Consider the following 72,089-nt stretch of genomic DNA (forward strand, 5'->3'; position numbering starts at 1 on the left):
TTTTTTTTTTTTTTTCCGTGCGTCCGAACGCGAGCATCACGGGGGCGCGATTGCGACATCGCCAACTCCAGACGCACCTTCCCGTAAACTATCCCTTCCTTTACCGTACGAAACGTGACATCACCAACTTCAGTTTCAGTATGAATCCGGGGGGGGGGGGGGGGGGGGCGGCGGCGGTGGCGAACTGCGGCTGCACCGAAACTTATCGGCCATATTCGTGCAAAGTTCTGTATTAGAAATTACATAATAGAAATAAAAAATAAATAAATAAATACCAGAATTGAAAGCGTGGATCCACGTCTAGTCTGCAACACTCACATGCAACGCGCGATCTTGCGCCTTCGGAGTCGCGTATCCTTTAAGGTTCGTTACAGGAAGAGAATTACTGTAGTTCAGGTTGTTTTCAATGGAGTCTCATTGGTTCCCCCCCCCCCCCCCCGCTGCAATTAGGTAACAGCGCCGTGGAGGCTCACACCGCGGCAGCATGTGTGACAGAGTCACGCTTACCTTTCTCCGCGGAGCCCCGAATCTTCTTTCTGGGGAGGTGCCGCCGCTCCGACTCGCGCCCTGTTAAAAACAGCGTGATAGTGGTGGAGGTGGAGAGGGGGGGCAAAAAAAAAATCTGCAAGGAAGCCCATCTTCCTTTCCCCGACCGCGGATGACGCAGCCCCCTAAAAAAAAAAAGCCCCCCCACCTCCCCACTTCCAAAAAAAAACCCTTCAACATCCATAACGCGTCCTGCCTGCGCGTCCTGACTAAACGTCGACACGCGTGGATCACAGCCCGGGTTGTGTGGAGAGGAAGAAAAACGTGGATGCGTTCGCCCATGGGCAAGGCATGACGGAGAGAGGGAGAGACACTCATCACTGATGTTGCATCTCTGCACAGTCACATCGCCTTTCTTTGAACGGTTGCACAGCTCTTTTTCCTCCTCTGAAGACCATCTGGTTAAAAAAAAAAAAAAAATCGCAAGCTTCCCCAAAAAAAAAAAAAAAAAAAGACAGCGGGGGCTGCAAATGGGCACCGACCCTTCCTCCCTCCCTCCCTCCCTCCCTCCCTCCCCCTGAATCATCCAGAGACACAACTGATATTCATTTCGTGTTGAGGAGCGGTCGATCCGAGCGGGGAGTCCTTAAAGAAATTGCGCAGTTTTTATTCCATTGAAACGGAGACTCTTTCCCTTCTGTCCCCGTTGAAAGGCTCTTTCCCTTCCTCCTTCCCTCCCCTCCCTCCCTCTCTCCCTGCCTCCCTCACTCCCTCCCTCCCTCCGCTCCCTTTCTCGCTCCTTCTCTCTCTTCCCTCATGCAGGTTTATTTTCAGTGGAAGAGTCTTGGACACTAACTGCCCCGCCTCCACAGCCACTGGCAAACACTGTACAACTTGCCCAAATTCCACTATTAACTGCTGCTCAATGGAGAACAACTGGATCCCTCCCTCCTCCTCCCTCCTCCTCCCCCCTCCCCACCCATCCACCACCACCCATCCCTCTCTGCAACTATTTGGTTGAAGAGTCAGGCTCTCGGTTGGAGGTTGGAGGTGGTTACTGTACTACGGGAGCCACTTGAGGAATGAGGAGTTGTGCGCTTGGACGTGGCCTGGTGATCTTATCAGGAAGTGGGGGCAGACGCGCGCTGAGAAATCACATTAAGGAAGCCCGCGAGGGCCAGACGGGGGCTCCCAGGGGACACGGAGGTGTCTCGGCAATGCTTCGCTTTACAGCAGGTATCAAAGCGTGTCTTCAAAAAAAAAAAAATGTACGTATTTCTAAGATTAAATATGTATGAGTGTAGAACTTTATTCTTTCTTTTTAAAAAAAAGAAACTTTAAATACTTTATTTGTGCCTTGGACGGATAATTAATACGCATTTATATTCTGGTTCATTCCAGCTGAAGCTTTTCATACTTTCCCAAATCTGACATTGGTCACAACTAAGAACAGAGAATAAGCCAATTTGAATCTGAATTCCCTTCCCTCACCCCATCTCCCCCCCTCCCTCCCCCACTTCATCTCCCACCCAGCTAGAGACCACCAGCACACACACACACACAGAGACCTGGGTCTGATAAAGAGGCTCTTAAACCCAGAGGAAGTCTGCTTGGTCTTTCAGGAGGGACAATCCTTAAGTCTGAATGCAACCTTGAACTCAAGCCTCCCCCCCTCACCCCTCACCCCCTCCTCACCCCCGGCTTCTTCTCGTTCACCACTCGTCCCCGCTCTCATTACTACCCCGGCTCACTTTCTCCAGGATCCTTCTCTTGTTTTTCTCCTTCCCTCCCTCCTTTCAGGACTCGGGGCTAAGTTCTTTCCAGCGGGGAAGTCCGGGCCCTCTCTCCCCCTCTATCCCTCCCTCCCTCTCTCTGTCTCTGACCGACTCCAGAAACGTCTCGTCTTCATTAGAATTCATTTGTTTGAATGGGTTCATTTCTCCGTCCTCTTGTGTAGCCTGCTCACAGAGAGAGAGAGAGGGAGGGAGGCGCATTAGCATAAAAATGTCCTTCCCCTCACCTTGATTAACTGCATTGTTTGCATGTGCGCAGGGAATGTTTCCTACCGTGCACAAGTGTTCGAAACTCTAACATTACTCTCTGGTTTGAATGTGTAAACTTACACTTTTTCTTTTTATATTAGAATGTTTTTGTTTTCTATAATGTACCTAATGAACTGGCATGTGGTGTAAAGTATGTAAAGTCAGAACATCTTTTTGCATGAGTCATAAAATGACACAATCATCATCGTTGACTGTTTCTAGTGCGTCTTTCATTGGATACGTCAGTGATCTTAAATAAGTGCCTCATCTCTCGTCTCTGGTAGTAAGGAAGGATGAAACTGGACCTAGAAAACATCCCAGAACAACTTCTGAGGCTCTGAAATTCAGACTTCAGAGAAAAAAAAAACAAACATTCACCGCGCTCCAAACCTGATGCACATCTTCCTTTAAAAGTTTGTGTTGTTGTTGTTGTTGTCACGCACGTTCTCTCATCAGACTTCCTAAAGAATCCAATGAGCGCACACTCAAACACTTAGATGACACAACAGTCACTTGATCCAGATGTTACAAAGGAGCGAGTTTCCAGTAAAACACACGGCTGCTCAGTGGGAGACTCCTCTCTGTGTGTGTGTGTGTGTGTGTGTGTGTGTGTGTGTGCGCGGATGGCGGCGTGTTCGTGTCTGCGTCTGAGCAGGGTAAGACGGGGGTCAGCATGGAAAGACTGATGCGGGTCTGCAGAGAGTTCGTAATCGGTCAACAAACAGCAGGAGAAAGAAGGAAAAGACGGTGTAGAGACAGAGCAGAGCAGCGACGAACAGTCGAAGGGTTTATTCACAGAAGGCAACACGTTCACTGTTAAACTGATGCTGTAAAAACTTGTACATGAAGTAACAAACAGCTGGAAGAATGAACGGTTTTGAACGTGTCCGTCGCGGCCTTCAGCTGTCCAGGCTCAGGAGCAGAGCCGTCCCCCTCTTTATCCAGTGGTCCGGGCTCACGTCTCCGGACTTCAGCTCCACGCCGACCACGAACGACGCCCGGCCCGCTCCCCCGGAGCGAACCGGGAAGTAGTAACACGGACACAGGTACATGCCTGCAGCACAGACGGCAAAATGTTTACGACCACAGCGGGCAGAGGGACGGAAAGACGGCGAGGAATCCCCCCCCGACAACTCACGCTTGGCCATCTTCTTGCGGTTTTCCACCGGCTTGAAGTGGATGGTGGGGATGGGACACACCATCTGCATGGGCTCGGCCTCCACCAGACACGAGTTCCTCTTGTCCCAGCCGGCCCCCTCCAAATATAGACCTCGGACATACACGCCGTCCTGGAAGTGGGAGGGAGCGAGAAAACAAACGAAAGGAGGAGTGATGTAACAGAGGAGGGGAAGGGGAGACACACACACACTTGTGTGAAGGTGACTTTTTGCTGCAAGTTTGAAAAAAAAAAAAAGTGTCCAATTAGGTAATGAAACCAGGACGAGGAGACAGACGTGTGATGGACGTGTGCTGGTTTTTGCAGTGTGTTCACTGGTGAATGAAGAACGACAAATTTATAAATGGGAACAATGACAAAAAAAAAAAAACATTTGAAGGGTTCTGTACATATATATATATATATATATATATATAAATAAATCTAAGAGCGACTTTGTGGAATGAGAAGAGAAACGCACAAAGTGCCAGGCTGCTTTGAATGAAAATTATTTGGAAGAGAGAAAAAAAAAAAGTGCCCACAGTGAGTGTTTGAGCAGATATGGAAAAAAAAAAAGTGATGGAAAGCGGCAGCGACAGCTGAGAGCTAATGGCCGAGGCAAAGGGGCCTGATGGCGGGTTTATGGTAATCTTTATGGAAATAAAAACGTGTGTACGTGCGGTCACCTTGGGCGGGTGGAGGAGGTTGCTGTCGTCCAGGGTGGACACTATAAACTCCCAGGACAGAGTGTCCACCGAGATCTGCGAGAGGGAACACACAGCAGCGTTAACCGGTGGGAGGGACGCGGTTTAGTCACCGCCGCTGGTGTAAAGGTCAAACGGAGACATTTACGTTCTGACATGAATGAATGAACCCGCGTGTTTGCGTGTTAAACGCTCACGTTGTACTGTCGGGCGGACGACTGCAGCACGGCCGTGAGGAACCCGTTGGGGAAGGTGAAGCCCGACAGCCAGAACAACGTGGGGGGCTGCGTCGTCCCGGCCCAAGCTGCAAACTGGTCGACTCGCTGGCAGAGGTCCCTGGTCCAGGCTGCCAGGGGCTTCAGTGAAGGGTAGGCCTGGTGGAGACAGAGTCACAGTGAATCCACAGCCGTTCATAACGGGATCAGGAGGATCAGTGCAGCTGAACCGAGGGTGGACGGCCTGGGAGTCTTTTCCGAGCTGTTTGGAGCGGTTCCTGGGCCAGGAGGTGGTGGAGGAGGCCGGAGTGTTCTCCATCGCGCACCTGTAGAAGTAAGTGTGAGGACAGCAGAGCTCGGCCTTAACCTGCTCCAGCCTCCTCAGGACACAGAGGCGTTGGTGGGCCTCTGTGTTTGTGGTCCATTAGAAGTCACTATGGATGTAGACCCCCAGGAGCTTGATGCTGTGGATCATCTCCACAACCTCCATGTAAAGTGCAGGGTGAACGTGGTCACCTCATATCCCTTGTCGATTATCCATGGGTTTGTGGTCTTGTCTTGTTATTTGCTTTGAATGTAACAAATCCCTGTAAGCACAGCCTGAGTAAAAAATTCCTTCTTCTATTATATTTCTTTGTAGATTTGAAGCTGCTTGTTATTCCACACGACTCTAGTCTGACGTGAAGTTGCATAACATGCAATACTGCAATCGCACTACGCTGATAAAAGTAAAAGACGACCTTTTACGTGTATATGTGCATATGTTTAGTTTTATTATGTAAAACACAAAAGTAGAATAAGGAATGAACTTGTTGTAGCAAATACTTTCAGTATTAGTTAATCTACTTTTCAAACCATGTTGTTTACGTAGTCTAATCTGACCACTTTTTTTTCCAGTAAGGAGTGTTTCTAATCCAGTTATCAGATTAAAGTTACTTATCCAAGTCACTGTGTGTCACTATCTTTCCCATTTTCCTGAATAAAAGGATAAACTGTATTTCTTCTTCTTGCTTTCTAGTGAAGTCGTGGTTAGAGGCACAGCTTGGAGGCCGAAGATCGCTGAATATAACTAAAGTTACTTTTAAAATCAAGTAATCGGCAAAGCAACTAAGATACTTTTTAAATCAGTAATCAGATTACTTTTCCGAGGTAACTGTGGCAACACTGTGTCGGTCACAACTTGAGAAAATGCAAAGTATAAATTTCATGTACTTAAAGTTTCATTAACAATCTGCTAATTGATTTATAGAAGTTCATTATTACAAAATTCCATCAACAGCGCTCTACCATACATTGAGAGGAATGAAACAATTCTACAGATTCAAGGCTCAACTGGACAGTTCCTTATTTAGCTAAGTTGCTCAGTTAGATGTGTAGTTTTCTTGCTTCTCTGCCTTTGAAATCCTGATAACGCTTTGACTTCCACACTAAGAAATACGATTAATCGCGATTAAATATCATTCAATTTTAATCTTAAACATCTTAAACATTTCTTTCCTATTTTTAAAAAAAAACAAATAAACAGATATAAATGTACTGAATTACTTATTTACTTAATAATTGTAAAGCAAAACAAGTGTAACTGGTTCAGTCGGGGCAATAAGGGATCAAAATCCAACGTAAAACAAAATAAATATTAAATAATAAATAAAGGAGCTGAAATTGAGAAAAAAAGCTTCACTTGGTTAATAGATTTTCAAATTAAATAGCAATCAGCTCTTAATATAATTTAGTGTCATCAAATGGGAATTAAACATCCATTACAAAAGCATCTGAACAAAACAATAGCTTCTCTAGCTTGGTAAAAAAAATAAATAAATTAAAAAAAAAAAAAAAATCAGACGTAGTCCCAACTTGTAACTTGTAACAAATAATAAAGGAGGTGAAATTGAGAATATGGATTTTCTTCAATATCGGCATCGATACCGATACAAATATCGGATATCGGTGCATCCCTAATAATGTCCAGCGCAAATTTGTGTATCTTACAAACTGAATTACTGGCAGTGGTTAGAAAACGGGTACAAAATGAGAAATTAAGCATTTTATTGCCTACTACTACTACTACCACTACTGCAATAAAGATCAAGCGTGCGGCACAGTTTGGCCTTTGGAAAGGAAAACCCACATCCACCCACGATACTGCTGAAGTGAAACCCGTCTTATCTGTTCGTGCTTTTATTTATTCGTATAATTTTCCCCGACACTCGCGTTCAGACAGACACAAGCCGGCTTCTTCTGGGCAGTCGGCCCTGAGAGCGACCAAAATATTTGTGTAGCTTTTTATTGTCAATATGTAATTTATTGATTTATTTCCCATCTCTTCCACTGGCAACAGATACGCATGTATTACACAGCCACCACAATCCCCACACAAAAAACACACACACACACACACACGGAGGCTTGTGAAGAAACCAGATACAAAATGGCTGGAGTCGGGGAGGCAGGCAGGCCAAAATTAAAGCCATGAGTCTGTGAGCTCAAAAACTAATGACAGGCTGCCATGCCAAGGAGGGGCGGAGGAGAGAGGGATGGAGGGATAAATGGGCAGGACGGGGAGTCTATCGGGGGCTGTTGTTACTGCATGGAACAGATAGGTCACGAGGGAAAGCAAATCCTACAACGTATACAGCAGACGATGAGCAACAATGAGAGAAACGCAGCAATTTAACGTGGCTGAGAGACGGATGAAAGCCAGAAACAGGAAGAAGGGAGACGGAGTAGTCGAATTTACAAGTGGTCAGTAGAATAGAGAAGCTCAGCTGGAGGCAGCAGTTCCTAACAGCTATCCAATACTCCTATAAAAGGAAAAAAAAAACACACACACACAAACACAGTACATGCAGCAGTAATAAGCTTCTGGCTGGAGCACAATGAGCTCAGGGTCTTTTTAGGAAAAGTGGAGCAGGCCTCGGAAGGTTCGCTTCGCTTATTACGCCGCGATTAGTCCACAGACACTGGCTTTGTTCAGCCGCTGAGGGCCGAGGTTCGCTCTGCTCCACCTGATGAGCAGCCGCTCACAAAAAAAAAAAAACTCATACGCATCTGCATGGCGCCCATAATGAGCACCCGAATCAGACGCTGGAATAAAAAAACACACACAGTGGCCCCGGTGACCCCTGCACAGTAACACACACACACACACACTTGTAGCCAGAGTTTTTTATTTTTTTGTTTCCAGCCCCTTGACCCGGGCTGACAGCGCCCCGTGTTCCATCCCCGCTGTAAAGAGAGGTCCAGCGATAATGAAGCCAGACTGCAGCGTTCAGAAGGAACCACAGCTGGAACGCTGCCACGGCCCCATCACTGTGTGTGTCCGTGTGTGTCCGTGTGTGTGTGTGTGTGTGTGTGTGTGTCGGACCAGAACAATAAGCGTGTGTGCACGCCGCCGGGCGAAACTGACGGATAAACACACCTTTAATCACGAACCAGCGAGCGAGCGAGCGGGGAGACGGGCGTGCGGCCGTTCAGCCGGGGCAGCCGGGGAGAAGAGTAGATTAGCGTTAATCAGATCCCCTAAAAAAATCCATACGGCCTCTGACTGGTGTTAAGTGGCTCCACGTTACAGGAACCTGCGGTCGCTGCACGGAGGAAGACTCGAATGCAAATGGGTGCCAGGATAAATAATGGAAAAATAAACACAGGTAGAACAGCGGTGAAACCCTCACACACACACACACACACACACACACAAATGTTTGGCCAGTACGTGATTACACTGCTACAGTACCGCAAAACAAATAGAGGCCACGCTAGTTTCCCTGTTTCTCTTGGAACGTGCGAGACTTGTTAACATTTATCGGCCTTTCTCTGTCTTTGTGTTATTCCCGTCCACTCAGTGTCTCCGATGCCTGTCCGTCTCTGCGTCCTTTCCCTCGATTCTAGCTCGCGTCTGAAGACTCGCGCCTCATAAGGCGAACAAATCAGCTGGGTGGTACGAGGACGGTTCTGTGTTGGGTGCTCAAATGTTAAATGTTTGTGTGTGTGCCATGTGTGCGAACTGGGGACAATAACGTATGAGCATTTGCATATTTGCAAAGTAGCCTAAGTAGCTGAAGAAGGACGTGACGTCCTTGGCGTGTCCTCACCTTGTCCCACAGCGGCGGCACGCGGGCGTCGTGGATGCAGTTGAAGCTCTCCTCCATGTTGGGGGACATCACCACCAAACCTTTGATCCCCCTCTCCAGCTCCACCAGGGACGAGCTGAAACACGGACGCACTTGACTTTGGTAGGTTTCACTTTAAATAATCATTTGTGTTTTTAGCGGCGTCTATATTAAGATCTGATGGCGTCCATGAATATGTCACGTGCTCTTTTTGATCTCTATTATTATTATTACCTCCAACACATCCAGCTGCAGGAAGAACAGCAGGAGCAGTTGTGAGGAAGCAACGTGCGTGAACCTCACCCTGAGCTGCTAATTATTCACTGTGCTCACATGCTTAGACGCTCGTTCCCAATTAACGGCCCCTTAAAACAAATCTACCTTCCGATCTCATCGCAAACACGTGTAAATGTAAATGTAAATGCACACGGACGGTTCGTACATGATGGTCTCCAGCAGAGAGTTGTATCTCTGGATCTCTTGCAGCAGAACCACGTTCAGAGGCGACATGTTCTCCTGGAGGAGGGACCTCGTGTGCTCGTAGTCGATGGGCGCGGGGATCTTCCCACGGACGTCGCTCAACAGCTCCAGCACCTGGAGACACAGAGGGAGACGCTGTGATAGTCCAGCAACCACAGGGACGGAGGGACAGATGACATCATACGTTCTGGTCTTTTCTTTTATGCTGTGATGGACCAGACATTATTAGATACCTACCAGTTCAAAACAACAATGAAAATATAATGAGTAAGAATATTACCTAAATATATACAGTATTAATGTTCATACATTGTATCAGCAATATCATGATTATGGGCAGTTAAATATTAAATTATGATGTTTTTTACATTTTTTAATTTATATTTATTCATGTTTATGTTATTGCGTTATGCTCTAAATGTGGCAAATACCACAGAGACTGTTGATTTTCATATTCAGAGGAGATAAAAAATGATACAGACTCTATTTCAGTTTTAAATTATGACAGAAGACATAAAACAGTTATACTCATTGTAAAGTGTCTGCAGTATGTTGTGTATTTCCACATTTTTTTTTAACTTTTCATTTAACTTAAAGCAAAAATACAAACAATAAGATGCAGAAACAAAGAGAAGTCATGGGATGATCCACTGGCATCAAGAAAAGACAAAAGTCAGTAAAGGGAATACACCCATTTTATTTAAAAATTTTCTGGAAGCTAATTTATGGGTTCATCTATTCTAGAAACTGAAAGTGATCAGCAGTTAGTTTTAAACCTAATATATATACGTCCTCAAATCTGTAGGAGGTAGAGATATGTGATGTGAATGCTGTGCTGATGCCTAAACCAAAGGTTTCTGAGATTATTGTGGAAACTTTTCCCCAAAATGTCTCAGTAGAGGGTTAGTGTGTGTGTACGTGATGTCACAGCCAGCGACGTCTCCGTGGTTACGGCCACTGAGTGGCAGAAAGTGACAGATGAGCTTGGAGATTAGCAGCATTAGTTCGAATCATAGGATTTAATAGCATCTAAGTTGCTGTAAAAAGCTGTTTTGCGACTGACTGAACCAACAGATGTGAAAAGCAGTGAGAGATATATTTTATATTTTTACAGATATCTGACAAAGAAAAGAGAAGTAAATGTATCACTACATTAGAAGAAACAACTAGAATCCAGGCACAGAAACCTGGTGTTGTGGTTCACATTTACTGTCAGGTTATATTAATTTATGCTGTATTTTTTGATGGAGTTACTTCTTAAGTTACGTCCTGGAGGGCTGTCAGATAAGTTTGTCGATGTTGTTGTTTCAATGTAGACAGTAACTATTTCAGTTCCAACAATAAAACAATAAATGGAATATTTGTGATCACTCCTCGTCGTCCTTTTAACGCTCCGGTCAGATGCAACAGTATCGTATGAGTAACGTTACTTCTCTGTAAAGCTCTTAGCGTTAGCATCTTTTGATCCGTCCACGCTAAGATCGTTTCCAAATCCAGACTAGTTCCTATGGATCATTATCGAGTCCAGTTGTTCTTAATTTGATCTGATAATCCACATTTCTCCCGGTCTCACTATATTTACTGATACATTTCACCGTGTTTTTGCCACTAAGGGGGCGTGGCCACAGGTGGCAGTGACATCAATGTCCTTTTTTTAAGGACACGACCAGAAAACATGTCAATAATCAGCCTCGTTTTGTAGTGACGACATATCAAATCAAGTCTCTCCATAAGAAGACCTTGCAGGTCGTATTTTAACGTTAAATTCTCTGTTTTTGTGTAACATAATCGAAGAAGTCGTAGCCTGGTATAATTTACTTCAGTGCCTTCTGAATGGTTCACATCAGTAAATACATGAGTTGCTTTGAGTTGCTTTGGGTCTATAAAAGTCCTTCTTCTTCATCTGCCTGACACAGTTTATCAAAGCTGCTGAAACACAACACAGTCCGTTTTCTGAACCCACCATCCCATCATGCTGGTGTAAAATCAGGAGCAGTTTACCTTATCCTCTCTACTGGCGGCGCCCCCTGCTGCTGACCCCGACGCGGTGCTGGTGACCTGGGGCTGCAGCGAGAGCAGTGTGTCAAACAGGGTCTTGGTCACGGCCACCTGGCTGGCGATGTCGGCGTTGGCGTGCTGGCCGAACACCTCGGGGTGCTCGGTGGGCGGCAGCAGGCTGATGTGCTCCTTGTACGCGGCCTGGGTGCCGTCCCGGGGGATGTAGTAGGAGTTCAAAGACGATAACCTGACAGACGACGAGAGAAAACGCGCGATGAAACAGTTCGCGAAAGCTAATCCCCGAAATTCTGACAAAATGTGGTGCAGCCACGCTTCATTTGTTTCCAGACTTTAAATGAGGATGATCTAACTTTCCCATTTCATCTCATCTAATGTTAATCAATGTAATCACACAAGTGCAGCAATATAAAACCCTCACAATACAAAAGTGTACTCGAGAGTGTGTGTATGTCGAAGACATCAAAACGAGTGGTACTGTTTTCATTGGATTAGAGGACACACACTGTCCTTCACCACAACTGCCAAGAGAGAGAGAGTGAATTATTTTTTTATTTTTTTCCTAAAAGAAGGCAACACAGGGTTTGTGCAATGAAGCCAAAAGAGAACAAACTAAATAAGTCATCTGTTTTTCATTTTCACCTGTATTCTTAAACAGTAATAATACGACTGTCCTCGAGAAATAAAAAGACTCCCCAACCGATGTACCACTTTCATCGAATACGGAATAAAGTGACGATCCTCTTCACTGCGCCCTTGTTACCAAAACATATGAGCAGCCTTTCTGGTTTCACCCTGTTCTGGATGAGGCTCTGACCTCAGCATCGCTCCAAGTTCATTCAGTACAGAGCCTTGGTGTCTCTTTTAGTGGTCATAACACCACCGTCCTCTTGGTGGTGCTAGTACTCTGCGAACAGTCTGGAAACCCAGCGAGCCACAAATCTGATGTTTTACATCCAGCACACAAAAAAAAATATATGTTCCTCTGTCTATATACATTTTGAATTTAAATGCTGTGTCCCCAGTGTCTTACTTGTAGAAGGGCTGGTTTACGGCGCCGTCGCAGAAGTAATCGTTGATGTACGTGGTGAGGAGGCGTCTGTCCCAGTCGTCCGTGACGTGGCCCCCGTAGTTCACCCCGGAGATCAGGTACTTGAGCGCGTCCCAGGGAATCTCCTCGTACTCGTCCAGGTACAGACTGAGCAGGTTCTCGCTCACCTGAGGAGACAAGGAGGTTAACGCGCTGCCTTTGCCTTTGAAATGCAAGACGACACATCGGTTTGCGACTGAAAAGTCCCTGACTGCAGGAGAGCAGACGGGAACGGTAAAGACAACAGACAGGAAGAAATGCTCAGAAATTGAAGGAATGGGATTCAGTCTGATGCACTCTAACTTGTGCTTTTAGTTGATCTTGACTGTTGATTATTGGTGATGCTGTTATCTTTCACTACAGATAAAGACCTAAATTAACTAGATCATTATTCTAAATACCTCTGTGTCTGAGAGGATGTAACAGAGAGAGAGAGAGAGACGTCCATATCTTTTATTTAGGCCAAAATACTGTCAAAGAAAACATCTCATTATCATCTATAATCACTTCTTCTCTCCTCTCCTCTAACTTTAGCGTTAGTGTTTCTTTTAGTGTCAGACTCTGACCTCGAAGTCAGAATCGTTGAAGCCGTAGACGATGTTCCACCCCATCTGCAGGAACTTCTTTCGTTCCAGCAGGATGCTGTGGAAGAAGCAGAGGGAGTAGAGGAGCTTCCTGTAGGGAACGGGCTTCGAGCAGCGGCTGAACTGAGCCTCCGTCACCAGCTGGTAAAGACGCTTCATGTTGGCTTTCACGCCCTGAGGACAACAGGTCAGTGTTAGCTCTGGAGAGGGCGTTACACGTCTGAGGTACAGTATGTAAACGGCAAACAACATAAAAGAAACCATGGAGTATATCATGTAGAGCAGGGGTCTTCAACCCCTGCTGGTTCTTCCGGGGTTATTATTATCATTTTGCATTATACACTGGCTCAAATATTAATTTATATTCAGTAGGGTTTAAAGTTTGAACTTCAAACATACCTGAGATATGTCTAGTGAGATATCTGACCCTGAGGAGAAGAACTTATCTAACCTTGGATGAATGGATGTTAATGGGAACGAGCTTTTGTTAATATTGCTGCATACTTCTGGATTTCACCCGGGGAATGAACGGGCTCTCGGCAAATAGCCTCGTAATTGGCTCATAAACAAAAGGGGCGGGACCTACTGCGTACAGGAAGTTTAGACTGACGGGTCTAGTGTGAAATGAAGCAGCTCCCATATCGCTGAATAAGTGAAGTGCCATTTATTAAAATATGTTGTAATGTGTACAGTGAACCCTCGTTTATCGCGGGGGTTACGTTCCAAAAAGAACCCGCGATAGGCGAAATCCGTGAAGTAGAAACCTTTATTTTTTTTACAGTTATTATACAATGAAATACTCCGTAAAACATTGATCGCTTTAAATTTATTGTTCACGAACTCTTCTGCTCCAGCGGTATTCGCAGAGGCGATCTCTCCGTGCAGAGAAACATTTTTAAGTCCAAAGCGTTTCTTAAATTTTTCAAACCAGCCCTTGCTTGCATTAAATGCGCTTGGTACTGCGTGAACAGCACTTGATGATGGCCCAGTATCTGCATACTCCTCCTCTTCCCTGTCACTGTCGCTGTCAGCAAAGGTTTGATACAGTGTTCTAGCTTTTGTGCAGATAACGTTCGTATCCAGCGTGATGTTTTTTTTTCTGCAGTCATTAATCCACAAAGCTAAACCAGACTCCATCCTTACCACGGTCTTGTTGCGGACAGTTGCAACCCTTTTTGCATCCTTATTAAAATTTATTGCTGCTGTCGTCCTTATGTTATTTTCCTCCTTCTTTATGGAACGAACGGAAGATTCATTAATTCCGTAATGGCGATTATCCGTAATATGTACGTGTACATATTAAACCATAACGTTATTGACACACAGGTAGAGAAGACGCGGAGAGACTGTTTAGCCAATCAGAATGCAGAACACAATGCATGATGCAAATCCGTGAAGCAGCGAGACCGTGAAAAGTGAACCGCGTTATAGCGAGGGTTCACTGTATTTAAAGAAATTTACGGGTACCCGCAGTACCTCCACGGACCCCTCTACCTACGATGTAGAGAAAGTACATGTACCTTCGGTGGCTCGGTGGTCATCTTGATGCCGGCCTGCAGGATGGTGATGGGGAACTCTGGGTGTGGTGAAGAGCTGAGCCAGAGTTTAAAGTTTGGATGAGGCTTTTTAACTTGTAGCTGCTTAACCAGCTTGTCCAGCTCAGGCATCCATGACAGAGAGAGGTGGCAGTTGGCAAGGAACACCCAGTGACCTGGGCAGGGAAAAAAAAAATTAAAAATTATTATGTTTTATTTGTGAGGGGACCAATACAATTCAGGAAAGACAGCAACATTACCATTCTTGACGCCCTCCTCTATCATGCTCTTGGCGATGGGGGCCTGTCCCTGGCCCAGCGAGAGAGCATGAAAGTCCTTGCTCATGCCGGAGCTCTCAGCCAGCTGCAGCAGTGCACCTGTAGGGTCCACTCCAGGAGACAGGACGAAGATCAGAGGAGTGCTGCTGTTGGATTCCTCCACGACCTGGGAGGAGGACAAATCAACCGACAGTAACCCCTCCGAGTGAGATTACGAACTTCAAGTGAGCTCAAATCAAACAGAATCACGGAAACGACGCCATAAAAGCATTCTCTCGTTCAAGTTCCGCCCGTCAGACTAATCCCGCGGACATAGAAAGAGCGACGGGAATTAAACGGATAACAGCCGACGCTCACCGCCTTCATGTCGAGAGCGGGCGGCTCCACGAAACGAGAGCCGAGGTGGTTGACGATGAAGGAGGTCACGCAGAAGGAGACGCGGTCCTGGCGCAGGGAGCGCACGATCAGCATTTTCTGGAGCTCACTGCAGCTACTTTCCCAAGCACCTAGGGAGGAAAAACGCAGGGAGAGTGGAAATGAGAGATTGTCATTATGTTGATTGTTGAGTAATATGGAGATAAAATGAGAAGAAGGAAAGAATACAAATACGCATCATTCACTCCTCCACCAACAATTAAGTCAGAAGTAGCAGAGAAGAGGACACATATTTATCAGCACTGATTTCCGAGGACTGAAAGGTTTTTTTACTGCCACAATGTCATACTTCAGCAAACATAAAAAAGCCGCCGTTGTCCCACTAGAGCAAACTTAAATTTCATCGTTTCTAGTGGGAAAATAACAAATTACTGAAGAAAAAGGAAAAACCACACACACACACACACACAGACCTGGCAGTGCAGCGTTCTCTGGCTCGGGGCTGGTGAACCAAAGGTTCCAGTCTCGAGGGTACTGTTCAAAGGAGGCCATGATGCCGTGGAAGTTGGGCAGCTTATCCAACTCTGTGATGTTGTCCCAGCTGGAGTCCGGCAACCAGCTGATGCACGGGTTATCCATCTGATCCTCCTTATCAAGTACCTGGACGCACACCAATCAATTAACCAGCAGTCAGACGGTCCTTTCATCAGGGTGTCGATAGATCTAACAGGCGACGCATCAGTCACACGCCGCGCAGTCTGTCCGAGGGACGCTAATGAATCTCCTCGTGGAAGGAAGTTCATTGCGACTCATGTTGTTCCCGGTTTTTGAAAAACACACTAGACGGACGATCTTAAATTAAATTAAGGCAAAAAACCGAGTGTGTTTGCGTTGTTCGTACCAGTCCCCCTCGAAGGAAGAAGTTGTATTCGTCCATGTTGAGTTTGCCGGCCACCTCCAGGATTTTGGCGCACATCTGGAAGCTGAAGAGCAGCTTGTGGACCTCAAACAGACCGCGGCACGTGTACCTGAAGAAGAAGAATGTCTTTATCCGTTGTGTATTTAGACATATGTCCTACCTTTCATTTCAGATCTCAGTATAAATTCTTTTTTTCCAACTTGACCCACGGTCTCAGCTACACCCAGAGGAACATGCGTCTTGGTTTACCTGTACACTGCGTACGTGTGGTAGTCGTTCAGGTTCGTTATCCTTTCCTCCAGCTTGTGGCTGCGCTTGCTCTTTTCTATGCTGACGGTGAACAGGTTGATGTAGGCGTCCAGCGAGAACTGGTACATGGGGTCGATGCGGCCCATGTCGTTCAGGATGAAGAAGAGGATGGAGGCTCGCTGGGCGCACGGGCGGTAGGCCTGTTGACAGAGGATATTTTTTCTGCGTTAAAGAGTGAAGAGCAGCCGGTGTGCGCCGATGACACTGAATCCTCAACTCTTGCGACAGAACTGAAGCGAACACGGCGCGTTTCTAATCATAATACTTGGCAGCCTCTCCGCTGAGCGTGCCAAGCTCAGCAACCTCCTCAAAGCGGTGGCAGGTCGGGTTTTAATAACCGCTTTCCTGGTCAGGGTGGAAGGGGTCAAGTTACATTAAACACAGCAGTGTTCTTATCATTTACAGCAGAGGTCTCCAACGTTTTTCAGGTTAAGGACCCTAAAATGATTAAGTAGGGACCCATTACCTAATATATTAAACTAGTGCTATTTATACATGTACATTATTGTTATGACTTTGCATTCAGTAGTAAGATATTCAAATAATACACAGGTTCAAGTGTTTGTTTATTTCAATAAGACTCCCGTACAGAGTAGGCCCCGCCCCCTATCTCTACTGAGCCAATCACAACGCTGCATATTACAACGCTGACTCAGTCAGGTTCCCCTAACGACAAAACATTTAGCTATGCTTCAAGTTAAAACTGTCAATTATTTTCTTCATCTTTTCTACATATGTGTATATATATTTTTTTTCTTGACAGTTTTAACTTTAAACATAGCTAAATACTAATATACATCAACAAAAATATGTTGGATTTTTGTTGATGCGTGTTTAAAGAAATTTAAATTTGTGGGGGAAAATTAAAAAAAAAGAAATTATATAAAAATGTCACATCAACCAAAGATTTTGCGACAGCCCCTCCCCCTTGCAGTACCTCTGCAGACCACCTAGGGGTCGCCAACCCCCTGTTGACGACCTATGATTTAGGGTTAATTCTAATGAAACCATTTACTCGGTTATTTACAAAAGCGGTTACTCAGTTCATGAATGAAAGGCTTCTCACCTCTCTAGCGGAGTCGATCTTGAGCTCAGTCTGTTCGCTGGTCTCCAGCTGCTCTGACACCTCGGTGGACGTCACTTTGGACGTCTGCAGCGTGTTCACCAGCTGCACATCGTCCAGCAGCGAGCCAGTCGCCTCATTCAGCAGCCTGGGATGTCAGACATACAGGCACGTGGGTTAACGAGGGCGAAACATACAAAAAAATGAATTAATACTGTGAGTCATTCATTAACGTTTACAAATTACAACAAAACAAGACAAAATATGTCTTAAGGACTTTATCAGAAAATAATTTGCAGGTTTTATTAAATGTCTTTAGCAAAAATTGATTAATCTCTGTGGAAGTCGGGTAACGTGCACTCGGAGTTTGAATCACTGCAGCGGAACAAAATGATGAGCGGTTTTCTCCGTGGAGCACTTGTTGTTACCCTGGCAACTAACTCACGTAGTTATATATATATGTGTCTAATCTCGAGGGTCTTTAATAAAGCACAAACTATAATCAGTGATTCTTAGGGAGGCTCAGTGTGCGCGGCTGCTTCATGAAATCAACACACAACAGGACGGCTGTTAGTCACACAGTTACAATACACATCACAGAGCTGCTAATGACACTCTTAATATTAGTATTAATAAGAGAGTGCTGCTCAGTTAAACTATAAAAGTGGTTAGTCAACCTGAGGATCTCATCCTCCAGGTCCTGCAGGCTTTTCTTGCCAGTTGCAATGCTGATCACCAGAGAGTCCTTCTGTTCTTCCAGCTCTGGACGCTCCTTACGCACCACGATGCCCAGCAACTGGGCCTCCAGACCCTGCACACACAGACAAACATTATAAGGCGGGAGTACACACAGTACTTTGAAACATTGAGCATTTATTCATTCATACCTGCTCCTTGACGGCGAAGTTGACGATGGTTGTCTTTGAGGAGATCTCTGGTGTGTAATGGGGGTTTGACATCTTGGTGGTGATGTAGAACCTGAAGTCCGGATTGTACTCCACCTCCCGATCGCCCAGCTTCATCAGGAGCCTCCCGCCTGGACCACACAATGAAATCAAGCACTGCCGGCACCATGAATTTGTGAATGTGTCGGTTTTTTTGTGCGTCTCTCGGACCTATCTGAGTGACGGACTTGTTGAGGACCGGGTTCAGAGAGGGTTCCAGCTCCTCCTGGACGTTCTGCAGCAGAACGGGGTTCCCGAACTGGATGGCGCCCTCCAGCACCCGCAGGTAGTCTGGCATCTGGAAGTCTATTTCCTTCAGCCCCTGCACATGCAACAGGTGAGAGACAACACGACACATGTCATTAAAGTTTAAATGCATCCAACTGAAGGAAACTTTTCAGTTTTAGATGGAGTGTGAGATACTGATGGAAGCAAAAAAGGGTGACGCTGAGAAAGTTCCATAGAACAGACGTCTCTGTAATAAGGAGTCGGTCAGAAAAAAAAGGAGAAAAGAGAGAGAAAGTTCTGTGGAAGGAAATGATGATTAATTCACAGTAGTTTGGTTGCAACAATTAAGTATTAATTAAAGGAATGTGGTTAAAAAACAGATTAACTAAGTCATAGATGAATAATAGATATTTATTATGAGATTTTGAATGTTGAGCTTAATACAAGAACCATAGTACAGTATAGTATAGTATAGCATAGTATAGTATAGTATAGTATAAAATCATATAGTAGCTACAGTATAGTATAGTATAGTATAGTATAGTATAGTATAGTATAGTATAGTATAATATAGTATAGTATAGTATGGTGTAGTATTGTATAGTATAGTATGGTGTAGTGTAGTATAGTAGCTACAGTCTAGTATAGTATATTATCATATATTATAGTATAGTATAATATAGTATAGTATAGTATAGTATAGTATAGTATAGTATAGTATGGTGTAGTGTAGTATAGTAGCTACAGTCTAGTATAGTATATTATCATATAGTATAGTATAGTATAGTATAATATAAAATCATATAGTAGCTACAGTATAGTATAGTATAGTATAGTATAGTATTGTATAGTATAGTATGGTGTAGTGTAGTGTAGTGTAGTATAGTAGCTACAGTATAGTATAGTATAGTATAGTATTGTATAGTATAGTATGGTGTAGTGTAGTGTAGTGTAGTATAGTAGCTACAGTATAGTATAGTATATTATCATATAGTATAGTATAGTATAGTGTAGTATAGTATAGTAGCTACAGTCTAGTATAGTATATTATCATATGGTATGTTATAGTATAGTACAGTATAGTACAGTACAGTATAGTATAGTATAGTATAGCATAGTATAGTATAGTATAGTACAGTATAGTATAGTATAGTATAGTATAGTACCATGTTCATTTCCATATTCCTGATCCACATCAGAGCTTGGCCTTGAGGATCCACCATCAGTGGCCATCTTTAACACAAGGTAGGAAGAGGAATCAAGTCAGCTCATGTGTTCATCAGGGCACATTTAGTACTACGATTATATAACAAATATAATCATTTTGTACTACGAATATAATCAGATCCAGGAGCAACAAACCACCACAGAAATGTTTTAACGTAGAGCGCAGCCCTCTAATCTTAATGAACGACACCGACCGGTTTCCACGGGTGACGATGACTCCGTTCTCAGTGGAGAAAGCGTCGGAGGGCAGGCCCTGAATGTTCCAGTCCCTCACCACTGTGGGCTTGGACAGAAAAACGGCGAAGCTGAATCCCGGTGTGAACGGGATCTCTAAGCCTCGTACCTGAGGAGGAGGACGAGAGGCAGCAAAAGGGAAAGAGAGAGGAAGGAAGAAAGAAACATGGAGGCTGCTGAAAATACACTTAGACTGATAGAAGTCACAGTTCTCTATAGAGGGTGTGCGTTGACGTCACTGGTGCTTGTGGCCACGCCCCCTTAAGTGGAAGAAACATGGTGAAATGCATCAGAAATGTACCCCTAACCCCTAACGCAGCGATCCATCTATCGCTTGCTGTGACGTCACGTGCAAACCCTCTATAGCAGCAACGCAAAGATGACGTGAGGCTTTATGTGTGTGTCTGACCTCCTTCATCCAGATGGGAAGCAGCTCGTCCCTGTAATTGGAAGGGAAGGGTCCCATGTAGGACAGGAAGGACGTGGCCAGTAAACAGTCTCCCACCAGGTATCCCATGTTTTCTTCAAGGCCCTGAAACACACACAGAAACCACAGATTACATGTGGTAGATTGTGAGCGAATTATCAGCTTCTGCACAGACACACACACACTGACAGAAAGTCACCTGGCAAATTAGTGTCATGATAAGATATTATGTGTGTGTACTTTATGTGAAGCCTGTGAAATGCTCTCAGCTCATATTCTAAAATAAAAATACTCTCTTTTTGCTGCTGGTTGTTTTAATATTTGATTTATGGTGGTTAATAGTGCTACATTAAGTCCGTAGACCTCCACTGTGGTGGTTTGTTCTTCTTTTCTGATGTGCACGGAGGAAGGTGGTTGTGTATTTATGATTTATAACGTCACATGCACGGACTGCAATAGAGGAGCTCATCCAGGAATAACAGCGAATGTACAGTGTGTCACTATTTCACTGCACTTTCGGTGCTTTCAAGCGTAACTTCTCTGTCTTTCCACTACGTGTGTCTGCTTGTGTGTGACGTACAGCGACTCTCTCCTCCCAGCGGACCCTCTCTCCAGCCAGTCCGGTCACCAGTTTGTCAGCCCGGTCCAGTTTCAGCTCCATCTCCTCCGATTTCCTCCTCAAACTGTCCTTCGTGGCAATTTTCTCACTGTGCTGCCTTTTCAGCTCCTCCAGCTTCTCCGCCACCTGGTCACACACAGACACACACAGAGAACGTCCATGATTACATGTGTCTTGTCTCGTGCAAATTGAGCTTCATTTAATCGTGAAGCTGAGTGTATGAAGTTGAATTTGTGCGAGTTAGTATCTAAACGTGGTCACACCTCTCTCAGTTTGTTCTGGGCTGCAGCCAGCGCGTCCTGCTTCTCTTTCAGCTGGGACATGGCGGCGTTCAGCTGGATCCGCTTCGGCTCAACCACTCTGAAAATACGTCCGTAGACCTGGAGGAACATCAAACCAACGTTTGCATTTAGTTTTCTTCTGCTCATGCTTTAGTTTAGACTCGGTAATTATCCGTATTTGTAAGGACACGTAGAAGTGTACGTGACTCTGTGTTTTCTCTTACCTCCATGGCTCTGACCCACATGCACAGGGACTTGGCAGCTAGTGACACTTTGCCAATGATCTCTGGCTGGAAGTCCACTTGTTTGCAGTACTGGCCGATCTTCTTCAAAACGCGGTCCGATATATTATCCTTGTCAAAATTAACCAGCGTTTTGATGAAGTTGGCCTCACCTGCCAGAAACATTTACATATCCCAATATATCAGCATCCAGTACATTTTTTAGTGCTACTAAGATGCTGTATGTGCCATGAAAAGTACTATATATATATGTTTAAAAATTACACATTGATAAAAAACTTGGTTGTTTTCCTTTTACCAGTTTTGTATCAAATGACCCTTTATAACATAGGTCTTCAACAGGAGGTACGCTGCCCCCTAGGGATCCGTTGAGGTACTGCAGCACAGGGTCGCAAAATCTTTGGTTGATTAGACATTTTTTATATATATATATCTTTTTAATTTTCACCCTCAAACACCCTTAAATAAATTAATTAATATTCGAACCTGTGTATTATTTGAATAGCTCAATATATAATGCAAAATAATAATAATAATAATAATAATAATAATAATAATATATTTATTATATATATACCATCAGTTTTGGGGTCGTTGGCCTGAAAAATGTTGAAATCCCCTGGATTAGAATATAAATATATATTTTGAATTTGTGTCATAATGCTAATGCTACTTCAGTTTGAGTATGTGTAAGGAGTGTGAGACAGTTTATTGTCCTAGACCTAATGACAATTGTAATCACTTATTATTATGGAAAAACAAGGACACAAAAAAAGGGAATTTGCAATTTGTAATTTACATTACAAAGGATGCATTTTATGCATCATCTGTGTTCCCATTTATTCCAGTTACATCTGTCCTTTTGTTTGTGTAGCTCTACTCAACCTGGTTCAATCTATTCAAAACGCAGTCTTCCTAGTTACAGTCGATTTTTTTTTTCTTCCCATTTCATTTCAGCTTCTCACCCAGCTGTCTTTTGGCCTCTGCCCAGGTGGGCTCTTTGCCCTGAAGGGTCATAACCGCCTGCATCACCGTCTCCACCAGCGCCGGAGGACGGCCGTACGACTTGATCTCTGTCATGTCTTTCTTATTCAGAGACTCCAGAGCCTGCGTGCAAAAAAAAAAAAAAAAAAAGAAGCCGAGCATAATTTAAACTCAGGTGGAAAGCGCACACGGAAGAAGAAGAAGAAGGGGAGCAAATGCACCCGAGAGTCAAGGATCATTACTCATCAAATATTAAGGCAATGAATCAACCGGACACGTTAATGAATAAAGTGAGCGCACGCGTTAATGAAAAAGTTACAAAACAAGACTGAAGGTGACTGAATTAGAACAGATCTCTACCTCCATGGCCTCTTGCAGGGCAGGCAGGGCCTCGTCCAGGTCTCTTTGTGCGTTCTTAGCCATGGCTTTACACTCCAACTCTTCTGCACCGATTTTTTCACTATTAGCGCTCACGGTCTAAACACAAACACAGATGAGTGTACACAAATGTGTTGTTTTATGCCTCTTCATTTCTTATACTCTTATATCGTCGTCAAACAAAGGCTTCATTTGTAATTCCTGCGAATGCATTCGCACCTTCTGCTGCTTGTCAGCCTCGATCTTTTGCTGCACGATGACGGACAAGTATTCGTCGCACTGTTTCTGGAACTCGGCCACTTTCTTCTTGGCCTCCTCCAGCTCCACAGACATGGCCTCCACTTTCTGCCGCGTGTCGCTGATTTTGAAGAGGCCGTTGCGCAGCTTGGTCACCTGCTCCCCCAGTTCAGAACGTTTCTCTGCCAGCAGCCTGAATGGACACGGACGTAAACGCAATCAGATGATTGAGGAGCTGGCTGTGAAAAGGGGGATTCAACCGACATGAAATGGAGAAAAGCAAAGAGGAGCAATTGACGGAGGGAATTTATACTTTTTATATCCGGACACCAGCTCCAGGTAGTTGGTGGGCGTCACGTAGTTGTGCCTTCGCAGCTCCAGCTTCATCCTCTGGGAGACCTGCGCCACCGACTGGTGCATGGTCACGAAAATGCTGGCAACCTTCGTCTGGATCTGCAACATCATGGAGTAAAACGTTAAAAAACGTAAAAATACTCAGGTGTGATGGCAGCAGCTTGAGGGGAAAATGTAAACACTATTTGTGACACACAAATAACAAAACCTGCAACATAAAAATTACACCAGCGCAGAAGCGCCAACGACTGCAGTACTTCACGTGACCACTAGAGGCAGACTCAAGTCAATCCACGTAAGACCTCCACGTTAAAAGGAAATAAATTATAAATAAATCTTATTTTTTACATTTATGACAACTGTATTGGAGAATTTTTGTATAACTCATCCAATTGTATCAAGTCGAGGCTGTTTGCTTTGTCCATTTTTACATAAAGACAATAATGTTCAGTTTTTCTTTTCAGTTTCATGCCAATCTGTTGATTAAACTACATGCGTCTCACCCCCTTCAAGGAACCCAGGTCCAGTCCATCCAAGTACCTCTCAGCCACCTCCAGCAGGGCGTCTTTGGGCCACTCGCAGAACCAGTCGATTGTAGTGCAGTTGACTAGCGCGGGGTACTGGAGGATGTAGTTCCTGTTTTGGAAGCGGCCATTACTGGATTCTGATAACACACTGATCTGCTGACATCCATTAAAGCCTCGTGTGCACAGGGCGCGTGAACGCGTGGGGGTGCATTTGGCAGACGGTCAGAGAAAAACGTGTGAAGGTAATAACGACCTGGCGTTAGTTAATGTGCGCTGAATGTTAAAACGGCACCGTGCAATGGACACGTAAACACCACTGGCTCGCTTCAGGCCGTGTGACACTGAAGCTCTTAGAGTCGGCTGCAGCTCAGCGCGGCGCATGTTGCAGCACGAGCTCCCTGAGCTACTGGTGATGCGATTGTGATACAGATGCTGGGAGCAGCCAGTAGTAGGTGGGCGAGGATCTCTGTCATCACACGGAGATGGTCATTAGCTCCGGGTAATGGTGCCTAGCAGGCCAATTAGCAGCATCATGTGTGACCACTACGCCGCGCGGCTAATTACAACGCGGACGCCGACGCTTAAGGGGGTAGAGATGTGTTTTTTTACCAAAAATGTGTGCTCACTACATCTGTGTGTCACAATAGGGAAGCACCAGGTTCCTCACCACTCACCACTAATAAAGTATCTTTACGTTTCTATTATTAATCCCTCCATGACTACAAATTGGTTAGCAGAGAGATGCCGACCTTATCTGTATCTGTCTGTATTTATAGAGATACACACTGGGAAACTGACACAATAAAAGGCAGCGCTGTGTTTGATCACATTTAAATGTGAAAAGCTGAATAAAATGCCAATAGTTTTATGTAACTTTATGCTGTGAGGGGAATATAGCATCGATAGCGACAGATCCTTATTCCCATGAACTCAACAGCAAGAGAGCGACATCTCAAGAACAAAAAAACAGGAGGGAGTTAAGGTGATGTGGACCTGGATGTGATATAGTACGTAGGATGTACCTGAAGGGCTCTCCCACCGGGCTCATGCAGAGCACTATGTGCAGGTTGTTCCTGACGCGCTCGATCAGGTAGCTGAACAGTGAGTCAGGAGTCTCCACCACGTTGTCTTTCCTGGCAGAGTCTGACAGAGCGCTGCAAACCTACAGGACAGAAAAGAAAAAAAAACTGGAAGTTTGATTCATTGGTTCGATTTCTTTCAGGATACACATGAGTTAGTGGTCGTCAAAACGCAAACACAGAGAGAGTCATAAAACAAGAGGACAGACGGGATTTAAAGGCGTCGCAGACCTCGACAAACTCGTCCTGCTTGTAGAGATTAGGCACTTCTCCAGAGCTCAGGATGTTATTGATGTCCTCCAGGAAGGATTTGTCCACGATCTGGGTGTCGTTGAACAGAAACACCGTGGGCTTGTTGTCGACTCCGGCCAAACGGTACAGCTTCTTGATGTCTGGAAGCAAAAAATCCCTTTCGTGTGAATGTGGCCGAGCCAAGACAAGAAGGGGAACTCGCATGCACTCAAGCAAGTGATCTCACCTTCTCTGAACTCCTGCTTGCGGTACTGCTTGGTGACCTCCACCTGGAACACCTGATACTCGCAGATGAAGGCGGCCATCTTGGACAGGCTCTGGCGGCCCGAGCCCCCGACGCCGACCAGCAGCATGTTGCCCCTGAGCTGGCTGATGACGCGGACCACGCGGGTCACTGCGGAGGCAACGCGGGGGAACGTGACGACACGCGACAACGAAATTCAACAAATCCATTGTTTACAGGATTCTTTGGGAGTTTGACTGACATTTGCTCAGACAAATACTCAGATATTTAGCGCCAGCTTTGACGCAGCCTGTTCTAATATTGACACAGAGCTTCAGCGTTCCTGGAAATCAGACATGTACCATCCAGCGTTGGATCCAAGAATTAAATAGATAGCGATGCGATGCTAGTGATTTGCAGGAGCGTGTAGCGAAGGGAAAAGGAGATCCACGAGGTCTCTCTGGGACAACTGGGAACCAGTGAACACGTCACAGTGCAGGAGGACAGATCTCTTATATGTAGGGTAACTTTTTGTGCATGTGTCGCCCTTTAATTTGAAAATGTGGCTGTGTGCGTGTGTTCTCAGACGAACCGTGCTCGATGGCATCCCGGAAGAGCACCAGGTTCATGGGCACCACGCCGGGAGTCAGGTTGTAGTCCTCCAGCTGCGTCTCCATGAACTTCTTGAGAACCTTCATGTCCAGCAGGTCCTCGTAGACAGAAGAATCGTTCAGGAAATCACCTGACGCGCACGCACACGGGTATAAAATGAGCACGAATAAACACTGGTGACCAGACGGAAGCATCCGCCCACAGTTCATCACGGATCCATCGTCTGTGTCGCCGTGTGTTAAGCACCTACCAAATACTGGAAGCTGTTTGTTCGGGCAGATGTTGAGAAAGCTCAGGGAAAAGAGCGAACACAGTTTCTCCTCCAGCAAACCAACGAACGTGTCCATGTCGCTGCGGTTCACCAGCCGGTCGGAGAAAACCCTGAAACGGACACAGCGTGATGTCATCGACAAAGAACCCACCGCATGCACGGCAAAAGCGCCTGGTTCGCTTTACGTTAACGTTTTGATTAATGCGAAGCAATGCGCCGCCGTCTGCCGTCGACACACACTCCAGGCAGCTGCTGGGAAATAATGATGCATAATGACAATGTCATAATAAGAGAAGAGCTGCGGGAAACGTGCGGCGTGGCGTCGGATACCTGAAGCACTCGTGGATCCACAGTCTAATGAGGCTGTCTTTGGTCTCGTGGGAGTCTGGCTGAGCTCGTAACAGGCCCTGAAACACCTGCAGTGGAAGGAGGTGAACAAAAAAATACACGTACGCGTGATGAAAACTTTAATTAGCAGATTACTAGACTAGTTTCTTTTCGCAAACTCTAAATAAGCTCACGGAAAAACAGATGAAAAGCGAGTTTTAGGATTTCAGGCATACAGCACACATTAATAACTGGATTATGTCTATATGTTGTACATGTATGTTCCTCGTGTACCTTGGAGATGTCCCTGAGGTTGAAGAGGTAATGTATCTTGGTTGGAGTGGGGAGGAAACAAGCAGTGACGGCGTTGTACAGCTGCAAAGTGGCCTGAGTCAGAACCTCTCCGATGGGTTTCACCTCCTCCGTGAATCCCTGCAGCTTCTGGTTGATCATGGTGCTGTAGATGCACTTGATCTGAGACTCCTGCGTGAGAGCGGTGGGCGTGAGTCGGGCAACGGACACGATTTCAACGTTGTAGCGGTCAGAGGAAAGAAACATTTTCTTAGAAGTTAGCACGTCAATTTCATGTTGTCTGCTTCATGGGCTTATATCCCGAACGCAAAAAGAGTTACCACTGCTTTTCAGAAACTGCACCTTGTCCCTGTTTTGGCAACAGAAAAGGAGTGAAGAGAGGAGAGAGCAAATAAATGCGCGACAGGACAGAGACGTTTATTGAAAAATGCTGAAAGGAGGCGACAATCAGGAGAGGCAGTGAATGAGTGGAACGAGAGGGAGAGTACACTAAATACAAAAAATACTGACAAAAAAAGGGGGACACAAAGAGAGGTGTCAGAGGAGAGGGGGCTAATTAGAGGAGGGCAACGGCTGGAGGCAGGTTTTCATAGCAACCACAGTGTTGTGGGTGCGTTATAGATGCAACTCTTGTGACAGTGTACGATGAAACACTTAACAGGTAATGGACTGAGATGAAGAAGCAGAGAGGGGAGGAGACAACGGGACGCACCTGAGGAAAGGTCATGTTGATGAGGTTGAATCGACTCTGTAAGCGGGCGGAGATGTGAGTCCTTCCTCCGCCGGGGGGGCCCATGGACGCCAACAAGAACATGCCCTAAAACATTAGAAAACAGCAGTTTAATGGCCACTGTGGACTAAAAACATTCCCCTCATTTACACGGTTGACTGGTTATTACGGTCGTTTCTCACCTTGACGAACTTCAGGGTCTGTTTCTGGAGGTCGTACCAGAAGCCGTAGTCGATCCAGTGGCGCAGCAGCTCCAGCGGCGGCTGGGAGCCGAAGAGGTCGTGGGCCGGCATGTTGAGGTCGTCCATGAAGCACAGCAGACGCTTCCCGCCCGACGGCACAAACACGCCCTTGGTGCGCTTCTCTATCCGGCTCTCCACGATGGCCTGGATGTTGTTGGAGGTGGTCTGGACGGAGGCGGAGACGTTAAAAGACACAAAATGGTTCGATAAGTCAACGCTCGGGGGCGCCGACGCAATCCCCGCATCTTCGCTTTGTCACACCGTGGTGAGGGCGTCTCGTCTTGGGTTTGCTTTGTCCTGTCATTTCCTGTTTTATTTTGAAAAGTAATTCTCCTCTCGTTTCAGGTCACTTGCCCTTCCTCATGTGTCTCAGTCTGATTGTCCTAAGTGTTTCCACCTGTCCCCTATTTCCCTCCATGTGCTTAAGTAGTCTGTGTTCCCCTTGTCTTGTGCCAGAGTGTCATCGTCCTTGTCCTGCACCAGAGCCTTGTTCCATGTCCACAGCCATAGTAGTTGCCCAAATAAGTCGTTTATACCTCTAGAAGAGTGATTTTTTGTTTAATTCTTTCCATAGTTTAGATTCGCAGTCCTTCGGTTTTCCTCCATTCGGAGCGTTTTGTGTTTCTTTTGATTAGAGTTTTTCCCTCCTCCTGGAGAGTTTTTTGTTTCTCAGTATTCAGAGTTAGTGTCCAGGTTTTTATAGCCATTTGTTCGTCACTCCGTCTGAGTTCTCCGGTGAATTCAATAAAAGCATTTTTGTTATTCAATATCTCTGCATCTGAGTCCTGCTTCGAGTCTGGGCCTGACACGCTTAAAGACTGAGCTGTTTAACTAGAGAGAAAAAGGTGTTACCTATAAGTTTGTGTGTGTTGCGTATACAGCACACCAGCTGTTTTATGTTAAATGTAGGGGGAGCGGTGACACATTAGGATTGGGTTTTTTTCCGCCCGTGGTAATGGTGATGGGTGCGGGGGAGGCAGACGGGGGGGAGCGTGTTAATAACGGCGGCGTGGGAGGCGATGAGCGCCTCCGTCACCTCGGCCTCTCTCAGCCCTTCATCAGAGCCGTCCAGCGCTGATCTGACTCAGCCTGATTGCGGAGCCTTGGGGCAGAATGTGACTTTTTACTGTAATTGTAGCGGAGCTCAAATGGAGGCACTGACAACGCACACACACACGGTGTGTGTGCTCTCGATCGTGTATCTCATCCACGTGATGGCAACAGAAGGACAAACTCAACCATCTTAATTATAACTTCGAGGCCTGTAGGAAACCAGGAGGGCAAACACGCAAGTGATTAAAGAGCTAATTATAATTACACCGCGACTTTTACAACACGAGCACATTTTCTAGGTCCTAACGACGCCTTGTTGTACATTACTGTGATTCCTTAAAGCCGACCCCGGCCCCCGGGTTAATTATGGAGCGGGACGCCGCGAAACGTTTTTCACGATATAAAACAGGAGCACGGACGCACACGGACCACGGGAGGCACCGACCTGTGACGACATGTTGATCGTGAGGGCGGTCCATTTGTTATCCATGCCCTGCAGGACGCTTTGTGCCACCGACGTTTTGCCGGTTCCCACCGGCCCGGTGAGCAGCACCGGGTACTGACTCGTGACCAAAGCCTTCACCAGTAAGTTGTAGCGAACCGTGTCCACCGTAGGAACCATGATCTTATAGAACGGAGCCCTGCGGGAGAAAGCAGGACGAGACAAAGACAGGTTGGAGACTGCACACGGTTAATCACAAGTGTTAGACAATATTACGACTAAATAACTGAACTGGTTGAGAATTAAATTGGTCAAACACGTATTATACAACAACATTAAAACGTTTAGAACGCGATGAAATCAGCATCACTAAAAATATCGCTCCGCCAGGTCCGTGGCAACGTTGCATCCATCTCCATGGCAACAGTGTAACTGTCAGAGCCGGAGCAGGAAACGGCTGAAAAATACGCTTCAAAATGGATCGGTTTGTTGTTAATTTAACTTTATTTTGTTGGTGATTGTTGTATAATCGTGATAAAACTATACTGACTCTGCTACTTAATGAATGATGCCACCTGGTTACTCACGCTGAGTTGTAGCGCCAGCCTTTTGGCACCTTGTCTTCGAAAGAGGCCCAGCTTTTGTTCTTCGTGTCCACGTAGTACTCGTAAATTGTGTCCTGAAAGAGTTGATGCAAGGTTCAGACGGTGTCTCTGTCGTCTAGTCCAGATGCATTCAGTTTGTTAGCAGAACGAGGAGCTGTGCTCGTTGGTACCTGGTACGTCTCGTGCACTTTATCACATGACTGAATTAGAAGTAAATGGTCAGAGTAACGACTGTAGAGAAGCAGGTGATTGTGTTTGTCCTGGGAAATGATTTGGCACAAGACAATTCTTTGTTTCCAGCTGCCAGATGTTAACTGGCAGCTATAATCTTCTTCACACTAGTGTTTTTGCACTGGCAGTCGTACAGAATCCACATCTTCGTGTGTAATTTCCTACATTTCCATGGCGGCGTGTGCTTTAAAAAGTTTGCTGTCAAAAAAACATGAACAGCAAAACGTGTCTAGCATCAGCAGCCGCGATCTGCTGAAAGGTAGATTTAACATGGGTCGAGGAAGTAATGGAGTAATTTTTCATGTCAACAAACGTTACGCTCTACAAAGGACCTTGTCAGGGAAGTTTCCCTCCATCTTGCGCAGGAAGGCGTCCATCTTTTTGCGTCCGTACTCATCGACAGAAGCGCAGATGGACCAGATGAGGCTGAAGATGAACCAGAGCTCCACGATCCTGCCCAGACTTTCTCTGTCTGAAGGGTTCACCTGAAGAAAGACAACGCGGAAAATGACACTTTTCACGCTGGCAACGCTCATAAAATAATGTTCGCATGAAGTGGTGTGAAGTAGTTGAGCAAATTTACTGTAATACTGAACTTGAATACAAACTTAGGGCCGATTTGTGGCATTTACTCTACAGCATTTATCTGACTTTATACTTTGTTTAGCTTATATCAAAATACTATGATGATATAATGAATGTCATTAAATAAATTATGGATAAACTCTCTGTCAGCTCCAATATTTAAATGCTGCTATTAATGCATTAGCACCAATAATCTATAACGTATAAATACTAACAGAGCTCTTTTCAGTGTGTATGAACACACAATTAATTTGATATTTAATCAACATTTTGCAGTGACATTTAGATCCTTTTACTTGAGTAAGGTTGTACTCGTCATACCCCGTTAGCGGGCGTAGCCAGGGAGTCGTAGAGGCGGCAGAGAGACGTGACGCCGTTGAGCTCAGTGATGGGGATCAGCTCCTTGCAGTGGTTCTTCTTCAGGCTCAGAGTGTTTTCTACGTACTTCTCAAACAAGCCTTTTAAATGCTCCACTTCGGCCTGTGGATAAATGGGGCAAAAAAAGAAAACGATAATGGCAGAAAATTTAAAAAAAAAAAGGAACGTTTTTAGAGTTTCTGTGAGTGTTGCTGTGTACTTTGTGTCGCTTGTCCAGCCAGGACTGGACGAAAGGCTTCCATCCCAGGTCAATGTAATCGTTGTAGACCATTCCACACCGAGACACGGTGGCCGGGGACGCCATCGCCAGGTTCTCCACCTCAAACAACAGAGACACCTGGGACAAAAAAAATGCACATTCATACTTACTTACTGTCTATATGTGTAGAAAGGACACAATTTAAGCCCGACGCTGCAGCACGCGTGCAGCGAAAACGTCAGATCAGCTGTCACCTGCTCGGGCATGGAGATCCTCTCCCCGTTGATGAGCGTCAGCACCTTGTTGTCGTCCATGACGGAGTTCATGCTCTCGATCCACAACGTGTCGACGGGTCCGTCGAACACGATCCACTTCTCATCCGGTTTCTCGTCTTAAGAAAGGAGAAGGGATTCATTCAGGAATCGGGGCATATTTTACTTTTTAGCGTTGCTGTTCTTTGACTTAATGCAGACTGTGATTAAGTTTAGCTGGAATTTAGAGATGAGAATCATCCTCCGACGTGTCCTCGTTTACGTCACATGAAATGTGAACACTAATGTGTGTGTGTTTTGTTTTTTCTCGTTAGCACCTGCACAAGCCGATCTCATGAGGGAAGACAACACTCCGTCGCTCCACTCATTAGTGGAGAGGTCGTTCTCCCCGTACAGCTCCCCCAGACTCATCGCTTTCGGATTCAGAGGATACTCCTGTTGCGCCGCGGGGGCCCGAGGCAGACGGAGGATAAAAAAAAGCGCGTGAGTGGCAGATCTTAATTACTCGCTCTTTGTCGGCGGCGAAACCTTAAAAAACGATGAATAGCGGCTTTTAATGGGAGACGCGCGGCTTCTGCTGATTGTGTAAATTTACAGCCGAGGAAGGCATGAATTAATTTGGTAATAAGCGTGTTTTCGCTCGCCGCGCGCGGCCTGAATCAATCGCAAACAACGGCGGCTTGAAATTAAAGCTGATGTGAATGCACCTTAAATCACGCTGCCACTTACAGTCACTGGACGATGGCTCTAATATCCTCCCTCAAAAAAGAGTGAAGTTCTCTCATGAAAGGCCGCGTTTTTTTTCCAGCATGTTCCACCAATTAGGGAGATATTAGAAATGTTTTTTGAAAGCAGGGCCGGCTTGATTAACACGTCTGGACCAGAGTGAGCGCTTCAATGAGGAGGTTACTCACTGGTAAACTCAAATCCAGTGCACGTTGTTTCAGTTCAGCTGTGAATGACTGTAATTCTGTGCTACTTTGTAGCACAACGACACGAGTTTTAGTCATTAGCTTGTTTCAATCAGCCAATGGTTCATCTAAGAGACCTTTAAAAAAACGTGTGTGTGTGTATATAGAAACTTTTGTATTCCAAGTGTAAGTAAATAAATAAATGATTAATTTACTATATATATAATATATAATATGCAGATTCAGATCACCTTGACCAGCTGAAAGCCTGGCTCTCCCTTATGGTGCAGCGTAGTGAGGGCTTTCTGCAAAATCCTCCAGGTGACGGTCTTGGCGCTGCCCGTCTTGCCCACCAGCATGGAGGAGTGGCGAGAGTTTTTGGTCTCGTAAAGCTGGATGACTTTTGTCATGGTGAACGGAGTCACCTGCAAACCGCTCTGGTGAAGCTCCGCCTCTATAATCTCCTTCAGCTGGATGAGAATGACAGGAAATGACGGACAGATAGTCAGGGACACCTGATGGCCTCAGATACATCACTGTGCCAACACAGGGAATCAACACAAAACAATATGGCAGCTATAGGCTGGTTTTGACTGTTGGCCAAGCTCCACTTACCTTCCCATACTCAATAACCGGAGTTTCCACAGCAGGAAACAGGTCCTGGATGATGCCATTAAACAACGGCACGTCGGTGGAAGCCAGCTTAGCGATGTTCATGTCCTTCATGGCCATTAGAAGGATCTGAGGACACAGACACACTCGTTTCTCCTCCTCATACAGCATCTCACTTCATTTAAAAGGGAAAGAACGTTCGATCGGATACTTTAACAGGAGCTGGTTCTTCTACGACTGAAATGTAACATTATAATGTTTTATTCCCATGCGAGTTATTGTCATTTGAGCCTGAAATCTGATCCAAACAACATTTGTGAAAAACCAACTATACAGGGTAATCACTGATGTCACTTCCTCCTGTGGCCACGCCCCCCTCAGTCGCAAAAACATGGTGAAATGTATCAGTAAATACAGAGAAACCGGGAAAAATGTGGATTATCAGATCAAATTAAGGACAATTGGACTCAACAATGATCCATATGAACTGGTATGGATTAGGAAAAGTGGATTAGCCTCAGTTTACTTAGTTTTAGATCATTTCATTATGATATATGTAGCTAAACAAATGAGACGTAACGTTATAGCCATATAATACTGTAGCGTCCAACCGGACGTTAAAAGGTTGATGAGGAGTGATCACGTGATCGTTTGTGGTTTTATTTTTATTTATTGTTGGAACTGAAATAGTTACTGTCGGCCGTAACTATGCCAACTTATCTGACAGCCCTCCAGGACGTAACTGAAGAAGTAACTTAAGGTTTGACTTCATCAAAGAAATACAGCATAAATTAACATTACCTGACACTAAATCTGAACCACAACACCAGGTTTCTGTGTCTGGATTCCAGCTGTTTCTTCATAATGCAGAGATACATTTACTTCTCTTTTCTTTGGCAGATATCTGTATAAAAATATCTCTGGCTGCTTCTCAAATCTGTTGGTTCAGTCTCTTCACCTTTTTTTTTCAAATTCATTTTACAATTTAGACGCTATTAAAGCCCGTGATTCAAGCTAATGCTGCTAATCTCAAGCCCAACTGTCACTTTTTGCCACTTAGTGGCCGTAACCATGGAGACTTCGCTTGCGGTGACGTCACGTACATACCCCAGGATGAGTGTGAGGATCCAATTAAATGAACAAATACCCTATATTAGTTGCTGTTATGTTCTAAAAGTCAATTATAATTGATAGTGAGCTCTCAAACACATTTTGTACATGAAACAACGAGACTCACTTCTTCATCGGGGACGTTGGGACACGAGCGGCGCTTCCTCCCGGCGTAGCGAAGCAGGGAGGTGAGAGCGCGGAGGCCGAAATCGTAGTGGTCCTGTTTAGACAGCTGCTGCACGGCCAGGGAGTAAAGCGTGAACACCTTCTTAGCCAGGATCTGTGAGGACCAACACAGAGGCAAAGCGACATGAGGGCAGAGAAACAACAGAAAAAGGCTAAATTCATTCATGTAAACAGATTAAGAAGTTCATCATGAGTCTATACGATGTGCACGTTCGCCTGCCCCTCTTTAACAACGCCCCCTATCATTCATCTCCTCGGGGGCACCGTGCAGCTGTGCTGTTTCAGTCTGCTCCGTTAACACTCCTAATTGTCTATCTGGATTTCTGGATCTTAATTGCGCCTCCCAGCAGGATTCGCCGTGGGAAGAGCTACTCAGCAGAGTCGCACTCATGGGATTTTTGCCTCAGCGGGGAGGGAAACAGGTGTTAAAACGACGGAATTAGGATCTGTTTGAAGACGTGGTGGTTACAAAGCGCGTGCATCACCTCCTCCGGTCTCCACGGTCTACGGCAGGTCCACACAACGGTGAACCCGCTACACAAAACTCCTGAACTCACATCTCTTGTGGAAAATTAGGCGCACGAAATTATTTGAAATGACTATAAACAATTTGAGAGATGTTGCGTTTGTGAAACTGTCACACAGATGCATAGAAATAGGCAATGACATGGTCCCAGATGATCTCCTGCTGCTTATTAAATAGACTTAACCAATGAAATAACTTTATTTTGGATTCACAGCACATTAACAAGAAACTGATAGTCATGTATGTCATTGAATTTGAAAGAAAGGGGATTTTTAATTGCATCTTCATCACAGTAGAAGAGCTAAATCTCATCTTCTGATTGACTGAGCTCTTCACACAAAACAATCGCAGTCTGTGATAATTCAACAAGATGTATTACATATATATATATATATATATATATAGAGCTGTGTGTCCGGGGTAAAAACAACAACAACCACACACACACACAGATTTCATTTAATCGATGGACCCCGTACACAGACCAGGCCTTGGCCGCCGTGAAGCGAGGCTGAGTTGACGCGAGGCTTCCTGGTAGTCCGGGGTTAAGCCGGGCCAGAGCCCATCGGGGCCGAGTTCCCTCACCTCACAAATCCCTGTTTAACACCTGCTGACAGATGCAATCTCTTTACGCTCCCTGCGCCCGCTTTGTAGCCGGGCCTCGAGCGTGAAACTCTCACTTATCCCTCCAGCAGAATGAGGAAGGAGCCAAATCAGGATTCTGGTGCCACTAAGACACATGGGCTATATTTGTCCAGTAAGAATAAATACACTCAAGGATTTAACCTCAATAGACAATGGTCCCTTATATTATTATATTATTATGGCAGGTTACTCCAGTGGAATACCTTGCAGTTGTTGAAGCCCTCTCCAAACAGCAGGATCTCAGCAATGAGGGTGGAGTCTGGCACCACCATCGAGATGGGTCTGAACATGGACTTAAGGTTGTCGGGAAGCTCAGTGCGACCGGCGTAACCTAGAAAAAACAATGACACAAAAGAAGTTCTCTTTTATCTATTTACGTTTCACATGTTACTAAATAAATTGGTGTGGACCTACCAGGATTCATGGTGATGAAGATGCCACAGGACGAGACCAGGCGGATGAGCTGCCCTTCGAAATGGAACTTGGTCTGTCCGGCCGAGAGGGCGGACAGGATGGACAGGATCTGCTGCGCCACCACGGACAGCACCTCTATGTTGATGCGGTTGAACTCGTCGAAGCAGCCCCAAGCTCCCGTCTGTTCAGGGGAAAGTTAACTCACGCGTGGTTTTTTGTTTTTAACCTTTAACCTACCGACACATCACTTTGGCATCATCATTTTCATTTAAATTACAGCTTTCATCGCTCCTCTCTACCTGCGCTAGGCCCGAGTACATGCGTCCCATGGATTTGTAGTCCAGTCCTTCGGAGCAGTTGACTACAATGACGTACATGCCCAGAGCTTTGCCTAAGTCCTTGGTCGTCTCCGTCTTCCCGGTACCAGCCGGGCCTTTGGGAGAGCCGCCTCGGTGGAGATGGAGGGCCGTGGTCAGGGTCATGTAACACCTGGACACAGTCCAACAAGAACCAGCAGGATGGTACTCCAAGCAATACTGAACCAAGTTAATACATATCTATAGAGAAACTGAAAGAAGAGACAACAGCTCCTGGTCTGGTGGATAATTACTGGGACTGATGGACTGAAAGGTTAATTGTGACCTGTCTGTGAGCGGCGTGATGACGAGCCTTCCCGAGTTTCCGAGGTATTCGTAGCCGTACTTGAAATGCGTGTTGGTCTGTCGGATTATGCAGTCATTCAAGTCCTGTTGGAGTGCAGAACATTATTCTATAATTAAACACATAAAGCATATTCTGTGCCGAGTTATGCAGAAAGTTGAACTAGTTTGCAGATGAAGATGGAAATCAGACAAAGGAAGACCGTTAAGTTGAGTAATTAAGTAAAAAATGTCAGATAAAGAGGGATTTAGTCAATAAACAGGCGACTCTAAGCAAATATGCTTCTCAAAAAAGCTCAGGTGTGCTTCTATTTATATTTAAGCGTTCAGAGTCGGGTACATTCTCTTTAAAAATAGTGTCTTGTGCCTGACAATGTCAGAATGAAAGCTGTGACTAAATTAGGTCATTGCTACATTCATGACATAAATCACACACAAAAAACTGCAGAGAACAGCCATTTAGTTTCTCCTATACTCCCTTTTCCTACAGTCTCCTGTCTGGGTTTTATGGTTTCGTGCCCGTACCTTGTCCCAGTAAAGTCGTAGCTGGCACAGCCACTCGAAGGCGTTGACGTCGCTGCAGCCCGCCTTGCCCAGCTTAGCGATCACGTCCCGAGCGTGAACTTCCACCGTGACCAGCGCCACGATCTTCAGACGCAGCACTTTGGACAGGTCGTTACGGATAGTTTCTGAATAGCAGCGAAGCATGGAGACCTAATAAAAGACAGTTAAAGCAATAACACTTTTTATAGAATAATGTCATAGAAACACTGGCATGCTCGGAAAACTGCGTACGAACCTGTTTCTTCCACATGAACTTAAGAGAGGACTTGTCACCTCTCTCCTTGCAAGTAATCAGAGATTTGGTGACATCCAAGGTCCACTGGATCTGACTGGCCGTGATTAGCATCTAAAATATGAAATAAATAATAATATATATTTTTAAAACTGGAAAACTGAAGAACCTGGTTGTTCTAATTTTATCGTGAAAAGAACTGTATTTGCAGACAGGCGGCCAATTTACGAGGGAAAGCTGAAAGACGAATGTACCTGTCCGGGCCATTCTCTGACCCATTTGTCTCTCGGTCCTTTTATTGTCTTCAGGACAGAATGACAGGTGTTCAGACTGTCCTTCAGCGTGATGCGCATCATCTTCTCAATATCACACAGCCAAAGCTGCAAGAACGTAAAATGAAATGGTGACTCACGTCCTCACGTCTTTCTCTGCCGTTATTCATCGTCAGTTCAGTCAGATTTATCACCACAACACTATGACACCTTTATGACATCATCATCATCACACAGGTCATCAGCGCCGTACCTCCACGGGTTTACCCAGATCCACTGGAGACTTGAACGCGATGCACTCGCCATCGGCAGAGTACATCTTATCAGCGTGTAGTTTACCGCCAATCTAAAAAACACACAGTAGAAGCTCTTTGTCAGCACCGGTGAAGAACATCAGACACGACATGATGTTTGTTTGAGTTCCCCGCCTTTTTAATGTTCAGGCTCTTGATGTTGTCGAAGCACTTCTTCATGTGAGGCTGCATGGCCTCCGGGTTCTGCGACTGCCCCAGGACGTCCAGCACGTCGTCGTTGGACAGGAAGTAGAACCTCGGGAAGAGCTGTCTCTTGGTCTCCAGGTACATGTCCAAGGCCTTCAGGATTTCCTCCAGCCGAGTGCTCATGTCCGAGAGCTTCTCCAGCAAACCTGAACAGGGACGGGGAGGAGGAAACCGTTTCTATCATTACAGCGTGAGCACATAGCAGGACAGTTTCCACTGCTGTGACGTCATGTTGACATGTTGAAACACTGAAAGGAGCAATGGAAGCAGGAGGAGCAGCTACAGTGATCTGTTAGATGAAGAACCTCTTCATGTGCATCATGATGTCAGGTAGCAGCTACTCAGGGGATGATGGAAAAAGGGACCGATTATTACATTATAGTTTCTTTATGATGTTGCTAACGGATGTAACACCAGGCCTGAAGTAAATCTGAAGTGTATTCATGCAGTAGTTGAAGTAATCTCATGTTTTATACGAGTCTCACGCAGGTTTCTGCTCGTGCACTTTTGTAGATTAACATCAACTGGAAATTGGTTCAGTTAACCTATTAATCCTATTAGTTCTTATTCAATTCAAAGTGTGTGAGTTAAGTTCCTTCAGGTTTTGCTTTTGTGCGTCCGATGTCATGACGATTTTTCTGATTTTTTCAGGAACACATTCAACCAAAAGGGGCCATGTTTTTTTCTAGTTTTTCTTTTTTTGTCCTGAAAGTCATAAAAACAAATCAGTTCACTTGGTTTAAAGGAACTTCTCCTTATTAGATTAATATACTGTGTTAATCACTTGTGTTCATCTAACTTGTGAACCTAAGCTGAAAAAATTAAACTCACACGTTACCAATTGAATTTTTTTTTAAGTGGGTCCAACAGTTTTCTTTTCTCAGTGTGTACGGGCTGGTTATTAAAATGATATTTAAAGAAACAGGAAACATGTTGTCGTCATACCGGGATGGTGCGTTCCCTGTACGGCGTTGTTGTTCTCATGAAGACGGACCATTATGGTTTTCCAACTGGAACTGACGTCCTCAAACTCTTTGCACTCCTGAGGCAGCTGCTCCCTGATGTCCTTTCCTTGGAAAATGTTCTGAGCGAATGATAAAACAGAAAATACAGCGGGGAGAGGATGAGAAAATGTGTCTGATAAAGAAATACTGGACACAGAACAAAAGAAGTAATAGAAATAGAAGTAGAAGTAGAACCTCAGTCCACATATACACATTTCAAGCAGGAGGCCTCGGTTTACATGCAGGTGAAGACGTATAACGGAAGCGAATATTCGCTGATGAAAGGCAGAAAACAGCATGTGACTGTGCTTCCTTTACCTCCAAATAAATCCAGTTCCGCTGCACAGTGAGGATCATCTCGATCACCTCCAGCACTTGGGAAAGCCGGCGCTCCCAGAGGTCCACCTCCTGATCAAAGGCTTTGACGAAGCGAGAAGCCTTCATTGTGGACAGGGTGACTTGGCTGTCATCCAGGAGCTGGAAAATGTCCTCCGTTCCCCTGGAAACAGAGACGGGGATGGGTTCCAGCGGTGCCATATCTCAGCTTATTTTTCTGCACAGTTCACTGTAATCCAACATATTTCCATCTTTGTTTTTTTTGTTAAACCTTTTGTTTAAACATTTTTCATTATGTGAAACCAACTCTCTACAGCAGAGGCCGATGCTGTTGGCGTGACAGCACCGTACGGAGTTAAACTTCACCAGCCCTGCCCCTAAAGGTTTGATTTCTCACTTGATCCGGTAGTGGCCTTCCTCTTTATAAGGTGTTATATCCAGGGGCATCTCCTCCCATGTCTTGGCGATGTCCTCCAGACCCTTTAAAATCAAACACAAAAGCGTTAATGTTCACAGACGGCATCCGCCGATGACAGGTGGCAAAAATATGGGTCAGTATTTCTACTCTCTTTATGTATAAATATGAGTCAATTATTACCGACAGGGAAACGTGAATCACAGCTTTAGGAGCCTTTTAGAAAGATGTATAATTGTTGATTACACATATTATTCTCATCTAATACTACATGTTATATTTTTCAGTTTATTTCCTAAGTAAAACAGATAGTTCTATCAATACTATGAGCAGTTTGACAGGTTAATTATTTTCATGTGCTGACTAAATCCCATCAACCGACTGCTCCTTTCACGAGTTCCTCCGCTCTAATTTCGAACGGCGCAATTACCGACTCGTTTAGCAATCAGCTCCTAATCGCTCCGAGATCACACGCGCTAAATGCAGAAAGCGAGCGGCACGAAAGCTCTGCTCCAGCGACAAAACGGGAGAGACGGGACCTGCTCGATGGAGAGCTCCTTGCTGGAGGCTGCGGAGATCTCACAGATGTTCTCGGCGTGCTTGTCCAGGTTCAGAGACATGATCTTCTCCAAGGTGAACTCGGCGCTGGTGTGGTCGAAAGAGCACTTCAGCTCCTCGCAGATCTGCTGCCAGTGCCTAAAGAAAGGTGGGATTCAGGTGATGACGATTGATCTTAGTGTCAAATTATCCTGCGGGGCAAAGAAATGAATGCTAGCAGCTTCCAAAGACTATTACAGAGTCATACATGCTACACTTACTATATGCTTTTTTTTAATTTTCTGCCACTATGTCTCACATTCTTTGTAAAACTTAAATAGTATCTATGGAAACACAACACGCCTTTGTAAGGCATGGCCAACAACACACATGTAGAGTGTGACTAGTGCCTAAAAGCCCGTCTAGAACTCACAAATGAATATTGATATTATCACACCAGTGATTTTATGGACCAGGTAGCTGAGGTACTTGATGCTGACAACAAAGTGATCACATCCTTTTCATTCAGCGCCGTCTTTCTCCACGTGCCTCTTTATAATTGCCCCCAACTGCAGCGTGTTTCTCTTTATTTTTTGGCAGGTAAATGCAGCATCAAACCTTATTCCACGTCCGTATCCTTACGTGGTGGCTCTTTCAGGAAGTCTACTCAGTGATAAAAACCCTAATAACGTCACTTATCTGTCATTTGCTTGAGTTTAGCTTCTCTCCGTCCCAGCTGCGTTCAGCCAAAACAAAAAAAACATAAATAATTTGAGCAGTAGGACTTTACAAAGCCAGATGGGGGGAAACGTTTGTTCATGAAACGTGTGTTTGTCTGTGCAGCCAGCGCGTTTGCATCTAAATGAGCAGCCACTTTGCCAGATGGAGGACGGAATACAGCGAATAGTTCTCTGAGAATTAAGATCTGAAGACGCTAATGAGAGGAAACGAGAGTTTGATTAGAGGACGGCAGAGTTTATTCGACGGATACGTCGGTACCTGTCTCTCATGGCTGGATTCCTCAGGTCGGTTATGAGTGGAATGATCTGCTTGAACTGGTCGATCTTCTTCTTGGAGAAATTCACTATGTCCCACTCATTATCCTGCAGAGACATCCACATTATGTCCATGTTACTTTCTATCCATCACAAACAGAGCAAACATCAGCTAAATGACACTCCCCTGATTGACCGACTCCACTGAAGTGTGTGTGAATGACTTGTCTTCATTAAGAAGCTGATCGTATATTACAGCTTAGCTGCGTCTGTCGCGTTACGGCGGGAAGCAGATGGCTTTTAACCAGCCTGACGTGGCAGGACTGACCTTGAGCTCCCGGTGGAGCTTGTGGAGCCTTTTGAACATGTCCTGCGCCGTCCTCTCCATGCTCTCCGTTTGGAGGAGAGCGAGCTGACCCACCTTCCAGGCGTTCCAGTTACGGTTCCACTCCTCCGTGATGTCCCAGACCTGCTGCAGATGGTCCATGTCCTGCACCACAAACAAATATCAGCTGAGTCACTTAGTGAAGTTGACTTATCCTGTCGTTCTGGGTGAAAACTACTACTTTGAGACGGTTTATGACAACCCTGTAACTCCCTCTGGATCATATGAGCCCAGTGCTGCTTCAGACCTTCTCCAGCATCTTCATGGTTTTGGAGGGGATCTGCTCCATCTTGAAGAAGCCCAGCCCTTCCAGGATGGTGCTCTCTTCCTGTTTCAGAGCCTCCAGCTGTTTGCGATGCTCTGCCAGCTGCTTCAAGGCCTCCTCAGAGCTCAGTGTACTGGTAAACGGACCTGGAAGTGCAAACGCCGTCCTTGTCACACAATAGACCTCTATGTCGACAGCTTATATGAGCGGGAGAAGGAGAGATGGGTGCGACCTCTGCTGACGAAGTCCTGCACGGTGGTCTCAATCTTCCGGTTGAACTCCTCGGCGGAGTGGATGAGGCTGTTCTTAAACTTCTCCTTGTGCTTCTGCAGCATCGCGTCGCTGTCGATCAGCACCTGCTGGAATTTCACCCACTCGTCGTTCAACACCACGCGCATCTCCTGCACCTGTGGGACGAACCGGAATAATTATTTAACGTCAAGGTAGGGAAACAGCTCAACAAGCTGAACTTGACTGGACGAGATGCATTTCTACAGCACGACATATTAAATGTACTTTATTAATAATCATTTTACAGTTCATACACATACATACAACGCACACATTCGCCCGATCGCTAGCGAGGTTCTTACGTCGTGCTCCACCGGGGCCTCGTATTTGTCCAGGATGGAGAACTGCTCGTGGATGAGGCAGATCTGAGCCTCCGTCTTCGCCACGTTGCCCTGGAGCGTCTCCAGGAGTTTGAGGCTCTCGCCGAGCTCCGCCAGCGTCTGCGGAGACCTCGTCAGCCTTGAACGCGTCCGCGCAAACAAACGCAGAGAGAAGTGAGACCGCCATCAGCACGACGCATTTCTCAAATACGGCAATGTTCTCGGTGACTGAAAACATTATAGTTTAAGTCAATCATCTTGTTTATTTCGGGGGAAAGAGCTGGTTCTGTAGGTGCTATTCTGAGATAAAAATGTGACTGTGTGAGCGTTAAAATAGAGGCAACAGGAATTACTTTCTTTAAGTTCTGGTTGGAAGGAGAAACGTCTTTTGAAACATATCCGCCACCACTGTACAAAAAGCTTTTTCCCGTTAAAATCAGATTATTTTTGTGCATGTGATTGTGGCGCATTAAGCATTTCCACGCGCATCCCCACCTCCTGGCGTTGTCCTGCAGGGAGGCATGGAGCTCCTTTACCCGGGAGCTGACCATGTGACTGAGGAGCTGCGTGAACTTGGTCTGCCACTCGTGGCAGTGCTGCACCAGGGACGACTTGAGCGGCGAACAGTCCAGCATGACGAAGCGGATGGTAAACACCGTGTCTTCCTGCTGGACGCTGTTGGCCTTCTCCGTGTACCTAGGAGTCAACCGGACAATCGACAGGAGACGCAGATGAATGCATCTTCACGCTTCAGTGGATCTGCTCAAGAATGTCTTCATAAAATTTAACAAAAAAGAGCAGGTGTCTCTTTAGATGCATTGAGTAATTGCACAGTACCTGTGTATGTCTGCATCAAAAGAAGACACGGGTGGGTTGAGTCTTCGGTAGCGCTGTATGAAGGAGTCTTTGTTGATCTCCCAGATGTCTCTGTATTTATCCCAGGACTTCAGATACGCCTGCAGGTGACTGGCGCTGGCCGTCATGCCTGTGGAAACCGCAGCCTGGATCTTCTTTATCTCCTCGTCTTGCTCTGAGGGATTGAAGAGGAGCGGAGATGAACGGGCGGTCGGGGTCGCGTGTGCGGTGGACGCTGCGTGGAAAAGCGATGCGTTATTTAGAGCTCGAACCTATGTTGACGTGCATTGGGTTCTCCTGGGAGCCTTTGCAGGAGAGTTCAGGGAGTTCAGGGAGACGTTTGAATTCGGAGATGATGTTGATGAGCTGAGGCATGATGTTCACAATGTGAGAAAGCTTCGCAAGGCTCGGGGAGAACTCCACCTGTCAAAACACACACACACACACATATGGCCACTTATTTCTATTTTATTAATATTTTATTTGTCACTGCTCAAAGGAAGGAGGGATGTGATGTGTGACCATTCCATGATCAGATCTGATTAACAGGGATATTCGGTACCTTGGGTGTGGTTTGGGGAGAGGTCCGGCTCATTTCTACCAGGACTTTGAACAAGGGGTTGGACGACGCCTTGTTGTAGCCGTTGATGGCTCTGGAAAGCTTCCTCATGGTGTGTTTGACGTTGCTCCTGAGAGATTCCTCTATCATGTGGTCCACCTTCTCTGTGTAGGTGGCCCAGTGCTCCTGGACCTTAAACACCACGGTAAAAAAAGTTCACACACAAAACAGGGCACAAACAGGAACAAGAATTTTTTTATGTTACTACACCTCTGAATCACTTCTTTTACAACCTAGCATCCTTACACTCTATCACAAAAACGTAAATCAACAAGAGGGTATGCACGTGATGTCACAGCCAGCGACGTCTCCATGGTTACGGCCACCGAGTAGCAAGAAGTGACAGTTGAGCTTGAAGATTAGCAGCATTAGTTTGAATCATAGACTTTAATAGCGTCTAAAATGGATTTGAAAAACAATCGGAGATATATTTTTACAGATATCTGCCAAAGAAAAGAGAAGTAAATGTATCACTGCACTACGAAGAAACAACTAGAATCCAGACGCAGAAACCTGGTGTTGTGGTTCACATTTAGTGTCAGGTAATATTAATTAATGCTGTAATTTTTGATGAAGTCAAACCTTAAGTTACTTCTTAAGTTACATTCTGGAGGGCTGTCACATAAGTTTGTGGATGCTGATGTTTTGGCGTATTTATGGTCGACAGTAACTATTTCAGTTCCAACAATAAATAAAAATAAAAACATAAACGATAACGTGATCACTCCTCGTCAACCTTTTAATGTCTGGTCGGATGCTACAGTATTATATGACTAACATTACTTCTCAGTAAAGCTCTTAGCATTAGCATCTTTTATTTAGCTACATTATCATAATGAAATGATCTAAAACTAATTGAAACTGAAGCTAATCCACTTTTCCTAATCCATGCTAGTTCATATTGTCCAATTGTCCTTCATTTGATCTGATAATCCACATTTTTCCTGGTCTCTCTGTATTTACTGATACATTTCACCATGTTTTTGCCACTCAGGGGGGCGTGGCCACAGGCGGCAGTGACGTCAGTGCAAACCCTCTATACAAAACCTATGAATATAACCCACAACATTTTAAACATGCAGGGATATTTGTGCATCAGTAGTTCAGAAACGAAAGCAAAACACGACACATACTTCAGGTCCGTCATTAGCAAAGATGCTGTGGATGCTCATCATGATGTCAACGATATTCTGGTGCGCTGAGCGCAGGGTTTGGAGTTGAGTCTGTTGGTGAGCTTTCTGCTCATTCTCAAACTCCACCTCCCTAGAGGACAGTAAAACAAACACAACTTTAATCACTTTGTACTCGGTGAATGTGTATATATATATTTTATATTTGCATTGAAATATATCACACATCCATTGTTACCTGTACACAGTTTTCCCATCCAGTCTAATCAGCAACGCTTCACTAATCTGGCGGCAGAGGCTGGAGATGGACAGATTTGACGCTTTGTAACCATCAACTATCGACAGGACCTGGAGTGAAGTTGAGATGAGACGTAAAGACAGATATTTATTGAGGTGGAGACGACAATGGCTGCCTTAGAAGACGCAAAGCTTCAATCAACAACACTTTCACCGCTGCCCTGAGTCTGAATGTGAGTTCAGTGTCTGTAAGAGATGAACTGCCTGTTCCAACCTTGTCAACGTGGAGGAGACAGTCCCGGATGAAGACGTTAGACGTTCCTTTAGACAACCACTGGAGCTTGGTGAGGCCTGGTTGAATCTTCCTATCGATGAAAGTAATTCGCTCCCGAAACAGACCCAGCTCGTCCTCAGACAGCACGTCAATGATCCTGACATAAAAAAAAAACACAAATGGGTCAGAAGGTGGGTGTGTTGTGTTTGCTGAATGAACACTCCTGAAATTAAAGTACAGACATGTTCAGTTTGTGTGTGTGTCTTACAGTGCATTTGAAGGGAGAAAAGGTTTATTGCAAAAATTATTGGCACGATGAAACACAGTAAAATTAATTTTTTTGCAGAGCAGCCAAAACAAAAATATTTTAAGTTTGAAAACGACAATATAATGCGTATTAAAGGGTTATTCTGCCATTCTATTGCTAGACATTTGTCAACAAAATATTTTTTTCTGTTCCTTTGATTTATCCTTTCATATTCACAACATTTATTATATATTCTTATAGCTAATAATGATAAAGTTCAGTTTCTCTGAAACTTAAATCTGCTTCGGTTACGCAGAATAAATCCCAGATGAAGCTTGTAGCCTCAAAATGAGGCAGGTGGATATAACACTGGTACTGACTGAACAGGAAGCGAAACTAACTAATGCACATGAAAAAAATAACTTGTGTGTGTGTGCGTGTGCGTGTGTGTGCGTGCGTGTCTCTGACCTGTTGTAATCCCTGATGAGCAGCAGCACTCTCTCCCTCAGGCCTCGCAGGTCCTCCCTGTCCTGGTAAATGTCAGACACACACTGGGGAATCTCAAACTTCAGTCGATCCCAGAAGTGGATTTCTAAGAACAGATTCAACAAATTGCTGCGGAAAAAACAAACAAAACACAAAAAAACAACACTGCATTAACATCTGAGGTCGGAATTTGTTATTTCATTTTAAATATCGACTAAATTTGTAATTTGCACCTGCATGTGTGAACATTTACAGCAGAACTAAAGCAGCTAAACAGCATTTTCTTTTTTCTAGTTGTTACGTGACGTTTATTTCTGCACTCAGCCGATAACAAAGGATAAAAATCTCTCTGATTTGGCCGCGGCTGCACCGACGCGCAGCCTCACAACTGGCTGACACATCGTAGACTAGAGCGTACGACGTGTGTGTGAATGCTCAGGTACGAAAGCCTCGTGCTCCTCGTCGAGCCGTCTTTGACCCACTTGTCAAAGTTGATCTCCAGCTTGGCCGTCCTGTCCTTGCAGCGCACCATGAGCGACTGCTCCAGCTTGTTGAAGTACTGTCTGTCCAGCTTCTGGCTCCACTCGCTGAAGTTCTTCCTCACCACGTCGTCCAGAATCTGGACCGTCTGCGCGTTGATGCAGATCGCCTGCTTGCGAGTGTAAGAGTCGGGCATGAAGTGGGCCTTCTGGAGCACCTGGAGGGGGAAAGACACGATGTGAAGGAGGGGAAGCACGACTAAATCACCGTGCAGGCTAACGGACTCACCTCCATGGGTCTCTCCAGGCGATGTTTCAGGGCTCTCACCCAGTAGGTGTGGCCTACGACGTGGGGCATGCGCTCGGGAAAAGCCTTTGAGTTGTGGTTGAACTCCTTCTTCACCATTTTAAGCTCCTTGTTGATGATGCTGTACACTTCTTCCACCTTCTCCTCGATGAAGTGCGTGATGGCCTGCGACGGAGTTAAATTCAAGACAGTTATTTAGCATGGAGGAAAAGAGAGAAACAGGTTTTTGCAGTGAGTGTGCGTTCGAGACGAAAAAGGCACCTTGCGGGTGGACACCGATCTAAAAATGTCCAGGAGCCGGATTCCTTCGTCGACTGTGTTCACCGTCTTAAACACGGAACTCATCAGGTTCTGCGTCAACATTTCCAGGTCCTTTACCAAAAAGGAAAACCTGCGTGTGTGCACACGCAAAATAACATCAACAACACTCACACATGAAAACCAAAAACACACTCAAATAGGAGACGATGTTTCTGTGGTGGCAGGTTTGTGTGGTGAGGTAGAAACAATGTGTAAATATGGGACGTAGTTGCATCATAAATACACCTAATAAACAAATAAAATAACTTATATCTTAATTTGAATGTGTTTAAGGTAAAAAAAAAAAAATGGACCTCTTGAATTTATTGCTCCATGTGATGTCCTTAATGTCCAGGATTCCCTTGTCCACAGAGCGGAGGTTCTGGAGGCCGTGGTGGAAGCTGTCTTCTATTTCCAGGAGGTTGCGGGTGAACTCTGGCCCTTCACAGCCACTGAAGCACGGCAGGGCCCTCTGCCGACCGTCCTCCCAACGGGCAAACTGGTTCTGGCAGTCGCAGACCTGAGACAAGACAAAAAAATAAATAAATAAATACGCGATCGTCCATCTTTCGCTGTGATATGGAGTTCAGAGAGAACGGCAGAAATACTGACACAAATCAAGGAGCCTTATCACTAAAGTGAGCATTTCACAGTAATACACTCTTCATGTAATACATCATGGTGGAGAATTGGAAGGAGACCATCAGCCAACGCCACCAGTCTGTAAATTCTTCTCTATCAGACACTTACTACTTTTTGTGTCTTTTGCATAGGAGGGTTCACATGATAATATACCGTATGTTCCGGATTATAAGCTGCTACTTTTTTTCCCACGCTTTGAAACATGCGGTTTATGCAAAGTTGCGACTTTTCTGTGGATTTTTTTTTTTTTTTGCGATAAATCCTTCACAAAAACTGGCCGCATGTAAAAAAGCATCATTTTCAGGCAGCTTTACCCCGGGATGACAGTGACACGGAGAGCAACACTGACATAGACACAGAAAAGGTATGTGACGAAGCTCTTCTGAGGCTGTTCAACTCCGACACTGAAGAACATGACTTCAGTGGTTTCAGTGCAGGTGAAGGATGAATAAACCAATCAATAACATTTCTGTTTTGTTTGATCAGCACTTTTATGTTACAGTCACCGTTCAGAAACTGATCAGTTCAGTAGATATCAGCGTCTTACAGCCCGGTGCCGTTTAAATATGTACATTTACATTTAAAAAAATAACTCTGTGGGTGCGGCTTATATTGAGGTGCGCTCTATAGTCCGGAAAATACGGTACATACAATTTAGTGGCAACAAAACAAAATGTTACTTACACTGTTTAACCTAGTGGTGCTTCATCGTAACAGAATCTAGACTATTTTCAGCCACATGATGACAGGAGGGCTAACATGGTCTAACTGGGATTTCAGGATCTTAAATTTACCAGTTTATCAGTTTGGAGATGTTAAAGTGAACGGTCTCTGTGTGTTATGAGGAATCATTTACCTCCAGCAGGTCTCTGAGCCTCTGAATGAAAGTCTCAGTCACCACGAAAAACCGTGTTTGGTCCAGGACCCACCCCTTTGAAGAATACCTGTAAAAAAATAAAAAATATATATATAAGCAAACGAAGAGTAGGAGAAAGAAAACACAAGGGCAGAGACAGAAAGAAAGAGAACAACATCTTCTTATCTACTGATTAAGAAGAAGCCCCTTAACACGAGACGTCTGTGATCTACTTCTGCATTAAAAATCACTCGTCTGGGAGAAGCTTCATTACTATTCCAACACTTATTGTATGTGGAACAAACGGTAATTAGATCTGAAGTCATCTCAGACCTAAACGTACTCAGAATCTTTTCTGTTTTCTCAGCGTCCTTTAATAATCTGTTCCTTCCTGCGTTCACACCACACATTTTAAAAAGAACAGAGAGTGTGGTGGCCTGTGTCTCTATGTGGACATATGTTCTCTTACTTGTGGTGGATCTGAGACTTGTGCAGGTAAATTTCCTTCCAGGACAGACAGCACTGTATGCAGTCATGGATGATCTGCTTGCTGGAGAACACATATCCCTCAAAGATCCTGTCCAGAGAGATGCTCTCTGAGCACAGGCGTATGATCTCATTATTTATCTGCAAGACAAGAATAAAAAAATGGTCACACAGCGTTTTATTTTTAATTTAAATAATCATTTAGTGACTAACATCATGCCTATTCTTTGCCTTTGGTAAAATACCCACACATGGTTAAATCTATCTTGGCCATATGTGGAAGAGGCAAAGCCTACGAGACTTCTTCTTAAGAAAACCAAAACAATCGCAGCTGCAACTCTATTTAAATGACTCCCATTGGTCCGATGTACCTTACAGAAGAGGCCAGTAATTCTCTCGCTGGTGTTGTAGTGGGTGGAGTTGACCCAGATGATACGAACGAGGTTGACAATGTGCGGCAGCTTGGAAGCCACTTGTGTGGGCTTGAGCTGGGCAAACTCCTCACAGGGCTCCTTCAGGATGGACAAGTACGAGAGGTTTGACTGGGCCTGCAAAGAGCAATCCTGGAGAGCACGCACACAATAAGCAAATATGTTAATTATTAAATGATTCCAAGGGTTATAAATGTTCAGACGCGTTCGTCGTGCGTTGCCCATACCTGTATGTCTTTGGCCTGTTTACAGAAACGTTGCACATACACGGACTTGGCCACTTTCAGGATGTTCTCGATGTGCTTGACCCCGGGCCTCTGCAGCTGCTGGCTGATGTCCAGCAGCTTGGCGGAGCACCTCTTCCAGAAAGCTATCTCCTGCAGCGGACCGCAGCTGTCCCTCAACTTCACTATTTCTTGGGCGCTCAGCAGCTCCCGGATCTGGTCGGTCCAGTGGATCATAGCGACTAAAACATGAGGAGTAGGTAAGTGGACGGGGAAGATACAGGAAGTGACAAATAACGATGAGGAGAACCAAACAACTGAGGGTCTGCATTGGCCGGAGCCACGCTCCCAGTGGAAAAAACATGGTGAAATGTATCAGTAAATACAGAGAGACCAGGAAAAATGTGGATTATCAGATCAAATTCAGGACAATTGGACTCGACAATGATCCATAAGAACTAGTCTGGGTTTGGAAAAGTGGATTAACCTCAGTTTCAGGTCACTTCAGTTTGGATAAACGTAGCTGAATAAAAAATGCTAACAGCCGTATAAGCGTATACACACCACACATCTGACAGAACGTAACCTAAGGTATGACTTCCACAAAAACCAATACAGCATAAATTAATACTGATTGACACAAAATGTGAACCACAACACCAGGTTTCTGTGCCAGGAGTGAAGTTGTTTCTTTGTAATGATCCATTTACTCGTCTTTTCTTTGGCAGATATCTGTAAAAAATATATCTCCGACTGCTTTTCAAATCTGTTGATACAGTCAATCGCACAACAGCTCTTCGTCTTTTTTAAAAAAAATAATAATTTTACAGTTTAGATGCTATTAAAGCCTGTGATTCAAACTAATGCTGCTAATCTCCATGTTTAACTGTCGCTTTTTGGCACTCGGTGGCCGTAACCATGGAGACTGAGCGTGCTGCTACATCACTGGAGACTTCCCTTACTGTGACGTCACCCTCTACAGGCCATTTTGAACTGGAGGAGATGCTGTTCATATCTATACTGGCTCTACTACGTGGCTTTCCAGGGCTCTTAATGAAAGCCATCACGAATACAAATATGGTTTGGGACAGATAGACAAAAGAAATCCTTAAACTTACTTTCCAGTCTCTGCACCAGCTGCTTGTCCTTGCTGGCCACTTCAGGACTTAACTGTAGTGCTTCCATGGGGATGTACAGCACGGTTTTGTCCAACTTTGTGTACATGTCATCTGTTCAAGGACAAAATGTTACAATGAAACACAAGTGCTCAGAGAAAATTTCAATTAGCTAAACCAATCACCACGTCAAGAGTCTCATGTGTCTTGTGCTTTTCAGGATTTCTAACAATCCAGGTATTAAGCAAAATCTGTCTATGTGCTTCACTGTAATGAAACAATGTTTTTTTGTGGTTCATTGCATGTGTGTGTAAAGTAACAATATTTAAAAATCTTTTAATTCTTTGTGGACTAACTAATAAAATCATATTTTTGTAAATAGAAACCAGGAAAAACCACGAGAACCTTCCTTTCCACACCAGCAGAAAAAAACATGCCACACTTTTAAAGTCACTTTCCTCCGAATCAGCTGGGTTTTCATCACCGCTGGGCAAATCATTTTCATTTTCACTTTTTGTCAGAAAAATGCCACCTACGTTACATGGACGTAAGCGATTGCCTTCAAAGCGAGAGGCTCTGAAATTTCCTCCCGATGCCGCCTGTTTTTTGTTTTTTTTTGTTTTTTTTCTGTGTGGTCCAGCTTTCACACACAGCCCAAAGATTTTCAGGTTGATTGGTTATTCTCTAAACTCTGATAGGACATGGGAGCGCACGCGAGTGTGAACTCTTGTGCTAGTCTTGTGATGGACCAGCAGCCTGTGCCGGGTGTACCATGCCTGGTCCAAGGGTCCAAGAACTCACAAGCCTTTACAGCATAAGATATCATAAATAATGGATGGATGTAGAAGTAGTCAGGTTTCAGACAGGACAGGTGAGACATAGGCTAAAATGAAAACAATTGGGTCAATTTGTTATATTAATTTAATGATTCGTTTACTTCTGCAACAAACTGAAGACGCAGTAAAGTAGTTTATAGTCAAACCAGTGCACGTATCTTCTCTAGAGCCTCCTTTGACGGACGCACCTGTGAGACTGGCGAGGTAGCAGTGTAGGTCGGCCGTGTAGCTGTCCTTGATGCTCTTCTCCATGTAGGTGCTGAGGGCGATCGGGGGCACGTGGGAGCTGCTCATGTCGTGCAGCAGCCTCTGAACGCTGTCCCCCCGCACGGTGCCGACCTGCACGCCCAACTCAAACGTCTGCACGGCGATCACGGCTCCGGGCAGGCGGATGAAGTAGAACAGCTGTTCCACTTCCCCTTCCTGTGAAGTGAATTGTTGGATGAGGAGATGACGTGAGGAGACGGGGGGGGGGAGAAGCAGGAATTAAACTGCTTAAAGGAGAAAAACATTAACGCTGCTGATTTATATCAGGGAAATGATTGAACTTGTGCTGTACCGGTAAAGACTGGGAGTGCGTCACCCACAGGCCGACCTCGGTGACCACGTACACCACCACAGCCGTGACCGAGGTGTCCACGATGAACGCGTCCAGAGCCTTCTCGTTGTCCTCCGTCCACGCGTCCTCACACACGCCGTAACAAGCTGCATAACGCTTAAACAACTTCCCGTGGAGGGAGAGATGAAAGCAGGAGAGAAATGATTTCTTGAGTTGGCAAATGTCTGTGCCCCAAACCCCAAGAGATGGAAGAAATTCCAAAATTAATCAAAGAAGCAGTGTTACCTGACGAATCGGCTTTAAATATTCATCTTCTGTGTCCTCCAAGCTCTCTTCTTTATCCATGACTCTTATAGGACACACAGAAAAAAAAATATTTATATATAATTCATGTAGGGTACTTTATATATACATTTATATTTCATTCTCCTTACACTTGTGCCACATATTTATACATCATGAAGGCAACTATGAGTTGCTCTTGTTTTGTTTTGTTTTTTTAGCTTAGCTTAAAACACGTAGCGTTAGCTAGCTGGCAAACTTTTAGCAACGTTAGTCCGTTAGCTCTCAGATAACAGTCCTCAGGACCGGACAACGTACGACAAGCGCTCATTCTAACCTGTTACGGTGCGATGTGACAACCGCAGAAAACTTAAATGTTAAGTGTTTACGAGAGACACGCTAGTTTTTTTTATCTACGTGCTCCCTCCGTCTTGTTCCAGTCAAAAGTCAAACCTGCGGCGCCGTATGTGTGTGTGTGTGGGAAAGTCGCCATGGAAACGTTTGGGTTGCCGGGGTAACCAGACCCTAACCGGAACCAGCGGGACGGGCACATGCGCACAAAGACGGGTTAGAAACGACTAACAACAAAAACAAAAACAAAAAACTACCCCGATCAGTTACAGTATTAAAACTACTGAGAGTAAAAGTAAATGACACTGATCATATTGTGGTAATACTGTGTTCTGCCGGGAAACTTCTGGACCAGGATGTAGACATCACTGTTATATGTGAGCAACATAAATAAGTGTATTATATGTGTGCATGAGACTAGCATTTGTGCAAAGTGGATGGCAAATACAGGGGGAAAAGAAAAGAAAAGAAAAGAAAAGAAAAGAAAAGAAAAGAAAAGAAAAGAAAAAGGAAAAAATAGTAGATTTATTACCAATATCAGTGGTTGTAACTTGTATTACACACATCAACTTAATCATTGTAAAAATGTAACCAAATCCAAATTCAATAACAATAAACCTTGAGTGAAAATGTTGTGAGAATGAAACCAAAACATTCCCCTGGAATGAAAACTATTTTCTCCTCCACAAACAATGAAGCCATAAAAAAAAAGAATTGGTGCACCTCATTTAATCATTTATTATGAACGAATTTCAAATGGTGCGTGGATCATGTGTTGCTCTGTCCTTTCAAGTATTAAGGATGAAAAAATAAATGATGTAGCCTGCTGTTCAATCTGATATGATGCACTAAAATCAATGGAGTATTAGTGGATGATTAACAATAGATCAGGTTTGCCGAGAGTAACCTTCGTTTCACTTGGAAATAACTAACAAACAATAAGTAATTGATGCTGAAATACACCTGGAAAGCCTTGCCTCGGCATCTTTTAGCGCCTGTCCAATCAAAAGCAAACTGTTCTGTGTCGCCACCTTGTGGTGGAATCACTAAAATGCAGCGGCGATGCCACTGACACCAAACTATTGTTTCAGTCGATGGCTACTGACAAGTGGAGTGAAATGCTCGGATAATAGTTGACAAGTATTGTCCGTGAATTAGAATTAATTTGTTTGCCCTGTCCTCTTTCACAGCTTGAGAGAAACACACATTATAACTAAGCTGTTTGCATGTGTGAACATCAGCACCTGGGTAATAAGGACCGGCCAGAAATTAAGCTAATTAATCTTTATTTATTTATTTATTTATTTATTTATTTATTTATTTTTACTAGGTACTAGAGTGATGTGAATACGATGCAGTTCGGCCACATCCACAGCCACATGAAGACGCTCTGAGGTGACATTTCTACCTTCTGCCACACTCGCGATGCAGAACAAACATAAGTAATTGCAAGAGTTTTGTTAGTTTGATGTCAAACGAACACACGCAATTATAATGGCAAGCTTGTGACTAAAACTTTAAGAGGATAACGTTGCAGGATGCTTTACTTGCACTTGACACACACGCAGAAAATGAGCGCACCTGCACACGATTGGTTGTGAAAGGCGTGCAGCGCTCAGCACTTGGAAGTTTAGCGTTTTATATTCACTCGGAGGCCCAGATATTGATATATCACCATTCCCCGCACACTGACACAGGCTGGAATAGATGCACAACCTGGGTTTTGTGGAGATGCAACCTCAAGGGACAAATGTGCATAAAACTTATAACTGCATGCAAAAAAACATACATATATGCGCAAAGTCCTCGTGCGGAAACCAGACACAAAGTGGCTGGAGACACGGAGGCAGGCGGACCAAAATAACACCACGAGTCTGTGAGCTCGGAGTAATGACGGGCTGTCACGGCGAAGGAGGGGCTGAGAACAGAGGGACGGATTAATAGAGTGGACAAGGGAGAAGTGGGAGAATCGGGTGGGCCGCTCGGACCAGATGAGGCAGAACGCGTGCGGCGCCGCTCAATAGAAATAATAAGGAGAAGCACAAAAGACATTTCAAATCGGGGAAAGAAACAAGAGAGCAGCCGACCTTGGGAGTGGTCAGCGGAACGGAGAAGCTCAGGTGGAGGGAGCAGCCTTAACAGCTATCCAGTATTTCAATTAAAGCGCACGCTCAGCACGCACATACATCGAGGAGTAATAAAGCCTCTGGCCCGGGGCACAATGAGCTCAGGGTCTTCTTAGGAGAAAGTGGAGCAGGCCTCGGAAGGTTCGCTTCGCTTATTACGCCGCGATTAGCGCACAGACACTGGCTTTGTTCAGCCGCTGAGGGCCGAGGTTCGCTCTGCTCCACCTGATGAGCAGCCACTCACAAATAAACACACACGCGTCTGCGTGCGCGTTTTTACGCACAGCTCATAATGAGGACGGAATCAGGCTGGAATATAAACACGGGCTGGCCTGAGCGACCCCTGCTCAGTGGACACAACCACAAACAAAACAAAAAAAAAACCCAGACACACACGCCCACCACCAACACGCCATGGTAACTGTAATTTTTTTTATTTTTATTTTTTTTCCAGCCCCTTGACCCAGGCTGACAGCGCCCCGTGTTCCATCCCCGCTGTAAAGAGAGGTCCAGCGATAATGAAGCCAGACTGCAGCGTTCAGAAGGAACCACAGCTGGAACGCTGCCACGGCCCCGTCACTGTGTGTGTCCGTGTGTGTGTGAGGGGAACAATCACTGTGTGTCTGCGCAGCCACACAGAGTGATGGGCGAACACACCTTTAATAACAGGCCAGTGGTTCAGCCCGGAGACAGGAAGGTATCAGTCCGCACGTTTCAGACGTTAAATGTGATGACTGCACCGTCAACATATAGATAAGGAGAGAGGGGAGGAAGTGACAGGAATTAGAAGAGCAGAGATGGATGTTTTTGATAACAACCACCTCTTTAAATCCTTTTTTTTGCCTTGTTGCTTCCAGAAAGAGCAGCTCTTTCAATAATATCGATCGGAGCACTTCTTCATTCTAGTCCACTTTATGAAGTGAGAAAAAGGAAAAGGCAGAAAGTAGAGGGGCGCCTATAGGAGGAGTAAAAAAACAGGCACGTTTTAGGATCGATTAAAATTAATTAAAAGGAATCTGATTGTAGTTCATTAGCGGAACGTCGGAGGAGCGCGTCACGTCTCCGCGCAGGCCTCGCGCCTCCTCACGCGGGGAAGCTGATTACCTGAAACCGCGGAGCTTCCGATCGCGTCCTGCAGCTCCGCCGAGGATGAAATGGCACGAACGCGCGAGTTTCTGCCGGCAATCTGTCATCTTAGTGAGTCATTAATTTTGTTTTAGGGGAGAAGGTTAAGCAGAAGCAAAAAAAAAAAAAAAAGACAGTTCCCCGGGACTCATTCATAAACTCAACATTATTTATTATTGATGTTGTTTACTTTTATTTCATTAACTGACCTTTGAGTATTCCATCCATCAGAGCTGTCAGGTGAGAAATCCAAAAAAAATCAATCAATCAGTCTTACAATTCACACACACACACAGGCAAACATTTAGAAATGTACACTTACCTCAATATACAAATTAGCAACATATAATGTAATACGTATATTTTGCTACCATGAAGACTATACGAATTTAAACATCCTTCCACTTGGACAAATATATTATTATTACTGATAATATTAATAATGATAGGTACACATTAAACCACAGGTCTTCAGCTGGGGGTCCCTGACCCCTAGTGGGTCCGTGGCGGTACTGCAGGGGGAGGTCGCAAAATCTTTGGTTGATAAGACATTTTATATATATTTTTAATTTCCCCCCTCAAATCTAAATTTCTTTAAATACACATTAACATGAATCCAACATGCTGTAGCAAAGGGATAAGGACTAACTTAAGATTGAATATATATATATAAAAATAATGTATATTTAAGAATAGCACTAGTTTAATATAGAACACATACAGTAATTAGGGGGGTCTCTACTTAATCTCTCCATCAGTTTGGGGTCCTTGATCTGAAAGACGTTAAAGACGCCTGCATAAAATGTTTAAGAACAATACACAAGTTAATTAAATGAATTAAAAAGCTATGCGTATGTGTTATTTTTGAGCTGAACTATTCACATGGTTTCACACAATGATTGTGTCATGACAGCAAAAAAAAATATATATATAAAAAACAGCCTGTACACTGCAATTCATCTGGATGTCATTTCTTTTTCTTTTCTTCTTTTAAAAAAAATAAAAAATAAATAATAATAATAATAATAAATGGCATTTCATCTGCTCTGCCAGCGGCCTTGGATCCCCTAAACATGGCTGATTAGATACGTTAGGAGCGCAGCGAGTGGACACGAGCGCCCGTGTGTATTTGTGTAAGTGCTTAAATGAAAAGAAAAGCTAAGACTAAGTGTTCCTGTCAGTGTTCATCAGGGCGCCGCTGTGTCTATATTTTCCCCGGCCTGTAATAATCTGATTGTGCACTTGGTGGTGCTGGGACTCTGTGACCGCGAGGAGCTTCAACATGGGGGGCTGAAATGGCCTTTGTCAGCTAAGTGCAGCCGCAGTGCGCTTCCCCAAGAAAAAAAATAAATAAATAAATAAAAAACAAGAGAGAAAAGAGAAGAAGAAGAAAAAAAAAGCTGTGGACTGTTTGCATTTGGACTGAAATAAACTTGTAAAGCGGCGCCCAGAAAAAACATATAAGACAGCGTCTGTATTTATGTGTATGTGTATGTGTATGGGTTCATTATGCTTTTAACCTGTAAGTATTTTTGACAGATATGCAAATATAAAATAGCCTATGGCAGAAAAGTGGCTGTCTGACTTGTCTGACTGGAGGGGCTGGTTTTTCCAGGAGGAGTCACTGATAGAGATTAGGCAGGGACCCCCCCGCCCCCACCCATTATATGTGTTCTATATTAAACTAGGACTACTTATAAATACACATCATTATTATCATTTTGCATTGAATATCCCTTAACCCTTTAGTGCAATATATTGGATTCATGTGCAATTAATGATATTATATATATATACATATATATATATATATACAGATTTTGTGACCCCCCTGCAGTGCTTTCGCAGACCCCCTGTTGAAGACCTATGATGTATGGTTGGATAAAGTTAAGTAAAACCTAAACCTAGTTTCCCTTCGGGGATGAATAAAGTAATCTATCTATCTAAAGTTGAGTCTAAGTTGAGTCATATGTGACCCTATGCAATGAGATAGTTTGGTGCATCCCATTGAATCCCCTCATAGGCTCAAAACGAGCAGACCCAGGGGTGGATCAGGACGAGGATCTGGAGAGACCCCCTTTGAAATGCGAGACAACACAACACGGGGCAAGTCAAACGGTTCTTCTGCCGAAAGAAAGAGATAAAAAAAAAAATGGATTGCAGACAGAGACATGTATGCAAAGGCCATAAGTAGGACTTTGAACTAGACCGCCATTACCCATTAGTCTAATTGGCCTTTACTCTGACAGGCTATGAAATGACCTTTCCGCCCGAGCCGAGCCTATATTTGTGGCTTAGAGCAGATTACTGACGAGGAAGACATCGCGGGCCGCGCATAAATTCCCTTCAATCATCTCCGGCCGTAACTACAGCCGCATCTCCACCTTCAGCGTGCGCCGCTGGACTGACAGCAGATACGGCAATAACAGTATCAAAGCCAGAATCCTTGAAATCACACACACACAGTGCTTCATGCCACATATAGAATCTATCTTGTGGTGGGGAACAACCTAAAGAGAAGGTCATGTTCATTCATGTTGGCTTTCACACCCTGAGGGGAGATAGCGAGCAGCGTCAATGCTATAGAGGGAATCGCATTAGGGGCACATGCTCGAGCGTACGTTATGTTCATGCGGGTCTTTTAACTTTGGCCTTAAGACAGTAACAACGCGCATCCGCTGTTTGCTCGGGCCGCGCGACCCCATGATGATGAGATGTTTGAAGACGGAGAAAAGCGGCAATATGAAAAAAAAAGACGATAAATAAATAAAAACAACATCCAACTTGACCCGGGGCAAGAGAACGGCTGATGACACCGCAACCAGGAGAGACCTCGTTCTGGGAGGACAATAAAGATTTTATTTGATTACGCGCACGATAGAAAAATGTTGTTTACGCCCCGACGTGTTCAGGCCAGATCGTCGACATCATCAGGCTGGAGATGAAGGAAGTTAGGCCACGGTTCATGCGAGGGTCTGGACACGGGATGAGGGATGGAGACGAAGAGGTTTGACTGGGACGAGGACCTGGACCTTGAAGGTGCAGCCTGGGTGGACATATTTAAAGTCTGACAGCGCAGGAGTGATTGGCTGATTGAGATTGCGGAGGAACCTGGACGTAGAGGTTGGAAATTCCCATAATCAGCTGATTACAGGAGTCTCAGAGAAGTAAGAGAGTTGAGAATGAATAACGATAAACACAGACCTCCTGATTGAACTTCCATTGATTGTGTGACATTGTTTGACTTATGTTTAGATGAATTATGACGGCACGTCCCAAATGTAATAATTTAGGACAGACTCATATTAAAAGCAAACAGTTCCTCGTTGTGCTGCTCTGATCATAGGATTTACACATTTTTCCATTCAATTCAGTTCAATACAACTTTATTTTTATAGACGGCAACCGACATTCAACAGTAACAACACAAACCACAGTGACACTGTAACATGCCGGGCTCCTCCTACATCTCCCAAGAATGCACAACCCCAGAAAATGAACAATAATGAAAACTTGTATAAGAAATCAGGGGTTCATTCCCACATGGACGGATTTGGATTTAAAAGTCTAATAGCAGAGGTGATAACAGGTGCAGAATAACGATCTTTAAAACGTCTTCCTGAGGGCACGAGCTGAAAGTTTGCAGCTAGGATGTGGTCGTGTTGCGCAATGATACCCCCTAGCTTTCTGGACCAAAACGGACAAGCCTTCCTGCCGCACCCCGATTATTTTACGAACGAGCTTTTGTCTTTTACACCCACGCCAATGGACCGGAGCAATGAATGGAGAAGTTAAAAGACTTTCGATAAAAGATTTTAAAAGAAAACAAGCACTGTATCCTCCCTGTGACATTAAAAGAGGAACTGAACATGTCATAATTTATACCATAGGTCTTCAACAGGGGGCCCGTGACCCCTAGTGGATCCGCAGAGGTACTGCAGGGGGAGTCACAAAATGTTTGGTTGATTAGACATTTTTTATGTATATATATATATATATATATATATATATATATATATATATATATATATATATATAAATTTTCCCACACAAACTTAAATTTCTTTAAATATATAGTAGGTAGGGGGTCCCTATTTAATCTCTCCATCAGTTTGAGGGTCCTTGACTTGAAAAACATTGAAGACCTCTGATCTACACCATCAATCATGGAGCAAACTGAAACAGTTTGTCGTACGCTGTTCACCGCCATATGTCAGTTCTATGTAAGAAGCTCTGGTATATCTATATATATATATGTATATTCATTTTTTACTAAACAACACCACGTGTCCTTAAGTCGAACGAGCGTTCAGTTCATGAGCCATAAAAGCATAAACACCAATTAGATGTTACAAGCGCACAAGGACACAGTGGTAATTGCAATTAAGAGCAAGATAAACACCCTCTGTTCTCCGTTCAGTCTTCCTCTTGTTTTCATTGTGCCTTTATTAGATAGCGACAGTTCAGAAGCCGAGAGCAGACATGAAGGTTGCCGCACGCAAACAAAAGGCTGCACCAGTCGCCCATTCTTCTGGCGCCGTCGGAGCCAGGTGATGTGTTTCCGCCTTAAGTAGGTGCTTGTCTTCGACGGCTAAATGAGAGACCTAATGAATCCATTAAGTCCATCACGCTCAGTGTATTATAGAGTGTGGCGGGGCTCCTGAACATGCCATGGCTCGTTTATACGTCGAGACGTTTTCGGGCTCCGCTTTAAAGCTACGTAATCACATTAATTAAAAAGCCGTGTCTGCACAGCATCTGTACCGCGACACAGGAGACGACCGGCGTTTTCTTAACAGGCAGCAAAGGAAGAGAGAGTAAAAAGTCCAAAATCTAATTTATGTCAGTTGAGTAAATAGTTGTGTATCATGTCAATGACTTACGGAATTAATCATTTGTTTTCATTAATCTGAATATATTTGCTGCTATGTCACCAAATGATTTCCAGAAGTTTAAAGCTGTGTGATGTAGCTCATATAAACAAGTTAAGACCAAACCCAGATAAATTCAGTTTATCAGTGCTGTAGTTGATCATCCATCAGTGATCATCTACTGAGTGCTCTCACACAAACATTTTAGCTGTGCTGCAAAGGAGCTTTAAAAAAAAAACAAAAAAAACAAAAACAAAAACAGATCGACCCATTTATTTATTTAGATTTTCATAATTTTATGTTTTAGAACAATGAACAGTGGCAACAGTCATGGAAACATGAATATATTTCCATAAACTAGTTTGCATTTTCCATACTTTTCCAGATTTGGAAATTTATAAAAAACAAATTCCATACTTTTCCATACCTGTGTAGGAACGATGCATACACCGATCAGGCATAACATTATGACCACATTCCTAATACTGTGGAGGTCTCCCCTTGTGTCTCCAAAACATTTGTGACACATCAGAGGATGGAGGGGGTCCCGTGGTGCATGGCTTTGGGTCCTGTGGGTTGAGTGGGGGGGGCCTCTGTGGTGGATCATCTCACAGATACTCGATCAGTTTGGGATCAGGTGAATTATTATTTTAGTTGTTCCTAAACCTTTTTTGTGTGTGTGTCTAATTCTGTTCTGCTCTGGGTGTGCTGCCTTTTAGGCATAAATCTGAGTGGACTTTTGTTTTGAAGGAGCTCTTATTTTGAAGGGCAGTTTTTCACGCTAATGTTCCTGGTTTGTAGTTCGTTTTGAGTCAGTAGTTTGAGTCTGCACAGCTCAGTGTCTTTGTTCTACTGCACTTTAATCACTGTAAACGTCTCAGAGGCAAGGTAAGTGAATCATTTTATAATTACATTCATAAGTTAATGCTAAAAAGTACTATTTACATGAAAAATGCATGTGATTTATTCGTAACTAAAACCTAACGTTTTATTTACATTTATTTACATGAGGAAAGCACATTACAGAGTTTTTGTATTCGTCTTTGTTACAGTTTTCACTCTGACCTTGTACAATGAGGGAAAGAGCCACAGTAAAGAGCAACTAAAGCTTAGTACGACTCACGTCTAAGGGAGAGTTTAGCTAGTGGTATAGCTGCAGTGAGGACCACATACTAGGTGGGTGCTACATGTCTAAATAACATCCACGTGAATGTCAGGTCCAAAAGCATTGAGTTGTCTCGATATGGTCAATGTCATTCACTTCTCCTCCTCCACAAGTGGTCATAATGTTATGGCTGTTCAGTGTATCTGTGAGGAGCATGTTCCCGTGTGTCTTGCAGAAGTGGGGTCGTGTTGTCCTCCCGGGCCCCACAACGTTTTTAGGGTAAAGGTTACAAATTATTGTAGGTTAAGGTTACGGTGTGTGTTAGAGTGTGTGTGTTTGTGTGTGTTTGAGTGTGTGTGTGTTAAGCTTAAAGGATCATTCCAGTATTTTTAAACTATGGCCTATTTTCCCGTCCTTTTGTGTCTAATTGATTGATGGGGACAAAAATGCTTTGAATCAGGCCAACGCTGAGCTGAGGACGCTGCTCAAGGAGCTACAGTGTGACCTGACGTGCAAACGAACGTAACTTTAAAATGATTGAAAGCATCATGAATAGGAAGCCGTGTAAACAACATCCTTGTCATTCAAGCTGCAACACCGCCATTGGGAATATCACTATTTTACTCATTTATTAAAAATGACAAAACTACAAAGAAGCCTCTACACAACTAAATTGCAATATATCAGTTTTACTATTCCCTTCCGGCAGCGAACACACCACAATTTGTGAACTCTGACCTAATTAAAACTTTCCATTAATATACTGCAAGAGAGAGAGAGACAGAGAGACGTGCACATGGACTCGAGGACACGGTAAACACGGCGGCGCTGGAACGCAGCCACAAAATGACTGTGTTGAATATTTAGCAAAAGTTTAATCAAGTCTCACTCACTGAAATCCCGCGGGAAGTCAGTGAAAACGTGACTCAAGAGAGTTCAAGAGAAAAACCGACTTAAGCTAGAGCTGAGTTACACGCTACAGTTTATAAAGGTCCAACAGAACAGGGGTCTTCAATGTGTTTCAAGCCAAACTGACAGAGAGATTAAACTATATTAAACCAGAACAAACATGTGCAACAGTAGGGCGGCCGTGCAACTGCCATAAACATAATCATAAATATATATATATATATATATATATATATATACATACACAATGCACTGTTAGCTTCTCTTCTGCTAACACTGCATATTTAGAGAAATGTGGGTGAAAATGAATAAATGTATATAAAAAATGTCCAATCAACCAAAGATTTTCTGACTCCCCTGCGGTACCTCCACAGGCCCCCTGTTGAGAATGCGCTGCTTAACTTTACCTAAAACACGCAGATCTTTTGGCTGTTATTGTACCGTTTCAGTTCACGGCTCGTAAAATTCTGTAAAACTCATCAAACTTCTGGGTTATCGTACAGTGAGACCAAGTCATGTGGTTGCATTTGATTGGAAATAATGAATCAAGAGAAGATACTGTTAGCTGCCTGTTAAAAAACAAAGCTATCGTGAAGAGATGATACGAGCTGGATGCACCAACATGAGTTGAATGGCTGAGTGAAATATACAGTGATCAGGCATAACATTATGACCATCAGAGAGTGGACATGGGCCTTCTGAGGGTGTCCTGTGGTGTCTGGTGACACAGTTTTATATGTGGAGGCCTTTGGGTTGAGGGGAGGGGCCTCTGTGGATCATCCCCCAGATCAGGGGTGAGCGATACTGGGGATTTTGGTATCGATCTGATACCAAGTAAATGCAGGGCTAGTATCGCCGATTTTCTTGAAACGTCATGATGATTGAATAACTTCATAACTTTCTCTTTAGTTAGTTGATTATATGACTATGATAAAATACAAGACAAATATTTAGGGAAATTATCCTGTATAGCGATACTGGCCTTGGTATCGATAATTTCGATACTTACATTGATACGCCCAGCCTGACCACAGATACTTGACCTGTTTGGGATCGGGAGAATTTGGACCGTTTTTTGTGTGTGTCTGTGTCAGGCTGCATCCTGCTGCCACCGAGGAGTGTCATTACTATGGGGTGGGGGTGTCTGGTCTGGTCTAGGTGGGTGCTACATGTCTAAGTAACATCCACATAAAATGCCAGATCTAAAACTTTCCCAGCAAAACATTGCATTGTCACAAGATGCATGTAATATATACATATATATTTCTTTTATGTGACACAGCATTAAAACAATAAAGTTTAAAGTGGATCTTGTTCCACATTTCAAAGTAACCCTTTGCGAGGCGTTCACTGACTACCTGTTGGGGGACGGTGACACGCTGAAGATGTGGCCTGTTCGGCTGCAAATGGATGACAACACTCGTGTGTGCGCGCGGCGCCTTGAGGACCATCAGGTTTGCAATAACCACTTTGACAAAGATGGCTACTGACATTCAAACAGGAGGAAACATCCTACGCTACGGCGCTTATCCGAGGGAGAAAAATTCTCTTTCAAGAGGGGAGAGACCTGCGAGAAGTCAAGTTACTAACCCTGCTGTTTTGTTTTACTGGCATCGCAACAAGAAAAACAAGCGCAACCAGGCAGTAGCCAAAACCTTTTTGTCCGTATTAATTATTTAGATAGAGAAACAAACGAGGGGAGCGGGTTAAAAAAAATACTAGAGTTCGGATACCGACATTTAGCAGAAGGATGCAGCACTGAATCAATCTGAAATTATTCATTTCAAACATTGTTGTGTCGGGGAATAGAGTTACAGTAAAGGATGATTTGATTTTTATATGCCAGTAGTTGGTCGGGTGCCACTTGGACTCAGACTGTTACGCATCAAAGGCGAGGAAGAGGGAGGACACGGGAGGATGGAAATGAATCAAAGGAAAGACAATAAAAATCGACTTTCCCGAACAAACAAATTGCTTGATGTATAACAGTGACATTTCCCTGGTTTACAGAGAGGCGTGTCTGAAAAGCAACAAACCATAGGAAGTGACAGCGAGGCCTCCGCCGCTATAATAAATAGCTGGAAATCACGCTGATGAGCATGAGAGAGCACGAGGAGACGGCAGGACGATACGGGGAAGGGAAAGGCTCGGCCGAATAAACCAAATCACTTCTTTCACTCGTCGAGTATTTCGTGCATTTTGGCAAACACAAAAGACACTCGAGGCTAAAAGAAACACTTCTGGGAGAAGAAAAAAATTGGCTACTTAAGCAGCAGGAAGAAAAAAAGAAAAAATAATCACAGAGAGAGTGGAAGACAGAGGAAAGATGGTGCCGCGCCGTTTCTTCGACGCCCTCTTCCATCGCGCTCTTGGCGACCGGGGCCCGGTTTCGCGGCCCGGAGAGGAAAAAAAAAAAAGGGTTGAAGTGCTCGTTCGTGTCAGAGGTCCCAGCCAGCTGCAGCAGAGCTCCTCCAGGAGGCTGATGAGAGGCGCTGGAGTCAGCAAAGATGGAGGACGGATGAGCCAACACGATGCAAGCGTTGGGACGAGCGGCGCGCGCCGAGCATTTGTTTTAATTTGAGGTCCTCGGCTTAACCTGAGCGAGTCACAGCATCGCGGCGTTGCCTCACACTCCGGCAGGCATTTCACCCGCCGGAGTCAATCAAAAAAAAAAAAAAGAAGGAAGGGAGTGGATCAACGAGACAGAAGGGGAAGCAACGGGGATTGATGGGGTAACAGCTGACACTCGGGGAAGTGGAGAGCAGGGTGGCGAGAGGTTGTTAACAATGAAGGAGATGGGGCACGAGGAGATGCGATCCTGATGCGAGCGCCTTCGACATGTTCTGCGGCTTATTACGCCGACGACTGCGGGGTGTTCATGGAGAGGTTTCTCCAAACGAGGGGGGACGGATAACCAATCAAGAGAGACGTGCAGGAGATAAGGAAGGAGCAGGGCTTAATGCATGTTTACATTGAGGATACGTACGAGTGAAACTTTCAGTCAAAGTCGCTGAGTTAACACGAGACGCGACTCGCGGCCCGACATCATTAACCGAGGCTGACTGGATAAACACTAGACTCCGCTCGGAGCTGAAGGGAAAGGGGAATCTTGGCAGCTGCAAAATCCTCCTGTGATCACATTAATATTGAGCTGAACTTTGTCAAATCTAATTCGCGCCGACGGAATAAAGCAAACGGGAGCTGAGTGACAGACATCCACAAACCCACACACTCCCTCCCTCCCTCCGTTCGGTGACGCAGCCGCGAATAGATTTGTGAGAAGGGGGCGAAGGAGAAGACGGCGGATCCATCGAGCAACATACTGTACATTCACGTATACGTACGTACACGTATACACGACGCACAGCAGGGGCTTTTCATAATCAAACACAGGTTGTTCTCTTTTTTTTTCTCCGTGCGACATCTAGCTAAAACCTCGAAACCTGCATGATTGAGACGCCACCTCGCACAGGCTGCCTTCCTCAAACATCCGCCCTCACATCTGCTATCACTTCACCTTTATTGATACTAGCGGGAAGAGTACTCGGCGCGGCGGGAAGGCAATGAAACTTTCAACACGCACGTACGAGCCAAAGCAAAGGTTCCTGCCTCACAGTTTGCTGTTCAAAGGAAGTGGACGGGATGTGTGAAAGCTTACAAGGCTCCGTGACAATGTCCCCAGAGCTTTGTCAAGCATCAAGCTGAGAAAGTAGACTAGAAGAAATTCACTGGTTAAAAAAAAAAAAAAAAAAAAAAATCATGGAAATGTTACCTTGTACTGGCAATGACAAAAAAATGATAATAATAATAATAAAAAAGCCGTCTGCATCTGAAATTTGTGTGTTTGAGGGAAAGCTCAACTCTCACACAGCTACATTTGAATTCACAGTGAATTGCCTTCTGGGAGAATTAAGAGCGTTCCAAGCCTTTGAAAATAAAAGGCCTGTCCTGTTGGATTATCTCAAATCAAACAGAAGAAGAGCTTTTTTTTTTTCTTTTTTTTTTTAAGAGTTCTCCTTAAGGAAAAAAAGCTGGAATGATCAACACTGGCACACATCTGGGAGCTCAAACAGACCACTGCATGTGAACCTGCAGAAGATAAACACCTACAGTAAATACACGCACGGGACTTCCTATATGTTTCCTACAACAATGGTTTCCAGCCAGATGTGATATTTTAAACACCGCAGACGTCTATACATTTCACTCATTGCCGCTCATCAACATAAAAAAAAAAACATCCCTCAAGTAGATGCTAAAGGATCATAAGCCTGAAGCCAGTGACCTGGAATGCCATGCACCGCTCCCAAAGTTATATTTTATTCAGGTGGCTGGATAGTCCAAACTTTGGCTGCATGCTCTGGAACTGTAGAGAAACATTATAGCGTGTGTTTAAAGATCAAAGAATACAAATTCATGCTCCACAGTTCTAGGGGTTGCATTTGAAGCTTCTTAACTCCTTATCTCTCTATAGAGTTCAGCCCTAATTCAAGGTTCTTCAACAATCTGCTGATACATGATGGTGTAGGTTGACTCAGTACAATCTGAGCTATTCAAAAGACAAAACAGGTGTTTTGAGCAAGCAAATATGAGCAAACAGGAAAGAAGAAAGCTCTGAAAGCGGCGCCTCCACCAAACGTTGCTGCTCATTGCAAAAGTTAAACACTCAGTGCGTTTACATGCGCATCTTAATCCAGATTAAGATTCAACTTTCTGGATGCGAACCGTGTCCCAGTTTACATGCAGCGGAGAAAATCCAATAACTGACGGGAACATGTCCTCCTCCTCCACACTAGGTGGCGATATGTGTCTTTTCAGCAGGTTATTACAGCCCCCTTTCTGGTCTATCTGTTACATCATATAATAAACAAGAGTCGTTCATGCAGCCAGATGGATAATAGTTCATCTCTTTAAATCTTGTACGGTGCAGATGAGATGGTGCTATCTCTCAGATGGTTCTTCTACCGGCTCTGTCAACATTCTTCTTCTGTGATTGGTGTAATTACCAGATCTGCTCAGGTAGTAGCTGGCGCTTCCAGATAACGTCACGTAGTTGTTAGGGATGGTGACGTTGTGTTTTATAATTGGTTGGACAACAGGAAGAAATGGAAGAGAGGTTAGCAGTATTAGCGGTTAGCGATTGTTATTGAAGTTATTGTTTTGTCCTTTTATTCTTACTTCTTTATTCTTTTTTCTTTTCACGCCTACTATACAAATGAGTGGACTGAACTTAAATTATTTTGACATTTTATTATGAATGTATATTTTTCATGAATAACATGCTGTCATTGTATTTTTTGTGTTTGGTGGAAAATTAAAAATTATAAATAAAAAAACTTTACCAAGATATGTCTTCCATCCAGATAAGAAGAACTCAGATTTTAGTCGGACTAACGTGTTTTCATTAAATTGTCCAGTTAAAGTTGGATTAAGGCAATAATTCATTTTCTTCACATGCATGTAAACGTACTGAGTGTCTAAAGCTAGGGAGCCTTTACCTGTTGAAACTGCCCAAAGAAGCTGCAGAAAACTGCACAGATTCCAAGAAGAAACAGTGTCGGACATCAAAGCACAGTTGTCTGAATGGCGTAATAAGTCAGGTATACAGGATGTCTCAAGAGATGTGTAGGAGGAGGTGCAGAACCACTCAATGCTTTGAATGACCACCTGTCAGGCAAACTGGAGTGGTCAATCTACCTCGAAATATGTGCCGTTGTGACCGGATGTCTGTCTGGTTTCACCAGTCTAGACAGAGAAGTGCTGAGCCCAGTGAATTAGTTGCAATGTTCATGCAAAGTAGATGTACCCTGTTTGTTGCCCACGTTGCCATTTAGTCCATGTCCATCAGTGGATTAAGGATCCAACTCAATAACGGCAGCCAATTTGAAGAAATGCCAACTTAGACCAAAGAGGGAACTATTCTAAAAGTTTGATCCTGGCAGAAAGCTCAGGAGAGGTCAAGTGGGGCGAAAAGAAAAGGTGGAGAGGCAGAGGAAAGGAACAATGAGGAAGCGGCTAACAGTTTGGAGGATCTGGGAATAAAAAATTCATGAGGTAAAATAAGGTTCCTTTAGTCCATCCGTCAGTATTGCTGCAGTGGAAATTAGTCTCTGCTCCAGTCAGATCTCCACCTCCACAGTCGACAATACTTAGTTGTGTTGAATAGCTCCTGTCTGCTGCTCCCCTTGTATATTGGGGTTGTGGCTTTTTGGCTGTATCTGTATTGAATAAAATGTATCACGGTGTATGCTACTCGGTAATAGATTACGATGCGATTGCAGGTTATTTGCTGCGACTTTTATTATAAATTTATTATTCCGTGTTTACTGATCTTCTCTCAGCTCTCCCTTTGTCTTTGTCACTGCCCTCAACTTTTGAAATATGTTTTCGGAGATCTCATCTCTCCCCTTTCCCCACTTCTTCTTTTGGCTCATCTCCCCTCCTTCCACCATTGACACTTATTCATCTTCTTCCTCCTTCACCTTACTTCCCTTATTATCTCTCAGTCCTTTCATTTTGACTCCCCTTCATACAGGTCTCTTTTTTTTGTAAAATCTTCCTACTGTCTCTTACTAGAATCCATTACATTTCTGGTCTTTACTGATGCTGGGATTACTGACTTTTATATTAAGTGTATTTTTTGGACGGATTTTTAGTCGATATTATCACTAAATAAATTCCGGCGAGAAACATGCATCACTTCATACATCATTTTTTTTTTTTTTTTTAACAAAAGAACCGATGACACCTTTCAATTTTAGGTAGTTATATTGTTGTGTATAATTTTGTCTTTTATTCAATTCAATAACATGCTGGAGGCTTCAAATAGCCCCATTTGGGGTTTCCGCCTCTCCCTGCACTTAACACCATATTGTTATCTTTTGTTTTTTGATATTTTAAATTGGTGCAAAAATATACTAAAGTAAAGAAACAATAGAGGGATTTCTCACTCGGTGCAGTGACAATTAAGGTTAATATCGGCAAAACCAGAGGCCTCCTGTCATGGCTGTTCCAATTCTATTCACTTCATCCTCTAGCCAAGTGGTTGTGGATACCAAATTAAAAAATAATAAAATAAAAATAAAAAAAGGCTCAAGGCTTCATGAGATATCATACTGACAAGAAAGCATTCACGAAAAAACACAATGCCTTACACACAAAGGCATAAAAATATCATAAAAACATTAAGGATGATAATAATCCATATGAGATGACACGTGCATTGGGAGGTGCCCACTTGAAAACCCTGATCATGTGCCGCATGTCCCATCACTTCTTACCTGCTGCTGTTGGCTTTTAGTGTTTTACTTTTTTACTTTTTTTTAGAGGGAGAAGTTTTTGGTTGAAGTGTAGTCGCATGTCCCATCATTTCTTACCTGCTGCTGGCTAGGCTAGTTAGCTGGTGGCTTTTAGTGTTTTACTTTTGTTCTTAGGTAGAGGGAGAAGTGTTGGTTGAAGTGTAGTCGCATGTCCCATCATTCCTTACCTGCTGTTGGCTAGGCTAGTTAGCTAGTGGCTTTTAGTGTTTTACTTTTGTTCTTAGGTAGAGGGAGAAGTTTTTGGTTGAAGTGTAGTCGCATGTCCCATCATTTCTTACCTGCTGTTGGCTAGGCTAGTTAGCTGGTGGCTTTTAGTGTTTTACTTTTGTTCTTAGGTAGAGGGAGAAGTGTTGGTTGAAGTGTAGTCGCATGTCCCATCACTTCTTACCTGCTGCTGTTGGCTAGGCTAGTTAGCTGGTGTCTTCTTGTTGGTTGCTAGCTGGTAGCTAGCTGCTAGCCTGCTGGTCAGTTTTTCAGTTGGACTGGGCTTCTAAATGTGCTTTGCGTCCGATCATGGCACAAGGGACTGCAACATTGGATCCTGTGTATTTATGAATATTATTATAACCTTTTATCAACATAGATCTGACATCACACTTTTCGTTCACTTTTCTTTTTGACCAAAGTGTAAACTGACGTATCATCACAGGCCGTTCAGATCATTGGATCCTCAGACGAATGTAGCAGGACCAGATAATGGCGGTGGAGGAGACTCCAGCTGTGACCTCCTAGACAACCAGGATGAGAAGGAGGAGGGGAGGAAGAGGTAGCACAGCAGAAAGGCACAGTGAGAAAAAAAAAAAAAAAATGTCTGTGAATTTAAAGAGCTGTGGCTGGGGAGTGACTGGCTCAGAGAGCGTGGGCAAATTCATCATTAGACAAG

General features: G+C 44.3%; 1 protein-coding gene across 1 annotated transcript; it reads right to left on the reverse strand.

Moving 5' to 3' along the window:
* Positions 1 to 3,185: 3,185 nt before the first annotated feature.
* dnah2 (dynein, axonemal, heavy chain 2) lies at positions 3,186 to 53,864 on the reverse strand. Its single transcript, XM_047573587.1, has 88 exons — positions 53,738 to 53,864; positions 53,404 to 53,467; positions 53,119 to 53,283; positions 52,748 to 52,982; positions 51,727 to 51,837; positions 50,612 to 50,850; positions 50,325 to 50,516; positions 49,937 to 50,094; positions 49,468 to 49,555; positions 48,284 to 48,489; positions 47,931 to 48,060; positions 47,652 to 47,834; positions 47,366 to 47,580; positions 46,866 to 47,012; positions 46,151 to 46,307; positions 45,878 to 45,987; positions 45,643 to 45,772; positions 44,453 to 44,641; positions 44,163 to 44,313; positions 43,873 to 44,065; positions 43,531 to 43,731; positions 43,018 to 43,174; positions 42,657 to 42,831; positions 42,407 to 42,570; positions 42,103 to 42,264; positions 41,779 to 41,882; positions 40,782 to 40,938; positions 40,225 to 40,307; positions 39,810 to 39,990; positions 39,433 to 39,571; positions 38,416 to 38,633; positions 38,241 to 38,333; positions 37,970 to 38,095; positions 37,719 to 37,829; positions 37,445 to 37,633; positions 36,903 to 37,006; positions 36,560 to 36,749; positions 36,261 to 36,441; positions 36,050 to 36,177; positions 34,617 to 34,769; positions 33,383 to 33,508; positions 33,019 to 33,237; positions 32,174 to 32,291; positions 31,839 to 31,975; positions 31,585 to 31,722; positions 31,329 to 31,487; positions 30,755 to 30,907; positions 30,174 to 30,265; positions 29,590 to 29,785; positions 28,032 to 28,256; positions 27,832 to 27,936; positions 27,102 to 27,290; positions 26,811 to 26,896; positions 26,460 to 26,590; positions 26,190 to 26,339; positions 25,601 to 25,768; positions 25,354 to 25,514; positions 25,066 to 25,205; positions 24,020 to 24,152; positions 23,476 to 23,615; positions 23,145 to 23,355; positions 22,908 to 23,024; positions 22,529 to 22,670; positions 21,546 to 21,715; positions 21,304 to 21,420; positions 21,002 to 21,166; positions 20,404 to 20,526; positions 19,955 to 20,103; positions 19,700 to 19,766; positions 18,477 to 18,627; positions 18,249 to 18,397; positions 18,039 to 18,172; positions 17,365 to 17,509; positions 16,239 to 16,438; positions 15,972 to 16,098; positions 15,544 to 15,730; positions 15,053 to 15,201; positions 14,678 to 14,861; positions 14,403 to 14,593; positions 12,865 to 13,056; positions 12,242 to 12,426; positions 11,194 to 11,437; positions 9,155 to 9,306; positions 8,695 to 8,809; positions 4,586 to 4,762; positions 4,371 to 4,445; positions 3,667 to 3,817; positions 3,186 to 3,582 (listed from the first exon to the last, which is right to left on the reverse strand). The coding sequence occupies exons 2-88, from the start codon at positions 53,461 to 53,463 to the stop codon at positions 3,428 to 3,430; spliced, it is 13,365 nt and encodes a 4,454-aa protein (XP_047429543.1). The 5' UTR covers positions 53,464 to 53,467; positions 53,738 to 53,864; the 3' UTR covers positions 3,186 to 3,427.
* Positions 53,865 to 72,089: the final 18,225 nt, after the last annotated feature.

The sequence above is a fragment of the Mugil cephalus genome, chromosome 1 (genome assembly GCF_022458985.1).
Source record: "Mugil cephalus isolate CIBA_MC_2020 chromosome 1, CIBA_Mcephalus_1.1, whole genome shotgun sequence".
NCBI lineage: Eukaryota > Metazoa > Chordata > Actinopteri > Mugiliformes > Mugilidae > Mugil > Mugil cephalus.

Excerpts from the sequence above, each read along its gene's own strand:
- dnah2 (XM_047573587.1), bottom strand. The coding sequence starts at position 53,463 with ATGGATAAAGAAGAGAGCTTGGAGGACACAGAAGATGAATATTTAAAG. Across the intron at positions 52,983-53,118 it reads CGCACTCCCAGTCTTTACCG|GAAGGGGAAGTGGAACAGCT; the intron begins GTACAGCACAAG and ends TTCACTTCACAG. Across the intron at positions 44,642-45,642 it reads TTGCTAATGACGGACCTGAA|GTCCAGGAGCACTGGGCCAC; the intron begins GTATGTGTCGTG and ends GTGGTGTTTAAG.